The 61,271-nt window shown below is 42.9% G+C and overlaps 2 protein-coding genes across 5 annotated transcripts; one reads left to right on the top strand and one right to left on the bottom strand.

Moving 5' to 3' along the window:
- The first annotated feature begins 1,021 nt into the window (after nucleotides 1–1,021).
- kidins220a (kinase D-interacting substrate 220a) lies at nucleotides 1,022–47,250 on the top strand. 4 transcript variants are annotated; one of them, XM_083998424.1, is made up of 33 exons: nucleotides 1,022–1,207; nucleotides 5,131–5,290; nucleotides 6,443–6,541; nucleotides 7,382–7,480; nucleotides 8,684–8,782; nucleotides 9,168–9,266; nucleotides 9,509–9,607; nucleotides 10,702–10,899; nucleotides 11,050–11,148; nucleotides 11,427–11,525; nucleotides 11,795–11,893; nucleotides 12,066–12,243; nucleotides 12,383–12,547; nucleotides 12,745–12,924; nucleotides 13,395–13,560; nucleotides 13,789–13,940; nucleotides 14,467–14,567; nucleotides 15,003–15,188; nucleotides 15,387–15,527; nucleotides 16,622–16,859; nucleotides 17,049–17,140; nucleotides 19,535–19,679; nucleotides 20,210–20,372; nucleotides 33,650–33,828; nucleotides 38,602–38,813; nucleotides 39,080–39,193; nucleotides 39,819–39,878; nucleotides 41,687–41,719; nucleotides 42,972–43,088; nucleotides 43,325–43,423; nucleotides 44,342–44,560; nucleotides 45,333–45,554; nucleotides 45,965–47,250. In XM_083998424.1, exons 2-33 carry the CDS (start codon nucleotides 5,159–5,161, stop codon nucleotides 46,859–46,861), a joined length of 5,181 nt encoding a protein of 1,726 aa, XP_083854550.1. In that variant the 5' UTR covers nucleotides 1,022–1,207; nucleotides 5,131–5,158; the 3' UTR covers nucleotides 46,862–47,250. The 4 variants fall into 4 exon arrangements, with proteins under 4 accessions (XP_083854550.1, XP_083854552.1, XP_083854553.1 ...); XM_083998425.1 differs by lacking the exon at nucleotides 1,022–1,207 and adding an exon at nucleotides 2,018–2,170; XM_083998426.1 differs by lacking the exon at nucleotides 41,687–41,719.
- Nucleotides 47,251–48,896: 1,646 nt separating this feature from the next.
- id2a (inhibitor of DNA binding 2a) lies at nucleotides 48,897–51,419 on the bottom strand. The gene is made up of 3 exons (XM_083998152.1): nucleotides 50,951–51,419; nucleotides 50,552–50,612; nucleotides 48,897–49,589 (listed from the first exon to the last, which is right to left on the bottom strand). The coding sequence occupies exons 1-2, from the start codon at nucleotides 51,302–51,304 to the stop codon at nucleotides 50,556–50,558; spliced, it is 411 nt and encodes a 136-aa protein (XP_083854278.1). The 5' UTR covers nucleotides 51,305–51,419; the 3' UTR covers nucleotides 48,897–49,589; nucleotides 50,552–50,555.
- Between the last annotated feature and the right edge of the window lie 9,852 nt (nucleotides 51,420–61,271).

The raw sequence follows: 61,271 nt of genomic DNA, 5'->3' as shown, positions 1-61,271 counted from the left end.
TGTCGATTTTTAAAAATATCAATGGATTTCATGCATAGCGTTTTTGATGGTCTTATTAATCGTTTACCAAAAAGTGGCCCATTTTACCTGACTTCACCCTAGACATAAACTTGTGCTTCTGTTATTGTCTGTCTGTAATTTAGAATGTCTCCTGTGAAAAAGTCTATTCTATGATACTTAGTGTTATGGTAAAACAGTTTTATGCATAAACCTGAGGTTATTTAACAATATTTTAAATTGAGCCATCCTAGTGTAGGCTACTTTGTGGTATTTAGAAAAGTGTAAAAACAAGGGAGAATTTAACATTTACAAATCACGTTTTCACATTCGTAACAAAAGATCGAAGCATTAATAAGTAAAGCTAAGCTGATGTGGTGACAAACATACTTATGAGTATATCTTTATATGATCATATTTCAGACCAAGACTTCTGTAAGTGTCCAGATGCCATTCATGGGTGAAAATGTGAAATGAGTTTGGCACTTTTTTTTTTAGGATGTCATTGGTTAGCAGCATAATGTGATAAACCGGCCTTCACTTTTAGACTCATCAGTTATTGCTCAGTATAGTCAATGCACAGAAATGATAGATTTTAGGAGTGGAAGCTGGAGTGTGAAAATAAGTAGGCTAGTAGGCTACTAGTCGTACTTGTAAAAGTAGAGTAGATGCACAAAAATGATCAATGCCAAAATGTATTTGGAAGTTAAAAGAAAAAAAAAAAACTAACTTGTTTTACACATAGACTGTAAAAAAAAAGGTTTTACAGAGAAAGTCCCCCTGAATTTCTTATGAGCAGATATATATTATTAGCAGGAAATAATATAAAGTAAAACAAGGACTATTCATAATTAAATGTTTTTGAAAAGGAAAAAGAAAATGAATTTGTATAGTCCTAGTTGTAGTGGGTACTTCAGTAAGTAAGTGCACTGTTGTATCTTCCAGGTCAGGTGGGGTCTTTACGACTGTACGCCACTGTAGAGCGATTGATCATCATAACCCACATATGAGTGTAACCAGGAGGGTAACCAGGGGGAGTTGGGGGCGGAGCTTCACTGTAGCAACCAGGGAGCAGCTCCTCAGCGACGCTCTGTCCAACAACAGACAGACAGCCAGCCAAAGAAGCCACTGTAATGACATGAAAAAGTACTTTTAACTTCATTCCCCGGACTGGGAAAAACACACACATCTACAGAGCAATCCGTCCCAGGTAAGAAGACTTAAGTTTCCGCGCTTTTTTACTTTTGGAGGTGAAAAAAATAAAATAGCTACCTGTTGGGGAACTAGCCTGTCTGAGCTAACGTTAGCCTGCTATCAGCTAGCTCCTGTTTAGCAGTTGCTTCCTAGTGATAGATCTAAACACAGGAAGTCAAACTCACTCTAACATACCTACCAAAACCTGTCTGTCATAAACCGAGAAGAAAACTTAAAGTATTTTATGTTTTTATTAGCTTTTTTCATTTTCATTTGAAGCCATGTGATGTGATGTGATATGTGTGTGTGTGTGTGTGTGTATGTGTGTCATCCAGATGTTTACCTTATTTTTTTTGACAATCCGAAGATAACGCAGCTCGAAGAGGGTCGGCTCATGTGCAATAACGTCAACCTATTCAGATACAAAAAGGAAATATATCAGCATAGACCGAGAGTGTGTCTATCACCACTTTATTTACCCTGTGCCCTGGCTGGCTCTGTGCCTAGACCTTTACTTTATTTCCACTAGCTCCTGTGACCAGGGACCTGCTCCAAGTTACAGGTTTACTCAGTAAAACCCAGAGCCCTCTCTAATCTAAGATACACACACACACACACACACACACACACTGATATTTGTACTAACCAGGGTCAAGTTTTTCTTGTTTAAGTTTTTCAACAAACCCAGTGAACCACCTGTTATTTTTTTCAGTAGTAGTAGACTCTGGTATGTGTCAGGGAAATGAATCCTCAGCAGTTTCATACCCACATGACAGGGCTCAAAAAGCTGACTGGTTAAATTTAGAAATCCTATCCAGTGTTGCCTCTTCATACTACCTACATCTGTGTTTATGCAGATAAGGGCTTGGCTGACTACGGGTGCATTTTGTTTTTATGAAGATATCTAGTGGTCTGTGTTTTTACGTAAATACTGTCTGCACCATATCTGACCTGACAGTAGATCTGGATGATCCTGCATGTAAGTAATACTGGTGTGTGTATGGTGAAAACAGACAAGATGTCGCCTGTGATTTCGGTTGCTTTAAATACATTTTTGCTTACTTTAGTTATGTGACAAATATTTCATTGTTCATTTTGGTGTTTTAGCAAAAAACTGATGCCTCTTGCACCTGTTTGCACACTTTATGACATATTTCCTTTTATGATGTTTTTTTTGTGTGCAAATGTACTGGTTGCAGCTTTGGATGTGTGAATAGCTATTTGTTGGCATATAATTAGCAGAATATAGGTGTGTTTTTTCTTTTTCTTTTTTTTTTGAAGATCTCATCTTGGCTGCTGGCGTTGTGGCATCTGTTTTCTGGCAATTTTTTGTACAAAGTATTAATTAAGAAACAAATTTAACTAAATAATATATTATAAAGACAAATTTGTCCTCAGAGCTATGCAATAAAATATATTTCATTTACTGACAAATTAGGACTTATTTATAATGTTGTATTTATTTGATTTTTCTTCAATATTTTACTACCCATCCCACACATGTGAGGTAGTGGATATATCAGGGTACACCGGGCTCTCTTTAATATTTTGGCTTTATATGGGTTATTAAGTAATTAAAACACACTCAGTAATAATCTGCCAGTGATAGCTTGCCATTTATACGCCAAATGTCACTTTATTGCATCACTCGTAAACTGGAATCACCCAAATTAAGCCAACATCTTAATCGTCTCTCGCCTTTTATCTGTATAAATTGGTGCCAAGCCAGTGCATGTAATGAATGGAAATCTGGTCGCGTGTGTCTATTGTGCTGGGAAGAGATGGGCGTAGGCCAACCCCCTCATCTAATATTCAGCCTGGAGTGAAGGGGGGATGCTGAGCGTGAGCCTCGCAGTGCTTGTTGATACAGTGTGTGAGTGAGCAAGGAATAAAGATTGATGTTGAATAGCCACATATAAGTTTCACCTTACATCAAGGTAAGGGGCTCTTCTTTTATCCTTCTTATTTTTTTGTGTGTCACTTTTTTTGTGGAGCTTTAGCAATTTGAATCATGTATTTTCACTATTTTTTATTGTTTTGTCTGGGTGTGTGTTGTGTTAAAAAGATGTGTGGGAGCTTCTATCTGATCATTGCTCAGCAGAGAGAAAGGGAGAGCTAAATGTTTACTGATTGGTTGTTGTGCGGTGTAATCGTCCACCCATTGTGCTGAGAGACAAGGGGCTGAAGAGGGTGTGTCAACAATCTTCACTATAAACAAAGGATTTTTTTTTTACTTAGCTATGACACTGTGATATAGGAGAACAGTTACAGGTGCTCCGAACAAACACAGTCAGAATTTGGGGGGAAAAAAGAAGAATATTTAGTTATTCATTCAGTAGCTGCTTTGAATGGGACTGAACTGACTGTTATGGGCCTTTGTACTGACAATCCAACAGGCATGTGACATTTAAGCATTTATTGACCTGAGCCTGAGCTGCTGGTCTCAAGGATTATTGAAATACCGCGCAGCATGTTTGATTGTCTTGATGTGAAACCCATTACCAAGACAACTTGAAAGCAATGAAAGCTGTTGATTAATTTTTTTGTCATTGTGGCAGGAAGCAATGCTGACCATGATGGAAGAGCTCAACTTGATGAATCATTAATGAGTTTTTCATCGATCGACTGAATCCCTAATACAGTGAAAGCAACCATATTTGAAGGGTTTTCTTTGCCGTGTACATATAATAAAGTAAAATCTGGGTATTTTTCACAGGAGAACTTGCCTGAATATCGAAGGAAGTCTCTCCAAAATACAGAAATGTAATTTGTAAATATTTGATGCATCCCAACTACATCACTCTTGGATTTTGCCATTGGTAGGAAAAACCTGGTGCACTTGACTGCCTGAAAGGAGATAAAATGACTCAGTAAATAGAGGAACATGCCCGTCAATGTCTGGATTTAAAATACCTCTTTGAAATTTGGCCTAGATATTCTTTCCAAACTGGGCCGTCTGCATTGATTTGTCAGATGCAGACAGTTGCTTAACTGTGTCTTACTGATGATTTCCCATCATTACAAAGCAGTTGCAGTCAATTACGGTGCAGAATGATGCTCACTTACTGTACTTTTGGGCACTTTTCTTGTTTAGTATACACAAGTTTCCCAAAAGTCCAGTTTAATGCGGTGGCGGAGGGTAGAACTGACCTTGGTCTTGATATAATTGGCCTGCACAGTTGGGTGCATCAATTGTCTAAGTCATTATTACTTAAATTACCTCAGAGGAAGAACGTTTAAAGGCTATTGTTTGTCTTCAGTGGTATGGGATACCTTGGAGCAGCTTGTCGAGCGGAGCCTTCGTTATACTGAGCAGATAAGTTTCAGCTCATGTTTTCAGCATGAGCAGACAGACTAAACTAACCTTGACTGAACTGAAGTGCCCCTGTTAGCCCCTATGTAATGAGAGCATGTTCGGTGCATTTTCCTACCATAATCATATTTTACCATCCTGCCAGAAAAAGTCTTCAAATTGCCACTGAGACAGACGCTTATACAATATTTATATCCCAGAGCCTGAGGATTATTGTGACGTGTTGTGGTTTTCGTGGTCACTTGATGTGTGGTAGCATGTGTATTGTAGATGTGACTCTATAGCAAAACTACACTTTTTCTACCTTTACTTTAACCAAGAATGAAAGAAAATGCAAAAAGGCATGGAGGCATGCATAGTACACATATTTACCAACAAGTCTACACAGCAAAACTTCCATGTGGGTATTAAAAAAAAGGTCTAACTGTTTTTTGTTTGTCTGTGCGTGTGAGTTGGATTTGTTAACTTCACATCAAAGACAAGCCACACCCTCTTCCTGACCATGATTTTAACTTCTCTGTTTCTCTCTTAGTAGTGATTTTCACTTCGCTGTGCTGGCCTCGCATATTGCTGATGTCCTTTGTTTACTGTTCATGCTAATCTGCTTTCCTCTGGCTTTTCTTCAGTGGGTGTGCAGGTGTCTAACAGTCGGCCATGGATACCACCACCTCCCTGAAGATGACCTCCCTGGCTGTCCAGAGTCTGTTCAGTTATGTGGAGGAGGAGAACCTGGCTGCCATCAAAGCACATTTGGACAAGTTCAAAGATGTGGACAGCAGGAGCGATGTAAGTCGGCCGTTTCACAACAAATCCCTGTTGGCTCAGGATGTTTATTTTAAGGATAAGTATGCAGTAATCAAAGTCTCTGAAGGATCGTGTAACAGGTGTTTTGTGGGAAAAGGGGTATTAGATCTGTTCTGATGCTGTAATGGAAACAGTGACATGACTGAAAGTGATTGTGAAGCCATTTCAGTAATTAATCTTCTTAAAGTTAATATTTATGTTGGCCAGGCCGTCTCTGAATTACAGTGCCTACAAAGAGCATGTGCTTTCCTGGGAAATGTTCATGTCTCATTGTCTTAATTCTTGTAGATAACTTTGTAGAAATCCCTTTTAACATAAAAAGGTTTTTTCCCCTCTGGATCAGTGTCAGAAAGCCACATGATCTCCCCTTTAAATCAGTGTTGTAATCCAATAGAACATGAAAACTTCAAAGGGAAAAAACAACCTTTTACAGACCCAGCATACTCATAGAAAATCTGCTACCAATGAACACAGTGTACACATTAGGCTATTATCTTTTCGTGCTTCTGATCTGAATCATATGGCTAAAACTAGATTAATAACCCATAGTGGATCCTACAAGCAAGTATCTTAGGTGTAGCCTGATTTCCATGTCAATCCCATGTACGGCGTTGCGCTGCTGTAGATGCTGCCGAACTAAACCCTCAGCTGAAAATAGCCCCCAGTAAATGCAATATTTACTCCTGCCTGAGTGCATTTTCTAAAAACTACAGGTGTTATGAGGAGATTTTTCACTCTTTCTTACTCTCAATTCATATACATTCAATATGAATGATTGGACTTAAGGTCAAGCCTCACAGAGAGGCTGGGGGTGATGGTGAGATTTATTGGCATCAGCACATCACTGGTTGCTGTCTTTTGGTGAGGTTTGTTAAGAAAAGGAAAAACTTTGCACGGTGCGAAATTTATCGCTTCAACCCGACTAATAGAAAACCAATACATTGGCCTTATCTCATCAAGGAGTTGAATATCTGGATGTCATACAGGATGAAATTAGAGTCCAGTCATCAAATAGTATCACCATTTGCCATTTTTTTCTCCATTCTCTGAGGGTTAGAGGGAAAACAGTAGAGATAATTAGCTTGTGTAAATCCTTATCACAGTTTGAGTTGGTTCTCTCTCTTGTTGTTTCAGAACGGACAGACTCCCCTGATGGTGGTAGCAGAGCAGGGCAATCTGGAGATAGTACAAGAGCTCATTAGGAGAGGAGCCAACGTTAACTTGGATGATGTTGTGAGCATGCATACACACACACACACACACACACACACACACACACACACACACACACACACACACACACACACACACACACACACACACACACACACACACACACACACACACACACACACACACACACACACACACACATCCCAAACTCCCTAATATGAGCGCACCGTCACACACAGAGGCACGTGGCGTCGCTGAGATAGCGAGAGCACAATGGAGGTAAAGCACTGTTGGAAAAACAATGTGGTCGTTCTAACCACACCGTCCACTTGACAATGAAGACGTTGGTGATGTTCCATCTTGCTGAACTCACCACACTGGGGCTTAGTCCTCAGCTATTATGAGCCATCATGAGCCATAATGACAACTTATTACACAATTCTGCCTTCACTCTTTTGACTAAATGACAGGATCCAGTGGCTGGGCAACACCCTGTGTCTCCAGAAGCCAGCCTCCTCACACGCACACACTCACGCATGCATACATTCGCCCATTTAGGCACACGCACGCTTGCTCTTATGCCATCATTAACATCTCACGTACATGTAACCTGCTATTACACCTGGCACACTCATACTTGTGCTCACTCTCGCACTAATGCAGAAGAGGAAGGAGAAGCATCACACGTTGTAGTCGCTCTTGTCTCTTGTACTCCACTCTCTGGTACTATATGTCCATGCGACACTGTGTTCCTATGAGCACCTGGTATGACCAGCTGGTAGGTACAGTGCTTTGACCATTCCCAGGACGTCACGTTTAAAGCTACCGACAAACATTTTGTCCATCTGGATTTGGAGTCTGATGGGAGTTCGCACGGTGATCAGTTGTCTCTGTCTGCAGGACTGCTGGACGGCGTTGATCTCGGCGGCTAAGGAGGGCCACATCGAGGTGGTGAGGGAACTGCTGGAGAACAATGCTAACCTGGAACATCGAGACATGGTGAGAACGCAGATGGGAGACAAACACTCAATGATGTAGCATGAGAGGAGATTTAGATTACTTTACTATGACTTTCCAAAAAGTTTGTTCCCCTAAAATCTGCAGTAATTTTGAATTTCATTTATTTAAACTGAAAATTACAACAAAAAGAAAATCTTGGGTGCAACAAGACACAAGAATAAAGGATAGTGGCGTATCAAACAGTCCGCTCAAACTTTAAACTGACTATTAAAATGTAGCCCTTAAACGATTTTAAATGTAATAAAGTAATGATATCTTGATTGTACATGTACATCCATGGTTTCTATTCGTTATGATGACCCCAGTGCTGGTTGAACAGGATGATCCATTAGCCTTGAAATGGTCGTAAAATGAAATTACTTTCAGTGTGATGGCTCCTCTCTAGTAGTAATCCATTTACTGAGCTCTGGTTGTCTCGGCACGAGGCAGTGATATGATTTAGTCAGTGGATACAGGGCTGTCGGAGGTAGACAGTAGCCTGTCGGTCTCCTGCAGCAGCTATTTTGTATATTTATTAGAAGAGCATTGGGAACATGAGGATGAGATGCACATATTTATTACCTAGTGCTAAGTATGTTTGGTAAGCATTTCCTGTGATGGAAATGGCCCATTCAGGAGATAATGTGCATTTCCAGCAGCTAAAAATGCAGTTCTGCTGAATATTAGCCAACCACGGGGAGCATAAAAGATGCATTAGCATTCTGTATTGGCACTAAAACGTTACAGGTTCACATGACATCAATCTTGAATAAGTTGATTTAAAATTTGTAGCCTCTGCGATGCTATGGAAATGACCGACTAGAACTGACTCATTGGCATGCAAGGTGTGTCTAAGTTGTACAGGACAGATCACAGCAAGTCATCACAGTGGGGTTATAATAAACCGCACCGTGGACACTGTTCGCTCAGTGGAAAGTGTGTCACACCAGCTGGAAATAGCACATTTTCCTACCACAAGATCTGCTAGGATTTGACCCGTTCTGTAAGGCATGTCATACTTTTGTTGCCCTTACACCTTATTATGAGAAAACAATACTGATAATAATTTGTCCAGGTTACTACATAATGTGACGGTAGAGAGAGGCATGAGCAAATCTCCCCTCCCCTCTCTTGTCCTTGTAACTTTTCTGTTCAACTTGACAATAATGTGTATGTGTGTGTGTGTGTGTGTGTTTCACTCAGGGGGGTTGGACTGCTGTCATGTGGGCATCTTACAAAGGTTGTACAGACGTTGCCCAGCTGCTCTTGGAGAAAGGGGCCAACCCCAACATCACTGGTCAGGTACTGAGACCGGATACATTATAATTTTCTACCATCAGCTGCATTGAAAGTTATAAAGAAAATATTTATATTTACAGAACATGACACATTTCAGTCTGTTGAGGAAGAAAATGTTTATATACCATTGTTTACTCCATGCAAATGTATTGCAGTGTTTTTAATTCACTTCCTATAAACTGACAAATATTTGTTGTAAATGTCAGTAACATAATTTTAAGGTAACAGTAACACAGTCTCTGCTGTTCACCTGCACTGTGTGACACCTGCCCCATCATTTGCTATTATAGTTAAGTGAGGTTGCAGAAAGTGTCAGTGTGACCGCAGGCCTGACACTGATCATTAGTCACTGTCAGTGTGACTTCACCCCTGTCCTCTCCCCCAACAGTACAGCGTCTACCCCATCATCTGGGCGGCAGGTCGCGGTCACGCCGAGATTGTCCATCTTCTGCTGCAATATGGTGCCAAGGTTAACTGCTCAGACAAGGTAACTACATACTGAAACATGTTCATCATTTACCTCTCCTTAATCACACAGAAGTTGTACTCATTGGTATGGGATTAAAAGATTCAAGTGCTTAGGCCTACACCCCCCCCCTCCAGGCCCCAAATCCTTCTCCTTTCTGCCTTTATTCATTAATGTTCCTCCAAAAAGTCCTCATGTCCCTGGACTAAATGATCTCCTGCCTCATGTCTCAAGCATACTATTTTATCTTCTTTTCTTTGCAGTATGGCACCACTCCTTTGATCTGGGCATCCAGGAAGGGCCACTATGAGTGTGTAATGCACCTTCTGGCAAATGGAGCTGATGTGGACCAGGAAGGAGCAGTAAGTGGATTGTTGTCGATTTCAACTGGATGCTTCCTAACTATTTGAGCAGCATTAACTTAGTCTTATTGGCCTTTTTACACACTACACAGCCTCTGTTGCTGTCTCTTGCCCCCTTTTTCATACAGCCTTATTCAAACTTGAATGCCTGTGTAAGAGAGAGAGAGGTGGCAGAGTGCAACACAACACTGATGTGTTACATGTCACGCCTCTGACTCCACCACCAGCATCTAAAATCACACACTTGGGATAGCATTGTGTCACATGCAAGTCATGATTATCATTTACATGATTATTAATAATGAACAAAAACAACATTGATAATTAGTGAAATAATGATGGTCATCAATAAACAAGATTATGATTCCTAAACATGAACTTTAAAGTTTGAAAAGCCTTTAAAAGTGTGAAGCCTTAAAATACAGTTCTTGAATGAAGATGCAGTTATTTGGCAGTTTTTTCCTGAACAGTGGTGATATTTGATTTGACAGTCTGAACAGGTACCTTACAGTAACAGCTGAGCAGGTCTAATTTAGTCTTGGGCCCACTGTTGGTGCCATCACACACAAAGCTGCCTGTTCTCATCCGTGTGGTTTTCACACAATCAAGATTTAATGTTGCCAAGCGCCACAAATGTGTCAGTGAACTACAATATTAAATAATTGATTGCACCTATGACGCAGCACATCTGTGCTCCTTCGAGTCATGTTGCATCTGTGCCGACACAAACTGAACGATGCGATAGTTTTATATGTGGCATCAATAATCAGATGGAACTGTAGCAGCTAATGTTGCAGAGCGAGTAATTCATATGTGATTAAGAGACTCTAGTGCCTGGATATAATATATGAATTATTGGGCTCGCTAAATGAGATGTCAGTAATAAGTTGTCATTAAGCCTGTAGTGTCTCCCAGAGCTGTTGAAATAAATTGTCAACATGCGGGAAACACGGTTTGTTGTGATCAGCCATAAATGATTGAACATCTGTCATTTAAACGTTTGAACACTAAACAAAATCTTTACATCCAGTCAAGTAATGACTGTGTGACTGAAAATCTGTAAATGACTCCTTTCTGTGCTTTTTTCCCCCCAGAATTCAATGACAGCTCTGATCGTGGGTGTGAAAGGCGGCTACACAGAAGTTGTCAAGGAGCTGCTGAAGAGGAACCCGAATGTCAACATGACGGACAAGGACGGCAACACAGCCCTGGCCATCGCTGCTAAGGACGGACACACTGAGATTGTACAGGATCTGCTGGATGCTGGCACCTATGTCAATATCCCAGACAGGGTGAGGCCTCACCACAGTACTACTGTAGCAGCTGCCGTTTGACACAAACAGGATGTTGTAAAGTGGTAGATTGGAAATATAATGTGAATGAAATGCAATTCATGTCTCTCTCATGTTTCCCCTCTGTGCCTCTTTCACCCTCTCGTTCAGAGTGGAGAGACAGTGCTGATTGGAGCAGTGAGAGGAGGTCATGTGGAGATAGTCCGAGCTTTGCTGAACAAATACGCTGATATTGACGTCAGGGGCCAGGTGGGAGTCCTCTCACACTATTATTGCTGGTTTATTGATGTTGAAAGCTAAGCAGGAGTTCCTCTTGTGTTTTGTGTGAAATGTCACACTGTTACTCAATACTGTTCATCGACCTCTATTGTTCTTTAGTAAAGTAAACCTTAGGTGAGAATTGCAAAGAAACCGATCTGTTAACAAGCACACAGTGTTACCACATTCATGTCTAAACATTGCACTTCTGGCAGTTTGTTTTTGCTAAGATAAATAAGCTAGTGTTTGCCTTGTCCTTCCTATGTCAGGATGGAAAGACTGCCCTCTTCTGGGCAGTGGAGAAAGGTAACGCCACCATGGTGAGAGACATCCTGCAGTGTAATCCTGACACCGAGAGCTGCACAAAGGTGAGGCACATTGGGATGAAAATGAGCAAAACACACTTACTGAAATTTCTTGTTTTTTACCTTCGAAGATCTTTATTTCTCACAATTTCTTATTTATTGTGCTGAAACTTTACATGAATACTGACCGACGATGCAGGCAGAAAAATAATAAAACATTACTTTTATTGTGTCGAATACTTGTAATTTTTTGTGTCAAATATACATAGCTTTTTATGTAAAAAATAGATTTTATGATGAACATGATGAAATATTGTGTGTTTGTGTTTTAGGAGGGAGAGACCCCACTTATCAAAGCCACTAAAATGAGAAACATAGAAGTAGTGGAGTTGCTGTTGGATAGAGGAGCCAAAGTATCAGCAGTGGACAAGGTATTGTTCAAAACACTCTTGCACATAACTCAACAAACTCACACTTGCAAACCTTCACAATATCAAAGCAAAATATTTCTACCGTTTCATTTTCAGAGGATTCTTAACAAAAAGTTACTTTTAATTTTTCAGTGGACAGAAAATGATCAGTTTGTTGTTTTTCTTCACACAGAAAGGAGACACACCCCTTCATATTGCCATCCGAGGGCGGAGCCGCAAGTTGGCTGAGCTGCTGCTGAGGAACCCCAAAGATGGCCGCCTGCTTTACCGCCCCAACAAGGCTGGAGAGACACCGTACAACATCGACTGTTCCCACCAGAAAAGCATCCTCACGCAGATATTTGGAGCCAGTATGACCCATAACTACATGTCATTTAGAAAAGCATGTGTGACAGAATGAGATAATTCAGGTTCAGAAATCAGAAAATGTTAAACCACTCTGCTTCACCTTCTTTCATCTTCTTCTCTTCTTTTTTCCCCCTCTCCCAGAGCACCTCTCCCCCTCGGAGTCAGATGGAGACATGTTGGGCTACGACCTGTATAGCAGCGCTTTAGCAGACATCCTGAGTGAGCCCACAATGCAGCCACCTATCTGTGTTGGATTGTATGCTCAGTGGGGCAGCGGCAAGTCTTTCCTTCTTAAAAAACTGGAGGGTAAGTACGCAAAAAAAAACAGAAGGAAGATGAAAGGGCAGTAGCTTTTTGCAATTTCTTCAACCCTTCTTTAATAGTTTAAATAAAAGGCTTTGTTTTCGTGTTACTTTACATTGGCTATTGTACTTTAATCTCCACTTGTACTTGATTGAAACATCTGACGTGATCTCTTCTTTGACCTCCTTTTCCTTCATTAGATGAGATGAAGACATTTGCAGGCCAGCAGATAGAGCCGCTGTTTCAGTTCTCATGGCTGGTGGTCTTCCTCACATTGCTACTCTGTGGCTCTGTGGCTGTGGTCCTGGGCTTCACTGTCGACCCCAAGCTTGCAATCGCTGTCTCCCTGAGCCTTCTCGCCCTGCTGTACATCTTCTTTGGTGAGAGGACAGGAGATGTACTGTAGCTATACAGAAGTTCTGCCAGAAATAATCACTATGAGGAAGGCCTGTTTTTATTAAAACAAAGAGGGAATCACGAATGGATTAAATAAAAATGTTTATATTTATTTTTATGCAAATCTGGTACAATTCAATATTGAGAATATACCAAACAAATGTTAGATATCTTATCTCAATTTTGGGTCTCTGTACCATACAGTCCCATTTGTACAAAGTAAAACATGAAACTGCTCACTAGAGGGTGCCATTATACAAGTAATATCAAACAGGATGAGCTTCTTGCACTCATGTTGATTTTTAAAAGAACCTGGTAATACAAAGACTAGATTATTAGGGTAATATTTATTATGATAATAATGAGAATAATAATGAAGTGGTATTATTTTGGGCTTGTTACCTAAAAAGCTTTTTACAACCACTCAGTTGACAACCCCTCGCTCTGTCTCCAGTGTTGGTGTACTTTGGAAGCCGCCGTGAGAGGGAAAGCTGGAACTGGGCCTGGGTCATCAGCACCCGTCTGGCCCGCCAGGTCGGCTACCTGGAGCTGCTACTCAAGTTGATGTTTGTCAACCCCCCTGAACTTCCTGAGCAGACAACACGTGCCCTGCCTGTCAGGTGACAACTCAACTTTTGAATTTATTTCTTAATGGATTTACTGATATTTGATACAGTATATCTGTCTCCAAGGACAAAATACATTTGGTCACATCTGTATTGGTTTGTTTTTAGAGGCACCTATTGGAGATCAACTGAAGTTTCGCTGTATTATACAATGACATTAAAGAGTCTGTTCTATTCGTTTAATTGGTAAATAATCCGCTTCCCTCTTAATTTGTTTTCTAGGTTCTTGTTCACGGATTACAATCGCCTGTCCAGTGTTGGAGGGGAAACCTCCATGGCTGAGATGATTGCCACGCTCTCTGATGCATGTGAGAGGGAGTTTGGCTTCATGGCTACCAGGCTCTTCAGGGTTTTCAAGAATGATGAGGTTCAAGGTGAGGTCACTAGCTTTGATTTTAGATGTCAGTCATGCAGTGGGCTTTTAGCCCATAGCACACACACAGTCACCACCTGTTATTGGCCTTAAAAAGAATCAGATCTTTACAATCACCATCTTATTACTTTTAACATTAAGTAGTGTAATATTTGATAGTGGTCTTTGGGGTGACATCAGTGTAATAAGTAGTTGTTGGGCAGTTTATTTGATAATGAAACCAAAATAGAAATTGAAGAGAAATGCATCCCTGTTTAATAGCACAATAAACCTGTTCACTTAATTAGTTTTTTACACTAGTATTTACTTGCATCAGTGGAAAATGAGATTTGGGGGAATGGGGCTCTTTTAAGCATAATGAAGTTTTTGTAAGTATAACCAGTGCTTGAAACTAACTGTTTATACAGCTTTTTCCTCATTAACCACATCCTGCATTACCAGATAATGGTAATTCCAGTCTGTGGTCGATAAAAAGGTTTTTCTAATGTTTTACCCTCAGTGCATCTACATTTCTTCTCAATCCACAGGTAAAAAGTGGAAGAAAACCTGCTGTGTTCCCTCCTTTGTGCTGTTTTCCTTGACGCTAGGCTGCCTGATCACCGGCATGGCCCTGCTGGCCATCTTTAAGGTGGGTTATATCAATGAACAGTATACTTTTTAACCAGTTGGTCACTTAAAGCAACTCAATACCTTTCTGGCATTTCATACAGCACTTAAAAAGAATTTGAATATCAACAACTCCACCTCCTTCCAAGTCCCACCCACCTCTTCTTCCTGCCTTACCTCCAACGTGCCCCTCTCTTCTGATTCTGATCCAGAGGCCTGGTTACTGTACAACCAATTACGAAAAAACGAATTAAATGATCAGTCAGACTTTTCTCAGAACCATATGAGAATGGAATAGTGATGCATTTCTATCCCTGGTGGATTTCTCTTACATTTTAGTGTGTCATCAGATTATTAATAGCATTTAAACTTAAACAAAGAAAAGTGTAAAATTCACAGAGAGGTAAGTGTTGCTTTAAATGCCCCAGTTAATAGTAGAAATTCCTTTATTTTCCAGGTGGACGGGAAGAACTTGACAGTCAATGCAGTGCTGATAGCTATGGCCAGCGTGGTGGGCCTGGCTTTACTGCTCAACTGTAGGACCTGGTGGCAAGTGGCCGACTCCGTCCTCAACTCCCAAAGGAAACGCCTGCACAGCGCTGCCAACAACTTGCACAAACTCAAGAGTGAAGGATTTATGAAGGTAGACTAATGCACTTCATTGGACCTAATCAAAAACGAATGAAAATCCTATGACATCCTGTTGTCATTGCTCAAGTGGCAATTCATTTGCTTATGAAGTTATGGAGTTGTAATTCCTAATCCAGTCAATTTCCTTTCTCACACAAACATTAAGTATCCAATCATCTTGAGTCATTGATTTTTTTTCCTCCAACTCCAGGTTCTGAAGAACGAGGTGGAGCTTATGTCAAAAATGGCTAAAACCATTGATGGCTTCACCCAGAACCAGACCCGAATGGCCGTCATCATCGATGGACTGGATGCCTGTGAACAGGACAAAGTTCTGCAAATGCTGGATACGGTGTGTGTGTGTGTGTGTGTGTGTGTGTGTGTGTGTGTGTGTGTGTGTGTGTGTGTGTGTGTGTGTGTGTGTGTGTGTGTGATTGCATGTGATTGTGTGTGTGGGGACAAGGATGATAAGTTTAGCTTTCTCTTGACTCATAACAAGATAAAAAGAATGGAGAATGGCATTTTCTCATATCAATAACCATGAAAACAGGCAGTTGTATAGCAGCTGCCACGTGGCCTTAACCTGCAGTGGATCTTTTCACCTGTGCACACAGAGCTCACACATCTCTGTTGCAGTGTAGCCACCCTGGTGTTCCCAGCTGCCTCAGCTCACCTCCAAGTTTAGATTCCTGCTCCCAGCTGCTGTAATAGAATTTCCTTTAGCCAAATGTTATTATTTGGTGAAGTAATCCCAGAGAAGATGGCAACCTCCTGTGTGCTAATGTAATCTTCTCATCTTTGCGAGCACCTCCCAGTCACTCTGAAACCATCTTCTGTTCAGAGATCAAACACACTCAGAAATCAATTTCGTAGGTTACACAAATGACAAAATCAAATCTATTTTTTCTTCAGTCTGTGTACTTTTCCTACCAGACGAGTCTATATTAAAGATGTAGACATCATGTGATGTTGCTCTAGCTGATGGTGCTGACAGCTGCTGCAGGGATGGAGGTCCTGTAGAGCCAGCCGGAGGGAGCTGGCTACTGGTTAACAAACCATGTATGCATTTAGCACAAAGCAAAGTCCTGTGACACGTAGACAGTGTCCCTTAGTTTTCTGAGTGGAATTCCCCAAAACCATGTGCTGCACACAGTCAGCTCTCACAGTATCACAGCTGACTTTTGACCCTAGTTGTCTTGTTGTTGATTGATTGGATTGTAAACCATCCATTTTGCTATTAAAGTCGTAGACACCCCACAGATGGTTCTTCTTCCTCCTAAAAACATTTTTACATGGCTGCACTGAAGTCAATATCTATTTATATACAAAGTAACAGCAGTGCAACAGGTTGGCAGCATAGTTAAAAAAACATATTTTATGACCTGTTAAAAAAGCACATGAAAAATGTCCTTAACACACTAACTTATGGTCCCTTTCTCATTCCAGGTGAGGGTACTCTTCTCCAAAGGCCCTTTCATCTCCATCTTTGCCAGCGATCCCCATATCATCATAAAAGCTATCAACCAAAACCTCAACAGTGTGCTGAGAGACTCCAACATCAATGGCCACGATTACATGAGGAACATCGTCCACCTGCCAGTGTTCCTCAACAGCAGAGGTCTCAGTACAGCCAAAAAGCTTTGTATGGCAGCCCCTGGCAATGGAGAGGCATTGCCTGTGGAAGGTAAAAATATATACAGCATATTCAAGAATATGATGTACATGTATATGGAGATCTGCAACTAGTTTTTGGTCATTGATGGACAGGTTCAGAGGTTGCATTTCTATTTGAATACACATCTATAGTATGGTCTTTGCTTATAAACACTGGTCATCTGCTTTTATGTTTGGCCCTTCCTCTCCCTCTCTCCAGGATGGCATGAAGAAATGGACAGGAAGATGTCTCAGACCAGCCTGGGCCAAGACCAGGCCAAGTTTGGCAGCAAGAATGCCCTCAACCGCAGGGTAATAGCAACTCAAGTGCAGTTTTGTTTTTGAATGAGCTGTGCAATGTTTTATTGAGGCCTGTAGCCTCACATGAAGGCTTCCTGACCCCACTGAGCTGTCTCACTTAAAAAGACAAGAATGAACCATGGCACATAAACAAAAGACACTGGGAGAGGAAATTCAAAGAGAGAGGCCCCTGCTGAGTTGGCAGTGGAAAAATAACATCAGTAAGAGACAGTAGGAGTAGGCTATATGTGACATATACTGTACATCCAACAGTAGAACTTCAGTACATCAAAATTAGATAACCCAAGATCAATATATCAAGCACTGCACACTCTAATTGTCACCCTAAATAAGTACAGCAACCAGCCTAACCTCATAATAAACAAGACAATAAAAGCAAATTGCAGAGAAGCTTGTGATACAAAAAAATGGAGACAGATGTTTTGTTCATACAAAATAAAATTAATTTGTTTTTGCACCATACTTATTCCCAAAGCGCTCATGTTCATCTGGAAATATCCTAAAGATGAAAATGAATGTTTGATGTCCTCACATTAATCAAACAAAATTAAAATGCAGTTAGTTCACAACAATTTCAGTTGGAAGACGCTGGGTGAGGGTGACAGATACCGCCTTAGAAACCCTCAGTGCTCTCTCTATTCAGCCTCCTTCCTGAAGGGGGGGTGTTGAGTACATGCGCAGCGTTGGCAGGCATCTCAGAGGCCAGAGGACAGAAGGAGACACACACAGACGAAAAGAGAGAGGTGCTCGGTGTGCGGCCAAGGTTCCTGGTGTAATTGATGTAATGGCTGTTTATCCTTCCTGCTGCGTTGCCACAGCCTAATGACAAGGCCTAGCAGCAGTGGGTCCCTGTGACAAAACACTGGCACCAGGTCTGCTGGCAGGAGGCTAAGTGACTCTGCTGCTGTCGCTGATGCTTTCCTCCCCCCTGTGAGACCTTCCTTCTACCCCCCTTTCTTCCTGCCCCCCTCTCTTGTTTGTTTGTTTGACATTTGTTTGTACCTCGGGTTTATCTAGTACCGTCAATTATTGGTGTTGGGCCTTTCATTATGGGGTGGCATGCTCTCTTTATTTGCCCTCTGCCACTTGCTAGCTCTTGGCAGGAGAGTCCTCTTTCTACAAGTGGATATTAAAATGAGGGCAGGAGGAGAAAATCAGTTAGTGGCTCTCCATTTTCATTTGGCTTCTTAAGTTTTGGATGACATTATGAGTATCTCGACCATCTTATTTCCATTGGTGGAATTATACAAACCCTCTTTATAAAGAAAACAATTGCTATCTGGAACCCAGCATTCAGTATTTCCACCTCCAAGTATAAGCATTTTGTAAATTGAACTTGTTTCAATAAGGAAGCAAATACATAAAAATGTAAACGGACCAGTGATCTGTAGAAGGACAGTGAAAATCAATACATATTGGACAGTCAGCCACACAGGGCTGTCTGTACGATAGACCTTTTCAGGCCTGACTGAGTGGTGGCCATATGTTTCATCTCTCTGAGAAAGAGGTCATGAGACTGGCGTTACGACTTCAAAGTCAACCAAAAGCCTCGCCTTGGCTCATGACCATGGCAGCTGTCTGATATCATCACAGATGTTCTCCGGTATATCTGTGTCAATAGCTCGCCTGTGTATCATGACTGTTCAGCTTCGGACAGTGCCTCTTTGATTTTTATTTGCAGTCCCAGAGAATATTATGTGTGGCTCATGAGGAGGTGATATGGAAGGGGCTCAGAGTGTGAGAAAAAATAGCTTGTGAGTGGTTGCTCTCACACCACCTCACTTACTTTAAGTGCAGACCTTTACTCAATATATCCCGATAAAAGAGAGCAAAATAGGCCATAGAAATGTAAACATGGTCCGTATGTAAATAGGATCCATTCATATATTCCTTGGCTAATTTAAATCTAAGTTTTTTACGATGAAATCCGAGGTCACATGTTGACCCTGAAATGCCTGTTCTCCTGTCTTGTGATGCACAGATTGCAGCAGTGACAATAGGAACGATTTAAAACTTCTTAAGGGTCAGGAGAAATGTTTTGGTGTTGTTTGACTGGTCATGTCTGTTTGTCACGAGGACTCTGTAGAGTATGTTTGTTAAATGTGTACCGTGTCTGTGATGGTTTTAAATCTGTGGCTTTAAGCCAGCTCCTGCTTTTCCTTTCTTGCTGTTATACTGCTTTTATTGAGACCATAACAAGATTTCTGTCATTGAATTATATAAAAAACCAATTAGGATTTGTTTCAAAATGTGGATTATTCTTGAGCATCACGCCAACATCGCTAAAGCAACAAGTGAAACATAGACACAGTGGATCCACACATGTTCCCAGTCTTATGCTAACTAGGATTTCTGTTTGTTGTTATGCACCCGCTGCCTGTCAAGGACACATACCGACGTCGCCAGATGCAGAGGACCATCACCAGACAGATGTCATTTGACCTCACCAAGCTGCTGGTGACTGAAGACTGGTTCAGTGACATCAGCCCGCAGACCATGAGGAGGCTGCTCAATATTGTTTCCATCACAGGTAAAGAATCAAGTGTTTCGCCTTAATTTAACCAGTCATTATTTAGCGGGTGGGATTGAACACTTGAACTTGCTTTTTAACTTCAGCTATTAAGCTGGAAAAGATTTAAGGAGGACAGAACCACAAAACAAAACTCATGATTGTATTTATTCCTAAACCAATAGGCTGCAGAAGCAGATCATTTGACCAAGCATTTTAATAAAGAGTACATTTTCCTAAGCTTAGGAATTTAAATGGAGAATAAATATTATTTGCCATGACAGGTTGTGAAACATGCCTCCATAGCTGATATGAATCATGATATCAAATATATTGTACATACACTTTATGAGGTCTTGCAACAACAATATCACAATGTTCAAACTGATACTAATCTAGTCCACAACTTTTTACTGATTATTAATTAACCATGACGATGTGGGCTGATCCATGAGCATGGGTCCTCAGATGTTTTTGTTCTCGGCTAGACTGCGACTAAGAGTAAACCAGTGACATTGAAGGCCATGAGTCCTCTGCATCATTGTTGACAGGCCGGCTGCTGCGAGCAAATCAGATCATCTTCAACTGGGATCGGCTGGCGTCGTGGATCAACCTGACAGAGGAGTGGCCTTACAGGACGTCATGGATCATCCTGTTCCTGGAAGAGACTGACGGGGTGTCTGACCAGGTCACTCTCAAGACCATCTATGAGAGGTACACACACACACACACACACACACACACACACACACACACACATACAGATAAACAGCTAAAATAACCCCCAGATAGATAAATATGTACTTGATTAATTATCTATGGAATAATTATTCATCCTTCAGCTCATAAGTAATAAAAATAACAATAGGTAATTATAAATGATAGATAAAACATTTTAAAATTTAGTCATCCCACTAATCTAAAAGATAGACAGGCTTTTTCAATACACATTTTCTTTTTCCCCTTCCTTCTCTTCTTGTTTTATTGTCTTTAATTCTCCCTCTTTCTTACTTGGGCCACAGCACAGGCTGAGACTGAGACTACTTTTAAAATAAGAGAACATCTAAATTATCTCAATGGAAACTTAGTCAGATGAATTCAGCCAAATGACTGAGCTTCTGTCAGTACAATAATAAAACCTCCATGGTGAGATCCACAGACCACAACACAATCTCAGTGTTGGTGTCAATAAAGGATTGTATTACTTGTTTTTCCATCTCTGAAATATGTAATATGTAAGTGAGATCTGAGTAACTTTGACCAACAGGTGGCAGTAGAGGATTTTCTTTTCCATGTGGACTATGTAAGTGCACAGTTACTGCCCGAGCTTATGAGTACCACACTAATTGGCAACTGACAGACAGATTTTGTAACTGATCATTATGCAGCAGGCAAATAATGACTGACTGAATTATAACCGTGATTTCTCTGGATTCAAGAAAGGACACATTTCTTAAAAACTGGACAAGAGAGAACTGATGGTCAGATGTCTTCATTTGAACACTGAAGGGAAAGCCTTGTCTGTCTGTTTCTCTCTCTGCGTGTATACAGTGTTCAGAGTGTTTATGTCTTTTGTATGTGTGTGGTCACGGGTACTTTTAGGCTCGCTCACCGCAGACAAGAGGAGGAGGAGGCCGAACACAGGCTGAATTGCTGGGTTTTGGTGCTGTTGTGTATCAGTGGCTGGCCTTTAAAGGTTGCACTCTGTCACAATACACTAGCGCCCACGACTCCTGCGGCAGGGAAGTGTCACAGACAGTTACTGTCAGCCAGCTAGACTCTGCAGACAGCCCTCCCCCATTTCTAAGGCAAACCACTGCCTCATTAGCTGTTTGGTTTTCAAAGGACAATAGGCTTTACCTTCTATTTTGTTATGTAGCAGCAAAGTGTTATGTGTGATGTGTATAGTTTGGAGAGAAGGGAATATCATGTTCGCTGCCTTTTGCAATTGTTAATTTGAGTGGAAAAAATTTGCTGACCACACTTCTGCCTTGTATATCTTTACCATATTTAAGTATGGTGGACACCCAGAAAATGTGTCCATACTTTTACCATAATTATTGTGGAAAATAAAAGTGGCAGATATAATTATACACTAGGCCTGAATTCAAGTAGCTTCACCGCAGCATGATATTGTGCTTACACTGCTCATTAGACTTAATATAGCCATCATCTTGCTTTTGACCAACGGTCCTGTCTTTCTTTATCTCTCTCCTCATTGGGTGTCTTTCCAAATGGCTGCTCTGTTTTCCACAGTGGCTGTCGGAGAAGCGGCCTTAATGATGATGACAGGAAGCCTCAAACAGGCTAAACACAACGCCTTGCCTAGAGGCCTTATCTCTTGCGCTAATCTTCCGCTGATAAGACTCTGGCCTCTGTCTGTGTATCTTTTTCTGTCTCTCTGCTTGCTCTTTTCTTCCTCTTTCTTATTATGATCTGAAGCTTTTTAGGTCGCTTTTTTCGCTTTGGATGAGTTATTCTGTCTTTTTCTCCAAGCTATAGATGGGCACTTGACTGGCTTCTGGGAACCTCGGGCCTCGTCTACCAACTGTCAGTTTGTCTGTCCGTTTGAAAGAGAAATAGCTACCCATGTTTGCTTTCCCTTTTCAGCAGTGTCTATGAATACAGCACATGTGCGCACAAATTTCACATATATATTTCAGGTGCAGGTCAGCTGACCATTTCCTGTATGTTCTAACAAGATAATAGCTGTTAATTCTATCACCACAAGATCTACATGGTTTAGCCCACATGCATGTCCTTTTGTGTTTTAGCACGCATATTTGTGTACGAGTCGTGTGTATGAGTGCTCAGCCATTTTTTCACAGCGGAACTGCACATCCCCTGAGCGTTACTAAGTGAATATATTAGTGGTGAAGTGAACGTGGGGGTGAGTCAGCCCCTTATAGGTCAACTGTCGCCCTGCATCTCAGTCACAAGGCTGCACGCTCTTCCTCTTCTCTCCTCTTTGTGAGGGTTTCTACAGCACAGTAGACTGAGCACAGAAAAACATTAGATTTTATAGACTACTATATGGATAGACTGTACAAATGCAGCGTATACAAGTGATGCTTTCTGTCTCCATCTCCATCAGTAGAAATAAGGCAAATGTTCGATCCTCGCCTGAGGTTCTTTCAAATTCAGCCAGAAGATGTTTTCAGTCAAGAGTGTATGCCCTACCTTGCCTGTCAAATGAAAATGAAATTACCAGACCACGTGGAAATATTGTGAATAACACAGTGCTTCTCAGTGTAGAAGGTGACAGCCATTCTCTGAGGCATGTACCTGAACTCCTGGAAGAGGGAGGAAAAAATAGAAACAGTCGCCCACCTCCCCTCATATCTCACACAAACACACATGCTTTCAAAACGGCTAAAAGCTGTTTTTAGCAACTTGCCTGGCAATAACAAGCGTCCATGAAGGGCTGCGAGGTGTCATTATAGGACACGGCGTGAAGAGAAATGTGTAGCACTAATTCCTGTAGCGGGATCGGGCCAGTACAGCCCTCCTAATCTGATGGAGAATGTGTAATCGGTTAATAACCTCAGCGATTTCTATCATTAATGGTAAGACCGGGAGCTGCCCAGACTAATGCAAGGTAGCAGGGGGAAAGCACTGTGCAACAAAGATGGCACTGTCTGTCGGAGATACTGGCGCAAAGAAATCAGGCTCACACTCACAGAGCATAGCTAAAATGTTCTGTTAGTTCAGCAGGGAAAACAAATTACAGCTCGAGCGGCTAGCCAGTGTCATAGCCAGAAATTATACAGAAAACAAAACAGGAAGTGTTTTGGACTGACCCTTATATTAATTAACCACCCCAAATCCATGTTTCAAAAGCTGTATTTTTTGGTTTTGATCACTGGTTAATTGAATTTGAACATTCAGCCTTGTGACTATCATTTTCGGCTATATCATTTCTTTCTCCCCAGTGTTGTCTCTCTCAGGAGTCTCGGTTGTTCTTTGTTTTAGCTGCCAATAGAGACTTAATGACTCCTGTTAACCTAACTCTCCTGCTTCATGGTTATTGCTTTAAAGCAGCCATTTCCAGAGACTGTTAATGGGGTATTGTATGTTTATTTCCTTGATTTTGTTTCAAGTCATTTCGTTTCATCAAAGCTCTTCTAGTGACTCAAAGCAAGTGAGCAAGTGCAACTTCGGGATCCTGTTCAAAGACACTCTTGTTGGACAATTGGCTGTTGTGACCTTTATTATGTTTTTCAATATCTATTCTCCTTCACTACCTTTACTCTGCAGTTTGATTCTCATTAGTTTTTTTTAATTGGTTGGTCGTCTTCCTAGGGGCCTGCATCTTTTAAATTCAGTAACAATGAAAGTTCCCTATTTAAATTGCAGATTCACCGTTCCAAGAGCACTGTCTGATTAGATTTTGTAGCACCTTATTGCACAAATGTATTTTTGTTTTCTTATGATCAGCATTTATAAGCTAGTTGAGAATTAACAACAATACATGCATATATTAATCTTGTAGTTTATATACACTCACTTTTATATGCACACTTTATATACACATAAATGTTTACAGGAGGTGCTCGTGTAAACGTAATGGCGCACCACTCGATAGGATCCAAGCCAATCATAGAAATCATTAACTCAGCAAAAACGAAAGACGTCACCTACTGTAACAAACTGACAATTAACAAAACTTGTCTTGCTTTGTGAGGTAGAGGAATTCATGTGAACAAAAGGAGTTCACTTTGTTAACAGAAAATAAAACAAGGCTGTGGAATTGAAGTTAAAGTAAAATGTAGAGCTGAAAGACAATTACAGGATATGGCGATCAGCACTAAGATGAATAATTTGCTGTGTCTCTTAATTTTCAAGCAGAAATTCGTGGCTCCGGATTTGATGTTTTTTGTTTTGGACCTTTGATTGGACTTCATAAGATATTTGAAGATATAAACATGCATTTTGGGAAATTATGGTAGTTAATGTCATTTGTTTTCTGAAGCTTTATAGACCAAAAATAATCAACAGATTCATCAACAATGACAATTTTTGTTAGTTGTAACCCCAACGGGCGTGTTTTACAAGACCTGCGAGAGAAAGCTCAGACAATCAGTCACATAGACTAAAGTAGAAGTGAATCCAAGATCAGGGGTCATAATCAGTCGGCTCCTTCATGTCTGGAAACACCTCCAGGAACTTCAAGGACGGGGAAATGGCTGTTCATGCGGTTCTGGGCATTCTGTAACACTGTCAATCAATGTCTGAAATGATGAGCATTTTTTTTAGTCAGTGATGATTAGTTTGGAAGTAAGGTAGTTCTGTGTTCGGTTGAGGGGTTAACATATTTGGACCTAATGATGTGTGAGGGCGGGTTTAGTCAGCCCCTCCGAGAGTTTATTCCTGGACGCCCAGATCCTGTTTTCAGCTCTTGAAAAAAAAAAAAAAAAAGTGTCACTGGTCCACCGAGCAGGTTCCTGCACTGCTCTGACATCTGGTGCCCTGTCTGTGCCAGGATGCCCCCGCCGCACTCAGGAGTGTGTTTCTGGCGCTGCACCTGAATCTTCTGTTCATTACACACACACACACACACACACACACACACACACACACATACACACACACACACACACACACACACACACACACACACACACACACACACACACACACACACACATACCAACTCCTGCATGCCATGCACTTATAGACACACATACACTCAGGGATTTGTGGGAAAACACACACAGGTTGTAAGTAAAACAAGCTTACGTACAAACAGCATTTGCCACTACAAGTGTTTGAGATTGAACATATGTATGCACACACCTCAAATCGCACGTAAAACTGGTGCATGGGGTACACACTTACACACACTTACACACACACACACACATTTTCGCACACACCCAGCTCTCACACCAGTGCAAGAACATATGTCACCCCCAACTCCTCTGAGAATCAGTGTAATTAATCAGACCCTGAGATGCAGGCTGCATTCAACAAACACGTATATATGCACACACACACATACACACACACACACAGCGCAGGAAGCGGAACACAGCAGAGAAATTGTTGTATGGTAAGGTAGTAGTGTTTTCAAGTGCTGTTGATTACAATTTAGCTGCGTTTGCCTGTATTTGCATGTAAATCAATTTCCAAGTGTTGTTGCACTTCATGCATTTGCTCTGGATGTCACAGTCTGTGAAGAATCACCTCGCTCCTTTCTTCCCTTCATTGTCTCTTCCTTTCTGTTTTGTTGGCCTGACCCCACATTCATCCACTAAACAATCTCCCTTTCTAGAGCCAAACACTTCTTGGATACTTCAAAACTTTTTTTTTTTTTTTTCCAGCGCTAATCGCACTCTGAATGAATATGTAGCCAGGCAATTCAGTCTTAATTAGAGAGACTCTTATCCCAAGTACTGAAACATTAAGATGACACTCTCTTCATTCAGGATTACTTTAATTGGCACAATTATTGTAATTTGGTTGCAATTATGTGCCGGGATAAAAGCGCGTTCCAAAGCTCATGCGGGTGATTCCCTTTATGTGGAATCCTTTAATAAGCTCTTAAATATCTGGCCGCAAAAAAAAAGGCGAGATCCTATTCTTCTCTTATGATAAATACTTTTGAACTTTTCCTGCCCTCAAATGAAAAGTCTTTATTCTTTGCCACGCTGCCTATTGTTCATGCGAATTCCCGTTGAATTTGTGACACTTTCTGTAATCTGTGCGCGCAGCAAATGCTCAAAAATAGTTTTTCTTTCTCTACGTCCTCTCAGGGATCCCATTGTCCCCGTGCTAAAATCCCTCCGGGAGGTTTTTCAGTGAAAGACAGAGTAAAAACTGGTAATTCGATCGCTCATTGCACTGCCATTTGCCAAGAGACCCCGAAAACGTGTGTGAATTTGTAAAGGCTGGTGTGAAGCCACCTATGTCTCAGTGGAGTTCTGGCTCAGTCACTGATATGACACGAGCATTGAGTCTACACACACACCCGTGTGCTGACAGACTGCCTGACTGACGAGTCGATGAATAACAGACAGAGTCAAATAAGAATGTATGGTAGGTGCGAGATAAAGATGGAAAAGGGAGAGGGGTGGAAAAAGATAAGAAGGGGCACAATGAGAGAGAAAAGAAAGTCCAATCTCAGGAGGTAAAATGAGGTAAAGGAATCATAATGTGTGAATACTGCAGAGGATCAGACCAGATACCAGCAGGATTACCGCTAGACGAATATGCCATTGGTGTATTCATGTCTCAGGTGTATTCATCGCCTTAGGTGATGCTGCTGCTCCAAGTGAGATAGTCCAGGTGGTGAACACATACAAATTCATGCACATGTCCCCCCCGGGTCCCACATGGCTGTGTACATTAGTGAAACTGGTCCTCTGTTGATTTCAGGTTGGTGTGTTGGTGTGTGTGTGTGTGTGGGTCCAGTCTGCATTGTCATTCCACCCCTCAGGTGTTTGGCGGTGGTGACTCAGCCATGAATCAGCCTCAGCTCCACCAACACTCAACCCCCACTGAGTTTCTCAAAATGTTCAACAAAAAAAACACACACACACACACACAAAAACATGGCAGCCACTGTGTACAGGTGACACAGGAGGGTGTGTGTGTCTGTATTTTTTTTGTGCGGCTACCACGTGAGGATGGAAAGAACGTAATGCAGCATTCTTTGTTAGAAAATCCTTAAAGCCCTTTTCATTTCTGCCTGTAAGCCGAGGTTGAAGGATTAGACTAATTGGTCTGAAACAAGAGAACCGCTGTGTTCCCTTCTTCTGTGGAAGCTGTAAAGAATCATTTCAAATGTAATAAAAGCCTCAGCTACACCTCTGACCGGCCTCTGCTCTTCGGTCTTGGAGGCGTTCCTCGGTGACGACAAGTTATTGATTAACATTCGAATGTGACACTGAGATGGGAGCGAAGAAGTGGAGGGCTGAGGCTCAGACACCTGACTGAGACTTTGGTATTTCTCCGGTGTTGAGCATTATCGCTGATCTCACTCCGGCTCCACAGCCTCTTTGTGCTGGAACCGCTGGAAGGTGGGGATATGGGTGGTGATTATAAATAGCAGTACGGGGTTGCAAGAGGGTCAGCTCTGACCTTTAAGTGGACAGTGAGATTCGCCACTCGGCTGCCACGGGCACACTTGATAGTTACACACACACACACATACATACACACATACACATAGACATCCGGCCCTTAACTGATGTTAACATCCAGGCCCTTGAAAAGCCAGTGGAGGTTAGGCCCTTTTAGGGTGTGTGTGTGTGCTTTGTGAATGTGTGTGAGTGGAAACCACGCTAAAATGGCAAAGAACGACTAGGTAAGCAAGCCCAAAGAATGTGATTTGAAGATTTGGATTATATTGGGAGGAATCACAAGTGTCCTTTTCTATCTTTGTTCCTAAAGCAGCTCTTGATTCGGCACGCGTGCTACCAGCCACAGCGTAGCTTAAGGATTTACTTATCAGATTTTTCTGCTGGGGTCTCTTCAGAAATGCGCTTCAGATCCTGAAGAAAGTTTTTAATAAGCCAAGAACTTTTACTCGCTGCCTTTTACTTTTAAACACATTGGAGTTGGGAAGCTTTTAGAAAAATCAGTTTTTGCAGTTCTGGATTTATTTCTCTCTCACTTTAGCCTTCTTACTCACCAATGCTCACACGCTCGATAATGTTTTGGTATCCCTCGCGCATCATATTTCTGATGCACGCATCCCACTCCGTGAAGTAAACCAGAGCTTTACTGGTTCAGCCTGAGAATCTTCAGCTTTATTTGTCAAATTCATTACTCCCTGTATGGATTTTAGTTCCATAACAAGACTTATTCCAGATGTATAATCCACTGCAGAAGAGCACATTTGTCTTCAGTTTTTAGCAGTCCACTCCACTTAACTCGGCATCACACAATCTATCAACTGGCCATTACAGCTATCAAACAACCACATGCGCTGATATGAACTTCGCGGTGCAATTAGTGTCATGATGAACGAACTCTGCCGTGACCCTGTGATGCTCCAAACTCTCCTCTTACGCATAAATCACCAAGCTGAGGTTTAGTGTTTAACTATTTGTCAAGAATGAGGCCTTAGTTACTCCAAGTGGAGGGTTCAGTTAAGGTTTTTGGGGTCTGGAACAAGGAGGCTCCGATTCGGCGCTACACATGAGTTTAATCAACATTTCAGGGAACCACTGAGTCCTGAGCCGGTCTCACCGAGAGGCTGCTCGCTCTGAAGCTGCTTGGTTTTTTATCAGCCTGGTGTGTTTCCCATTACCCTGCTTGTCTCTGTGGTTTGCTTTGAGATGCACAGGTCCAGCTTACTACACGAGAGTTTCAATTATTGGACTAAACTTTGCCACGAATGTATATGGAAAGCAGACGCTGCCACAAGTTGTCAGTTGGCACTGCCAAGACAAGGAAGCAAGAATGAGAGAATGCTTGAGACAGGGAGGAAAGCAGAGACACAGGGTGTCCACATTACTTGAAGCATTTGATTCAAATCAAGGAAATACCTCTGGATTTTAAGGAGACAAAGAACATGGCGTCATTTAAAGTGAAAACATATTTATGCTCTCCCCCTCTTCCTTTGGGGTGGTGGAGTTTTTGGCAGCTTCCACTGTAACAATAACCTCTCTCAGCATTGATGCTGGGAGTCCACGCGCCAGCATGCTGGTCTGTCCGCTTGTCCACTGTTTTCCCAGAGAGGGCCTCACTGGTTTCATCCACGCGCTTGGCAGACACTGTGCCAGCGGCTCTGACATGACTCTGACCAGGAGAGGAATGTGCCGGACCCGGGCCTGGTTAACTTCTTCACCCACACATTGTTGTGGTGGTCACACAGTGTCTCACACTGAAACTCTTGAGCTTCTTAAACACAATGTGCACAGGCGTTTGTCTGTTCTGCAGGCATATCTCTCTGTCTTTGGGCCCCTTTATGGAAATGTTTGGCAGTGAGACCACCTCTTTGTAGCATGCATGCGCATGTCATCTGTAAAAGCACAGAGGGCAGCTGTAAAGCAAAGTCAAGTGGCACATTCATAGTTTCAGTGCCCAAAGAGAGGACGGAAGGGATAGAGTGATGAATTCTGCTTCATTCCCGTCAGCTGCAGCGTGTGGGAGGTTGAGAGGAGAAGAAAGGCTATGCTCCAGTCAGCTTTGGGACCTATTAGCATTTGGATAAGCTCAGAAAGCTCTCAGTGGCCACACCACACAGAGAGTGGTTGGACCTAAGCGCCTGTGCTGCTGCAGCTATAAGCTGGGTCCTGTCAATGGACCCATTGTGCAGGAACGGCTGCTGGGATGCCTGCCGGCCTTTATCTCACTCGTCCTCGGTCTGCTTGAAAGTAGCAGGCCGGCTTCCTTGGCGCCCCGGCCTGTACATCCATCTTGTCATTTGGCAACTGATTGCTGATATGAATGGCTTTGTTCACTTTGTATCGTCCATTCATTGTGAGGGAGACTAAGTCTGAAGTGATTTCTGTCAATTGCTTAATGCCAAGGCCAACAACTCATCATTAGTTATCTGCACAGGATGTCATTTACAGTGGTTAAACCTCATTCACAAACTGCTGTTGGCATTTAAGGGGCACAGTTTGTTCTGAAGCTCGACATGATGTCCAGAATCACTCTAATGAATGATCAGCTGTCAGATTCATTTGTCTTCCAGTAACTCTGCCCCCTCTCTATAGTTTCCTTCTTCCTTCGTTTGCATTTCTACAAGTCTCCTCTTCAACCATCCATTGATTTGTGCCCTCCGATCTTTACCAAAGATCCTACAAGGCCAGTTGTGTTTGAAGTGTGAGCTCCATGTTGTGTCTGGCCCGCCTATCCAGCAGACATGTCTGACCAGTCAGCTGGGAACGACAGGAATGGACCTCTGACTCTCCACTCTCTCCTTTTTTCTTCCCATCTGTCTGGGTATAACTCCGTGATGGATGTCCTTGATTTGTTCTTCTCACCGGCCCCTGGTTGTCTTTGGAAGTCACAGTAGTCTGTACCACTGGTGCAACAGCGCGCCAGAGCAAACACGCTGGCCAGCCGAGTAGTGGGAAGTTGGAGCTAGTTTCTTTTTTTGGAGGGGTGGGGGTGGCATTGTTGTCGGATGGCACGTGTTCAGTGAAACATTTACAGGCTGAATTTGTCCAGCATCATTCAGTATGTGAAGAAGCCAAAAGTGATATCACTACAACTTAATAAATTTGACTTATATTACATTTTAGTTCATTTTTGGGGCCAATTGGACGCATCACTGAGCTGTGTTAGATAGTTCTATAAAAAGACGTAATATTCCTTAGAAAGTCTTGGGAGGGTTTTCTCTTTATAGCAAAAGGAAGTGCCCTGTGTATGAGTGTGTGTTTGTGCGTGTGAGTCACTGGCTCCTGTTGGTCTGTGTCTTCAGACCCACAAATAAACAGCAGTAAGCCAGCTGGAAATTGGGAAAAAGCACAGGCTTCTCCCAGTCTGTATACGGGTTAATACAGTTCATGGGAAAAGGAACCAAACACCCGCACACACACACACACTGAACGTGTATTTGCACATGCGCACAAACACACACTCCACCCTTCATCCATGCCTTTGAATCCCTGTCCACACTGCCCAGGTGTCTGCAGTGGACATTACACACACACACGCTGTTTTTTTGTCCATATTGTTTGAAATCAATTGCTGATACAGCTCGTGTGTGTGTGTGTGTGTGTGTGTGTATGCACGCAGGTAACATCTGTGTCTCCAGTGTCCTGCTCATCCTCCCTAGCAGAGGTCACATGAGCGGGGTTCATCTGTGTGCCAACATGGAGCTTCCTCGACCTTTTGGGTCTTGTTAAAGGTTCTAATGGAAGGAAACACTGAGAGGGCTTTGTGCACTGGAGCCCAGCTGTGCCTCTGCGTCCTCCCCTCTCACAGCCTATTCTCTCTTCTTTCAGTCAAAGTGTGTCTGTGCTGGCAAGTCGGATGGGGGCAGTGGGGTTTGGGTGACCCACCTGGGCTGGTCTGCTGAGACGTGAATGTCTGCAGGAGCGTCACACAGCACTTGGCATAGGTGTACGATCCCGAGCACAAATGCAAAAGTGTAGATTTAGTGTCATTGTAGACTGGACTTCTTTGCCACCTTAAGATTTACAGGTAACTGTTGTCGCTTTTCAGACTTGGCACATGTGAAAAATTAGCAGCTTTCCAGTGATATTCTGTTATAAAATTATAATAATCACACATTTGGGTTACAAATTTTCACATCTTAGCATTTACGACACCTCCCCCCTGTATTTCTTGCCAGACTCGTACATTTGGTGAGAGACATCCTCTTACCACAAGGTCACAGGTTCGAGCCCTGCAACAGCAGATGCGTCCATCACCAGCCATCTGTCCTGTCAAAATGTCCTTGAACAGAAGACTGGACCCCTACCTGTTCACTCCCTGTAAAGCAGTCTGGGCTGGAGAATCAGCTTTAAGCCTTAAATGGAAGAGATGTAGTGGACTGTTTGCTGCAAGTGTTGTTGTAAAGTCTTGTTTTCGTACTACAAACTTCACTGGATTGGGCAGACAGAGCTTCATCCAGTATGTTAACTGGAATAAGTTAGCTGGTAGTTTGGATTGTTAGCTAACAACAGTGAGCTGCGTTGAGTCTTCGCCAGATGCTGACCTCACCCTGACTTAGCTTAGCGTGCTGTAGCAATGGTACTAATCATCCAATCAAGTCACAGAAAGGCCTGCCTGTGTTCACTCTCAAAAACAGATCAGGCCCAGGGAAAAACCCAGCTCATCAGCCAGCGTTTCACAGCAGAGCATACCAGTACACAGACTGGGTGATGTATGGGGAGGAAAGGGGGCAGGGTTGATCCGAGAGGAGGGAAGGTTAAGCAGGATGTAGGGAGAGGGAAGCATCGACTGAGAAAATGATGAAGGGCTGGGATGAGAAATGGAGGCAGAGATGAGAAAGATGTCTGCTCCCCCGCTGGAGTCTCCTCATTCATCTGATAAGAGCGGCACATTCTGGTGATGAATGGTCAGTGCCATAAGTCACTCAGAGTTTCATATTTTCATGTCTGAATGATGGGATTAACGAGATGTACTGATTGCCCTGGGTTGTTGGTGTTTGCATCCCCGGTAGCCTTGGCCACATGTTAATGTTGTCCTTGATTAAACTGATATCCTTTTTAACCTTGGGCAACTGAAACTGAATTGAGATTTCCCACTTCTTAGTCTTAACATTTCAGTATTTGTAGCATCTCTGAACTGATACTGATACTGCTTAATTGATATTATGTGTCAGAGTTTGTACATTTTTTGAATGATTTTTCATAGTATTCCATCAAGTGAACACGGCACCATTCTTGATGTAATGCAAGACTGTTTTCTCTGTAGTATACGCAGGAAAAACTATATCGCACAATAACGGAACACAAACATGGTGTTTACTTAAAAGCCTGTGATAACAAACATCTTGTTAACTGTAGCAGCGCATCATGACGTGCTTCCGTCTGCTGCTTGCTAAATTACCCTGATTGTCATCTTCTCAGGTTTCCTCCTCTGCTGAGAAAAGATAACATCCCTCACTCTATCTGTCCTCGAACATCCCCCCTTTTCACTATCTCGCCTTCTCTAAATCCAGTTATCTCTCTGCTCTCATGATGATGATGACCGTTGCATATCTTTTCAATCTTAACAGAACTGCTTGCTATTTCCTCTTTTCTTTTTTCATCAGAATGTGCAGCTTTGTGTTTACAGCTACAAACGCGCCAGTCAGAACTTGGTGTAAACTGACATGTTGACATATTTGTGTCCTATGTGTTTAACACTTTTTTGAAGAGCTGTAGAATTGAGTTGTATGGTAACTTCTTTTCTTTATTTTTCTAATGTCCATTCTACTGAATTGGACATCCAAACAACAATACAGTCTCCAAATCATTACTGTTAATATTTATTTAAGTAGGTATCATTTTGAGTGGCGCTAAACAAACTATCACCCAATTAACTGTGATGTGTTACTTTTTTGTCTCCTTCCTTTGAAGAATCTCCAAGAACATTCCCACCACTAAAGATGTGGAGCCACTGCTGGAGATCGATGGAGACATTCGCAGCTTTGAGGTCTTCCTGTCCTCCAGGACGCCTGTTCTCGCTGCCCGAGACGTGGAGACGTTCCTGCCCTGCACAGTCAACCTGGACCCCAAACTCAGGGAGATCATAGCAGGTTCGTACACACTCACCACTGTGTCGGTGCTGATGCATGAAAAAGCAGCATGACATGTCTTTTAATGTGGTGTGTGGGACATAACGAGAACATCTCGTGACCTTCCACAGGACATGGAGTTGCTCAGTTGTCATGGAGCTTGTTTAATTGTTATCGCATGACAACAAAACAACAGCTGGACTGTCTCCATGACAACAATATCATGTGTGTTTAAAGCTAGTGACACACCAAATAGGTTTGATCTACTGTATTGTTCAGATGTTTTTATTTATTGTAAGAGAGCCAGAGCATAATAATAATAATAATTATAGCTGCTGCGCAGCGATGGGTCGGGTCCGGGCTACTTTTGGGCAAATTTAGGCAATTCTGAGCAACAAACAGGACAATAGGAAGACAAGACAGTTGTCCTTATAACTTCCAATTTGCATTAGTTGAGGATTGAACCCACAACCTTGGGAACCAAAGACCAATGTTTATCACACTGAGCTAATTGACAAGCAGCAGTTCAACAGTGGCTTCACAAATTGAGTAAGCCTTTCACTGTCGTGTAGGCAGATTTGAAACCACAGTAAAAAGAAAAATCAGTTTTTGAGGTAATGATATATATTTGTTAAACATCTACTGTGACTCTAAGATGTTAGGAGCCTTCGCACATGATCCAGTCCAAGCCATTTGGATTTTTTAATTTAGAAGCTTGCTGTGATGCCACCATTAGGACAATTGTCTTGTGTTTCGTGTTGAGGACAACTGACATTTTGATCTGTCATCATCATCATCACCCTTGCTGAGTCTCGAACCCACAGCCTCTGACACCAAGAACCAGCTCCTAACTCGCTGAGCTAATTATCCGGAAGTGAGACATGGTGTGTGTCTTCTCAAATAGACTCATGGAGTCAGTGTCCGGGCAGCTGTTGTAGAGGCAGATTTCAAAAATGGTCAAAAAGTCAGAAATTCTGTTATCTAAACAAAAATCTGTTAATACATAAATTGCATTTAGACAGCAAAACAGCTCGAGGACATCTGACATTTTGATCTGTCATCATCATCATCACCCTTGCTGGGTCTCGAACTCACAATCTCTGACACCAAGAACCAGCTCCTACATCCCTGAGCTAATTGGCTGGTAGTGAGACCTGCTGTGTAGCTTCATTTATCCACTCAGGGAGTCAATGCCCGGGCAGCTGTTGTGATGAAATGGTCAAAATTTCAGAAATTCAGTCATCTAAACAAAAATCTGATAATACATAAATTGCATCTTGACAGCATGGAAATGTTGGTGATTTGTTTTTAATGATAAGTGTTTTGCTTCATAAGAGAAAATATGATGTTTATAAATTCCACTCTCACATTGACTGCAGTTGTTCCCATGAGAGCAGAATTCAAAATGTTCTCAAAAATTCAGTTTTTGAGATAAAATTCTGATATTTGCCAAACTTCATCAACCATGACTCCAGAATATTCTCTCTTTTTTTCAGGAAGATTGAAAATGTATTTATCAAGAATTTGATGGTATATGTTTACAGTCAAACGTTTTCATGCACTGTAGGCTCAATTTTTGCTTAATCAAAAATCCGAGAAACAAGTTTTGTGGAGGACGGTCTGGAGATGCTCTGTAGCAAGTTTGGTGTCAATTGAGCAAAAATTGTGGGAGGAGATACATTTTAAAAGTTTTACAGTTATTGAAAAAAACAGAGTGATGGACTTCATAATTTGTAATAAGTTTAAGTGGACAAAAGTTTCAGCAGTATTGAGGCTACATTGTGGTGAAGTTTCAACACTGTAGCATCTACCGTTGGTTTGGTAGGAATTTTTAAAGTTTTTAAATTTAAACGCTTATTGTGCCCCCCCTAGGAGGGGGGGGCACATGTCCTTGGAGTTGAGTGAATCTGGCATGGGGTCGGATGTTTCTGTGAAGTTTGGTGAGTTTTCGCCCATGGGAAGTATGACTTCCTTGGAAGAAGAAGAAGAAGAAGAAGAAGAAGAAGAAGAAGAAGAAGAAGAAGAAGAAGAAGAAGAAGAAGAAGAAGAAGAAGAAGAAGAAGAAGAAGAAGAAGAAGAAGAAGAAGAAGAAGAAGAAGAAGAAGAAGAAGAAGAAGAAGAAGAAGAAGAAGAAGAAGAAGAAGAAGAAGAAGAAGAAGAAGAAGAAGAAGAAGAAGAAGAATTCCTGGGAATACAATAGTGTCCTGGCAGCTGCGCTGCCCGGACCCTAATAATACATCTATATTTGTATAGTACCTTTTAAAGGCACTTTGACATAAGATTCACATTATTTTTGTGCTCAAATCTTTGAGTGAACTGACTTTAACAGAAGCATCACTAGCATCTATGCCAATATTTGCATGTAGTTAGAGCCATTTTTATTTACATGAAGCTTTTCATTTTGTGAATTGAATTTTTTTTTTAAAGACACAAATTCACATTTAATGAATTAAAACATCTTTGTGTAGAAACAGAAACTAAGGTTTGATATATATTTTTACTTTATGTTTAAAAAAGCTGCATACCAGGTGAAGGTTAGGATTAGTAACGCTCCTGCCGTCTCCCAGATCTTCAGCCCATAAATAAATCTCTGTCTCTGCTCAGTTTTTACAATAGCAGGCAGGAGACCATTTTGACTGGTATCCACTGTAACACAGCACAGCTGAGAAGAGATCACACATTCAAGCCTCTCTCTTTTTTTTAAATTGTTGTGATGGAGCTTCTGTAAAGCTTGCTAATAATCATCATAAAAATTGAGTTGCAACCATAATTAACCTTGATCAACGTCTTACACTATGCTGTGTTGCAATGGGTCCTGGAAGGTGCTTGAAAAGATAATGAATTGCACTTAAAACTGTGAGACTCTCAGGTCCAGAGAATTTGCAGTTTTGACTGCATAAATAAGGAGCTTTCAAGGTCACACCAATCAGTCTTAACATTTGGTGAAACTTACACACAGCTATTCAAAGGTGCCTCGACATGTTTCACCGCTTTTTTTTCTCTCTCTGGGTTAGCTCAAGATGAAGCCGTTAGGCTTTTAATGTCAGTGTGATAAGACATGTGTTAGTTTTTATGTCTGTATGTTAAAGGGAGAAAGAGGATAATCATACAGTTAGAGTTTAAAGTACCTCAAAGCAGTGAGTATACAATAGCTTGGAGAAAGAGAGAACTGTCGTCTATGTGATGTGTTGAATTTGGTGCCAGCACATTTGGCAGTGACATTACTCATAACATTGCAGCAGGGTCTGCTGTAAAATCTGCCACTGCAAGGGCTCTCAGAAAACCTCCAGTTTGCTTCTCATTTCCAAACAATCAAATGTCAAGCAGATTTTCACTACAGCACTGTGGGATCGGGACAGCACTTTCCCTCGCTGTCACCAACGTGCTGCACCAGGTTTTTACAGTTTGTAGTTCCAGTGACGTAATACTGCATCAGTATGAAACTGTAAGCTAGAGCGGCGCTGTTCTTTTGCTTCCATGCGTCAGTGTCCGTTCAGTCTATACAGGAGTGTCAATGACGTCTAGTGTGAAGCTGCTGCATCATAGTGTTATGAGACCACAGAAAACACACACACACAAAGTCTGTTCCACAAAGCCGAGCTTGAGTCATGGAGGGCGCAGCTTGACCAGGCTGAACAACCAGACGTCCGGTGTGTTAAGTACAGTCGTTCTCTGCTAACAGCGTACGTATGTGTATGTACCCTCCACCTATCCACATAAAACATGTGTTTATTTGTGTGGGTTTGCTCAAAACTGTAAAGGTTTTTTTCACCTCACGCCACAACGCGTCTCCAGGGAGCGGAAGGTGACCGGCGCTCTTACTCAGTCATCCAGCTCCCTCCACTCCCTCCACGGCCAGTCGCTACTTGGTGCCCAGTGTCCTGTGGCCAGCAAGTGGGCAGTGCTGTCAGTGATACCCGCCCATGAGGCTGACTCACATCATAAGGCCCCCATTGTGTTCACAGGCTGGATTGGGTCTCACTCAGCGTGTCATTCAGCAGCCACTTGTATAACCAGGAGACATTCTGGTGCCTGCTTCTGTTTCTGGTTCTTACTTTCTTGCCAGCCACACAGAGCCACTCTGTTCTGTCTCTGGGCTTATTTAACTTTAATTTGGGAGGTTTTACCAAAGCTCCCTACTCAGCTCCTACTTGACTGAAAGTCACGTTGATTGATGTGAAAACAATTGCGGCGAAGCAGTTTTGCCACAGTGTCTATGGGTTCACATGGTCTGTTTTGTTTGTTTACATGAGCAATTTTTTTTTTTTTTGTCAGGGACAGCGAGGGCCTCTGTGTGCCAAAGTCGTCACATGGCTGGTGCATCATTTGGAAAACACAGAATATCAACATGCCTGCTGGTTTGTGAGCAAACAGAGTAATAGAAATCAAAGTGAGAACTGAATTCACAGTTGTAGGTCGTTGTAATGGTAACATCTGCGCTCCGTTTCTCTCGTTTAGCATTTGGTTGTTTGATTGTCTTCTATTTTGGATCAGGAGAACATGTTCAGGGGACAGTGTTCTTCTTGTATTCCCCACAGTGCCTCAAGAATCAAGGAATTTAGCCCCTGTGTGCGTCGATTGTTTGATATGTATTTTTCTCTGTGGATTCACAACTGTCTAAACTCTCTGGAGATGATGAAATAAAGCTAAATTATTGATGCGTGGGTGGATCTGAAGGGTCTTTATAGTTGTCGCCAAGACATGTTCATCAGCATCACAGATAAACAGTTCCTTCTCTCTTTCTCGCTCTTGTTCTCCTTTTTTGTTAATCTCCCCGGCTCTGTCCATTCTTAGATGTGCGTGCCGCCAGGGAGCAGATGCACTTAGGAGGAGTGACCTATCCCACGCTGCCCATGCAAGAGGCAGTGCCCCGTCCTCAGCCAGGTTATGGCCACCACTCGGCCGCCTGCTCCCCGACAGGCTCCTTCACCGGATCGCTGCCTCCTCAGCCCCACAGCTCCTACTTCAGCGGGATGACGGGCCCGCAGCACCCCTTCTACAACCGGGTGAGACAGAATACACAGACTTGTGTAGATAACAAAGCCCTGTGTATCCACTGTTTACAGAGGAGACCCCAGGTGGCGCTCACTGATCCCCACAACCACAAATAACCACGTAACACTTGGCAGTTATTCTTGATAACTGATCGTTTTATTATCATCATATCTTTTCTCCCCACTGCATTTTTTGTGTGCCTGAGCTCCCTCATATGATTTTATAATTTCTATTTTGTTTTGACGTTTTCTCCTCTCCCCACCCTCCTCTCCTTTAGCCTTATTTCCCCCATCATGTGTATCACCTGCCACGGCATTACCCCCACCATGTTCCCCCATCCTCGCGTTCCTCCATTAAACCATCTGGCCATCCTCAGGACCCCAATGGACTTGTAAGTAGAGATGTAGTGCTACAGCCACTGAACATTTGCTTTCATCTTGGACTCAAACAGATATAATTCTTGTCACACATCATGTAACAACACTGTCTGTGTTATTGGATTGATTGAAGGTGTAAGCTGTTTTTTGTCTTCTATATTACCCCGAGCAGTTTCCAGTTGAGGGATATGTTTTTCCATTTGTAGTAAAAATTTCCCAAATATAATAAAACTTTCAAAGACTCAGGCTCAGAATATAGAGCTATGCATCAGTCAGTGTTTACTATGCTATCAGGTCCATTGTGTCGGCCCACAGCATGCAAAAAGTCTGATTCCCTTTTTTCTTTTAACACCTCCTCCTCTTTCATCTGCCTCTCTCCCCCATGCCTCTCTCTTCTCAGCGTGATGTCATGTGTTTTAACTTTACATTTTCCATTACCTCCTGATGTTTTTAATATCACCCTGTTTCCACTGCTCCTGTGCCCAACCCCTGCCTAGCTCCCGATGCTGCCGGGGCTATTTCTCTTCTCGTTTTACAAGTCCAAACCCAGAGTAAAAGGAGTGAAAGGTTATTCCATAAATTGGGCGGTCATGAACTCAACCTTCATTAGCCTATGTCTCCATTCTGTGCCCATGTCAGGATGTTATTGCAGAGGATGCCAGAGAAAGCCTCCCCTCCTGTCCCTCTGAACCCACCATGGTAACCTGACTAACATGAGCCGGCGTAGAAGCACATGCATTGCACACATACACGTCTACATAGATGTTGTGGAGATCTAGGGATGTGCATATGTGCAACCGCTTCTATATAATCTGCCTGCTGACCTGATGCTTAACCCTCATTTGTCATTTATTGCATTGCATGCTCAAAATGGCACGCCTGTACGTTTGACCGACTGCTTATTTTGATGCTGTGGTTTATAAAAACCGAGAGAACAAATATAGACGATCGCACTTGACTTCTCGCTGCAGATTACGTTGAGTAAATACACAAACTACAGCATATGTAAATATAACATGCCTAGTTTACGTTAACTCTATTGGCAGAAGAGCAGCAGTTTCCCACTTTCTTATGAAAAGTCCTGTAACCCACTTCTGGAGCTACACTGAAAATAGCCAAAATCTCTACACCCAGATATTTGCACGTTTCAAGAGAAGGCAGCCACTATTAGAACAATTTAATGATAACACCATTCAGGAGATTTCTGTGCCACAAAGCCACTTATCAGGGCACTGCCAGCAAGCATTTTAAGGAGCTGTATGAAAGATTTAAATATAGATTAGTATATGATGTTTCTTCCCCCTATCTCCGCTCTGTCTGTATTTCTTGTCTGTCTAATTTTTTTTTAATCCTTTGCTTTAAACCTTTAACACTGTCTTAAATTTTTATATGGTTTTCAGTTCTCACATCATCCCATGCTCCTTTGTCTCCTTCCTTCCTCAGTATAAATTTCCTCAGTTTCCTCTGATTCTGGCTTTTCCATGTACATTAGCCCATCTTATCCCTTTGTGGTTCACACTTTATCTCTTTGTGCAGTGCTCATGTGTGCCTACATTTCGACAAATCTGTGAATGTGGATGTGTGCGCACCCTCGCTCATTTGTGTGTGACTCTATGGGTATGTAAGCGGGCCTAGCCCAGTGTAATTGCCTCGCTGATATAAGTGCGAGTGTGGATTCCACGGCCTGTCGGGATTATCATCATAGCAACTGTTGGGGTTGGCAACACACACACACACACACACATACGCACACACACACTGACAATGAGCCCAGCGCTGGTAGAGCTTATCTCCTTACCAAGACGCTTCCTCCCTCACAGAGCTCTGTTTCCTCTTCCCCATCCTTCTGCCCAGCCCTGAGCTCAGCCCAGCTGTAATTACGGTCTTATCACACACACACTGGGAGGGTTCACATATAAACACACACACACACACGCGCAGACACACCCGCAGACATTTATGTTTTTGCTCACGACCTTAAAACACACACGATCGCAGCCTGAATGGAGGAGCCGTATTCAAGGCCTTAGCTGAATTGAAACTTCTGCTTTTTCTGCACAGAGCAAGAGATGTCTCATTCTCTTACTGGGTCTTTCTCTCTGTCTCCGTCTTGTCCACAATCCATTCTGTCTGCAAAGATTATGACTGTAAAAGCCCGCTGACTCCAGCGAAAACAAAATCTCCTTGTGTAATAATTCTGCTTCCAATAGCCTCTTCTTTTCCAGCCTGACGTGGCTGGCTGGCTGCACGGCTTCTGTTAAGGAGCCGTCTCCTCCCCTGCTGCGAGGCAGATAAATGTCTGTCTGCACTGTTGTCAATGTCTCTCCTGTCCTCTGATGATGAGTTCAACATGTGTGCCGCTTGTCTGTCTTTTCTGTCTTAATTTCTGCCTCCCCCTCTTTTCTTTTCTCGCAGGTACAGCCCCGGCTTTTTTAATGTTTTAAACGTCTGTGTGTATTTTTGTCTGACGATTTGTCTGTCTGCTTCTTTTTTGTCTCCTTATAAAGCATTTAAAGTCGCTGCCTTACAAATTGAAGCAGGTACACCTTCGGTTTCATGGTTCCTTTCATCACTACAGCCAACCCCCTTTTTTCCCATCTTCCACCTCACCATCTCTCTGCTTAATCTTTATCACTAACGCACTGGTTCATTCAGCATGCTGTAGGAAGACTCATCACTTAGACAGAAAAACACAACTGGAGGTCCTAGCCTCTCTGTAGTAGTCCAGTAGATTCACTAACATAGTTTCATTCTAAAGAAACCTCTTTACCATGTGGACATGAACAGTAGTTAAACTCTCTGAGTGCCAGTTTTCATCCTCTTGCCCACCACTACAGAAAGTTGGCACCTACTATTGTGTACTGTATTGTGTGAGCTGCTTATTTTTTTTGTCTAACAACCACTCACGGTCCAACTAAGCTCTGCTCTCCTCTCCCTCGAAACCAAAAACAAAGCCAGGGGGCTTAGGCTGAAGCCACGTCTTAATGGTGTTAATAGCTGGGAGAGAGCAGAGATGACGAGGGAGGGAGTGGGAGGAAGAGATTGCGAGGGAGAGACAGAAAAAAAACAGAGTGATGGAAAAGAGAGCAGGAGGTCAGTGCAGGAGGCTGCGAGGAAAGGAATGTGAGAAAGAAGGAGGAAGGGAGGGTGGGAAGGAAGGAAGGAAGGAAGGAAGGAAGGCAGGAAAGAGGGAAGTTAGAGTGAGAGTTCAGAGAGCGAAGAAAGGGAAGGGAGGGGGCGGAGGAGGGTGGATGAGGTTTGTTTAGTTAGTGTGCCAGCGGGGTGTCATGTAGACTGTCTGTGAGGCCTTAGACAGCGTCAACACGCCGCTGGTATTAGTCACATCCAGCCTCGGAGCTCCTTGGCGGCCGACCGCCTCAGTTGAGGCTCGGGGCTCAAGAGCGGCTCACAGACTTACAGACTCCAACCCTTAAGTGTTGCGCACACACTTTACTTGCTTATATATACACTGAGAAAAAGAATAAGAGCAGGTAACAGTGTATTTGGATAGGTTGGCGGCTTTGTTTACTTTTACACTTACACTGTGTGACTGATAGAGAGAGTTACTGTGTGGGATTGTGGTTTTGCACCTCTGTGTGCCTCGCGGTAACAGGCCTGCACATCTCCTTGCCAGGAATTGTTGCTTGTTTTGCCCTAATCAATAGGTTTAGGAGTGATGGTTTGCTCTAACAGAGTGTGCGAGTTTGCCCTGGAAACCTTAACTCACGCAAAAAAAAAAACTCCCACTGAATAAGTTGTCTGTCTTCTAATTAGATATGCGTGTTTGTGTAGGTCTCTCCTGCAGTCCTGCTCAGCTCGATGAACACAGACGCAGTGTGTGAGCGTCTTAAACAGATGGATGGAATCGACCCCAACATGCTGCCTCAGTACACCGCCACCATCAAGAAGGTGTGTCCGCTAATAACATTCAAAATTTGATCCATATCTCTATTAAGCATGATTGAGCTCCGTGATTAAGTGGAAAACACTAACACGGTTTTTTGATACTTTTGCAGATACTTAGTTTTAAATTATTTTGCAGCTTCTCTCCTTCGTCTCCTAACGTGATTGTGTAGTTCACCTGATTCTAATTTACACACACTGATAACTTCAATCAGTGAATAAAATCAGTCCTTCCGTTGCAGGCTAATATAAACGGTCGGGTGCTGTCCCAGTGCAACCTGGACGAGCTGAAGAAAGAGATGGAGATGAACTTTGGTGACTGGCAGCTCTTCAGGGGAATGGTGAGAATGAATCAGTCTCTTGTTTGCTGCCATAACAAAATGTTGCTAAGTGGGCATGTGTAACAACTTGAGTTTCAATGAGATAAAACATTTTTATCAACTGAGTCAAATTGAAAGAACTGAGCCATCAGGAGATAAATGATAAAGAAAGCATCAGTCCACCCACAACTATGAAACCTTCATCATTACTCTGGAAAAAAAAGGTCTGAAACAGATTCACAATAGCACACATTCTCCTCTGTGATACTTTGCAGACACTTAGCCTGCCAGGGCCTTCCTGTTGATATATGTCAGCTCTTGTTTATTCCAAAAAGAAGCAAGACAGCATCACATAATACGACATCTTGTGCTCCGCTGAGATATTAGGAAGGGAGATTTTATAATCCGTATTACGAGAAGGGCGCTAGTCATTCAGCCAGGAGTCCAGTCGGCTGAGCCGGAGCTGAAATCACTAACACATGTAGCCGGCTTCACTTCATCAAATGTCAGTCTGTGCTGCTAATACCAGACCAGAGCCCCAGATTGGTCATGTTTTACCGGAGATCTGATGCAGAGCTCACACAGGAGCAGCAGGAAAGTGCAGCAGCCTGACTGCTCCATGTACTAACTAGTGTTGTGTTGCCAGGATGCAGCCAGCGCAGCCATCTGGTTCAAGATGGCTGACTGATATCTGGATGAAGGGAGTTTATTGTCGAGGAGGAGTGGACAGCTGAATAGCTCTACTTAAGGACCAGCTCACAGATCTCCTCTCACAACAAGCACATGCTTTTGTTGTTGTTGCTGCCTAACATACTTGTTGTGTATATCACATGCTCTTTAAAAAAAAAAAAACATGTTTACGACTGACTCTGACTCCTGAAACACAGATCAAATGAATCTTCACTCTGAATTACCGAGTTGTGGTGCTTTTTTTTTCAGGTGATGGAGCAGCGTCATGCTGAAAGCCAGGCTCTGATTCAGGATGAGTCCCGAGCTGTTAGCGAGCAGGGCAGCAGCGTGCATCACGCCGAGCCCAGCAGACGCTCAGCGGGAGCCCAGCGTGAATCCGGGGCCTTCAGCCTGAACCTCAGCTTCGAGGAGCTCAGTGGAGCAGGGCTGGAGGAGCCTCCCAGACACAGCAACAACACACACTGGCCGGTCAGTCTTCCTGTCACATGTAAACACACGGCTGGTGGCAGATACGATCACACACATCCGACACGTGTATGCACATTTTACTAACCCAATATAACATGTGCAAAGCAGATAAGCGGTGTAAAAGCTGCTGGTGCAAGCATACGTGCGAGCGTGTTGCACTCACATACGGGAATCGCAAGGTCACACACCCCAAACTGTCACATGGCCACGTGTCGTCTGCAGCGAGCAGCACCCATTTAGCCAGTGTGTTAGTGACCTCAGTGGTTTCACATTAATGTGGTTTTGAGTGAGAACAGAGAATAGCAGAGGAAGCTCATGGCGCTCTTAAAGATGGCAGAATTAAAAATACACACACACACACGCTGCAGTGCACCAAAATGTGTCAAGGGGCCCCCTGTTTGTTATTTTCACCTTCCCTATTCCCAATTTGCAAAATCTCCGAGACACGGGCAGACACTCACACGTAGACAGCTGGCTCCGCTGCTATTTTATATGATCTCATTTTGTGATGCGTTTCAAATTCAAATCATCCGACGCTGAAAACACACCACCGCTTTCATTGCCACTCGCTCTGCGTTCTTTTGCCAGCAACTTTTTCACTGTATCCAATTTTCATATCCTGAATCTTTCATTTGTCACTAATGTAACCGCCACATTTCTACATTTATTAAACCGAGGCGTCACGCAGCGTCGGTTAACAGCGTCAACGTATTCCTTAACAAGCTCACATGATGTTTTACGCACCAACCCCAACCCCTGCTTGTCTTGTCAGGTGGCAAATCACCGCACCTCAAGCATGTCCAGCCTCAACTCCCAGGAATCCTCTAATGACATCTGCAAGCTGACAGACAAGCAGCAGGCCGAGTATCGTGATGCCTACAGGGAGTACATCGCTCAGATGGCCCAGGTGGAGATGTCCGGCGGTGGGGGGGAGAGGCCCGTGCAGCCCCACCCCGGACAATTCCTGCAGGCTGCCAGCTCAGAGGACAAAGCGGTGGGTGGACAGTCACAAGTACACTGTCAAGTTTTTCTCAACAGATCACTGACGCCATACATACTTAAATCAGATCAGAGCGGAGGCTCCCGCTGGCAAATTGCGGGAAATGGCCTTGTGGTAACTGTTGTGTAGATGAAATTCTGAGGTCAGTTTCATGTCATGTTATTCAAAAAAATGTGTTTTTAAATGTTTTATTTCTTTGGCCTGTGCAACGGCAAAGCTCTCACTCTGGGCCGGGACAGGGGAAATCTCTGCTCCTTGCATTTCTTGATCATTGGCTTATAGTCTTTATTTTTCTTGGCTAATAAGGAGAGACACGACTCCCCTTTGCAGAGGCCTCTCTGCCAATAGCACAGGATACTGTATATTTTCATGTTGTTCTCATCAAATTCTTCTCCGTCCCTCAGGCCAAGGAAGGAGTTGACCAAGATGGCCGCAAGTCCTTCACCAAGAGAGGCTCAAAGACGAGCGATGCCACAGATTTCCCCTCAGGGACCGATGCCCAGACCCTGGACCCCATCAGTGAAGAGGACGAGAAGCTGGACCACAGCTCATCCTCCAGGACTCCTGGCACCAGGAAGAAGGGAGCTGGAGCATATTACCACAAACTTCCCAACGATGAAGACTCAGGCCCAGAGGAAGCAGACAACACCACACCTCTTCTCCACAGAGAGGACGAAGGAGGCGCTCCGTCTATCGGGCTGCTGACCAAGCCTGGCTTCCTCGACGAAATCCTCCTGGATAAGAAGGAGTCGTCCGACTCAGGGATGCGCTCCAGCGACAGCTCCTCCGACCGCTCCCTGGAGGAGGCCGAGGGAGACGACGCTCTGAAGCCCAGTCCCATTGAACTGGAGCTGGAGGGGCTGGTGAAGAAGAGAGGCCTCCTCCCCAGCAGCCTGAGCGGCCTGCAAGACGCGACGGTGGCGCGAATGTCCATCTGCTCCGAGGCTCCGTCCGAGGCCAGCCTGATGGCCAGCAGCCCCGATGAAGGGTGGCCGTCCAGCGGGGTGAGCAACCTCAACCGCACCGCCAGCAACACCACCCTTAACAACAACACAAGCAGCCCATCTGACACCACCACCAACACCAACACCAACAACAGCCAGCAGCAGCAGCAGCAGCAGCAGCAAGCTAACATCACAGGCACACAGTCCTCCACCTCCTCCTCCGGCTTCAACGAGTCGCCAGCTGTCATCATCACCCCCGGCAGCAGCAGCAGCACTGCCAACACCACGGCTGCCACCATCCACAACCAGAACCTGCGCACCATCAGCCTAGGAGATGAGAGGGAGAGTGTCCTCTAAGGAGCCATATGTGTGTGTTATTCTGAGAAGGGTCGGGTTGTAGGCCGTTGTTCTTGATGTTGTTGGTCCAGATAATCATGATGTTGATGTTGTGATGCCTTCAAAAGCATTAGAGTAGATCTGTGTTCTGCTGTTAGGTAGAAAATGTAGGAAATGTTGGCTTTGGATCAAAAGAAGTGAGATTAAAAGCTTTAATTAGTTGTGGTTTGTTGAACACAAGCACAAATTTGATACATCCGTAATTACATTTGAAATGTAACGACACCAAAAGGTTTCAGTCAGGTCAAATTGGAAGAGCTTTAACTTCTTCGTGTTTCAAGGCTTTTGCTGTCCCGTGTGTTTGGATAGTTAGTGTGATGATGAAATGTTAAATGTTGTGGACATCACATGTTACAGGAAAAATAAATGTTGCTTCAGGAAATGTAGCCAGGAGTGGAAATAGCCAATGTTACAGACTAGACGCCTTTGTCTCAGATGTGCTTTGTGCGGTGCGTAGTAGTTGGTTACAGTAGACGACGGTGTACACAGTGGTACAGTGTGTTGTTGGTCATGTCTGTGGTAAAAAGAAAAAAGTGCATGCACCCAACCCCAAAGTGGGTAATTTTTTTCCAAAGTTCCTAGTGAAACTGTGTTCAATCAATAAAACATTTTTGACTTTGCAGACCCTTAAATTCTGTGTTGTTTTTTTTCTTATTCTGCGCCATCACGCAGGAAAATGAGCTGTGAATTGTGTGTTTCAGGTAAATAAAATACAACACTTCAGCTCTAAGTCTTCTGTTTAACCATTTGATGTTTTATCTTTCGCAGTTGAATGGAAAACAGTGACAGTTCAGTGGAGGACGTCATAGGAAGATGTGATATTGCCCGACAGATGGCGCACTCCGCATACAAACGTGCCGGACTCTGTCAGTGTTGTGAATTACTGAGAGTAACAACTTCAGCTCAGGGACTCTAAAAGTTGGGTGCTGCGACCTGCTGAGGAGTTTTAAAGGTATTTTCTTTTAACGGTAAATAAATCTTTATTAGATTTCATACTTGGATTAATTTTCACGTGGTGAAGAGTGAGCTCACACTTGGTGTAAATTGTCTCCTGGGGTTAAAACATCAAATTTGGGTCTGTAGCCTAATGGGCGGGTTTGTTTGTATAAGTATGTGAGGACCCGTAGTGAACTGTTGTGAAGACGATGATGATTGACAGGTGGTGTTTTACTACAGGTCAGCAACTGTGTCGGTCATGACACAGTCCTGTGACAGCCTCTCGTCACATGAGGTTAGATATGTTTGTCAGAGGGGCCTGACCCCGCCGTTATTTACCTTAATGCGTTCATATTACCTGGATAATTTGTTTGGCAACAAACAGCTAAGTTTACTGTCCCTAGGTGCTCCCTCTGCCCCTGGGTGTAACTCAGAGAAAGTCACAGTTATCTTGTCCATCAAAACGACATAAGATCAATTCTTTTGAGAAAGAGGCACATTTGTTGACGGAAAGCGATAGACTAAATTAGACTTTGGAAAAAAAAGAGAGATTAATAACCCCAAAATATACGCTTTACCATCCCAATTTCACCTCAAGTTAAATTTCCATAATTGTCTACTTAAAATAAAAATGAAAAAAAAAAAAAACATAGCCTACAGCCCAGTACGTTAATGGCTCAGGCTGTCACGCTAAACCATTTAATCCTATTTACTTTACATAGCATGTGAGAAAGTAAAAGTGAAGCCAGTGCGCCCTAAATAAGCTTTTATGCAACTGTTTGCCCCCAGGTCGTGTTGAAGCTCTGTTTCTATGGGTCACACACACACACACACACACACACACACACACAGCAGGTCTGATAAGGACACTTTGTTGTAGGATTTGTTTAAGTGCGTCACATGTTACTGTCCATATACTTGTACGAGGTGGAAGGCAGTCAGCTGGATGCACAGCTGGAGAAAATGAATTTACGCCTTGTTTTGACGTTTCCTGATCCACTGACACTGACCCCCCCTCCCCTCACCTCCCCCACACACCCCCAAATGAAACATGTTCAGCTTGTGTTTTTGATTTATTTTTGTATAAAAAAGGTACAATTTACATTACTTTTATAAAAAGTTTCAGCATAATTAAGTACAACATTACACTTTTGCAGAAGTTTCAAATTTCTGCAACTATACAAGATAAACTCCCGATAAGAGTTCACACGGTTTCATTCTTTTCATTTCAACTTTTTTTTTTTTAACAACGTCCAGTCCTTCATGTGCCAACAATTCTGACAAGACGAGACTAAACTTTTTACAGTAACTAACCAAGTTGTCTTTTCTAAATCACGTTCCCACCTCCGCAAAAAAGCGAAGACTTCAACAAGGAAGAGGAGGGGGGACAGGGGTGGGTGAGGGGGACAGGGGTTGGGGAAATAATCCTTGTGACAATAATCTCGTTTTTCCTCCCACTGTCGGGAATATAACGCGCCTTCCATTTCCAGAAAGGACCCACAAATAAAAAGTCTTAAGTTAAATAATAATGAAGTGTCCAAACAGAAAAGCACATCACATAAGATTGTCCCATAATAACCAAAAAAAAGTCTCTTGATTTCAGCGTCAGAAAAAAAAGAAGGTAAAAAACAAAACAAAAAAATCCAGGCCTGGAGGACAGAGGTTGGATGGGTGGGTGGTGTTGGTGGTGGTGGGGGGGGAAAGTCCTGCTCCCCAGGTCCTGTGTGTGTGTTTTTGCGTCTTGACCAAACACCTGCAAAAGATTGAGAAAGAGAGGCGTGTTTAGAAAATGCAAACAGGGCAGAGATCCGGACAGACTGGCGCCAGGGAGGAAGCCGCAGTTTTTAACATTTAACCAAACACTCCCAATACTAAGCAAACCCTGCGCTCCAGATGTACACACACACACACACAGTCAGGCATAGTGAGAGGGAAGGAGAAGAGAGGACACACACATACACACACTTTTCGCACAACTTCAACCTACAATCTGGGGAAGAATCAGCGTAATTGCCGCTCAGCTGGCGCCTACCCACTTCTTGTACCAATTATGTGCAGACATCGTAGTAGCAGTAATCCAAACAGCCATTATTTTTCCTGTTGCAGATGCTCTTCATTATAGACACAAGAGGATATAATACAACCCTGACGACTGCTACTTATGTACAGTAACCCAAGCAGCCCTGCAGCGCAAAAGCCTCCATTTTTATTCCAATCCACAAAAAAACTAAACTAAACAAAAACCTCCAATAGCTAAATAAATATCTGTCTTCAGACACAGCAGATGAGTCACAGAATTATTTGATTATAAGGCGATAAATCTGTGGATCTGGGTCACCTTACTGACACACAAGTCCTCAGGAAGCACATGCGGCTTGTTGACTAAATGTTGCGTTCAAAGTCGCTACTTTGATTAAGAAATAAATGTAAACGAATATACCATAATATGATCAAAAAACTGCATTAAAGTCGGTCCAACTGTCCGCGCTTTGTCCATAAGTGACGCCCCAATGTTGCAGCACCAAAAATAAATAGAAAACACATTGGGACCATTACAGCAACGTGAGACGTTCAAGCACATTAGCAGGGAACAAATGGATTGGTAAATGGTAATTCTAACCCATTCTGCTCCAGCAGACTGGGAGACAGGCTGTAGCGGAGCCTTGAGAAGCCCTGGACAGAATGCAGCAGCAGACATGAGGACAGCCTACTTACCGCTTTAACGATGCAGAGTCCGGCTGTCATCTGTCATCAGCTCTGATGGCAACTCCGGGGACTGAAAACAAACAAACAAACAGACCAAATGTTAATTCCTTTTTTTACGCAGCATCTGATTTAGATGTGGCTGGCGTTTGCAACAGTGTTTTTATGTAGGTCGAATCTATCCCTTCTCATCTGATTGTGAACACAAAAGAAGAAAGAAAAAAAACAAGAGAAACATGCCATTTTCCCTTTTTCCAACAAGCCATTTTGTGCGAGTTACGCATAGGCTACAAAGGCGCAACGGCTATGCGCACAAATAAAAAAAAAAAGAAAGAAAACCCCACTCCACAACACACCGGGTTGTGTGTTTTTTTTCTAATTAGGATGCTTATTTAGCTACGGCGTAATTACCTGTAATGACAAGATGCTGATATCTGTGTTGAGGGTGGTGAGGGGGGTCCTGGAAGGAGCCTGCCCCGGCCGCGCAGGGTGATGCAGGCTGGTTAGTGCGACACTGGAGTCCAGCGCAATCTGAAGGTCCAGGATGTAGTCGATGACATGCTGCAGGATTTCCATCTTGCTGACGTTCTTGTTCTGGGGGATGCTGGGCACCAGCTCCTTCAGCTTGGAGTAGCAGTCGTTCATGTTGTACAGCAGGCTGAGCGGGTCATCCACCGGGGTCTTGCTCCGAGAGATTCCCAAGGAGTGCTCTGATAAATTCGCGTTGTTTTTCCGGAAGGACCGCACGGGGCTTATTGCTTTCATTTTGTCAATGTTGAGGTGAGCGAGAGGATTTTTTCTTTCTCTTTGCCTGTGTCGGTTTCTTTGCTTCTTTTTTTTCTTTTCTTTTAGTCCTGTTAGAGCCAGACGATCAGCGATCAGACTGGATTACTAAACTGTCAGTGCGCTTTATATAGGCAGCAGGCTGGGCATGCGACACGGGCGGGTCAAACGCGCTGATTGGGAGCGGTCACGATGTCACTCAGCGCCGCTCTCCTCCGCCATTGGCATCTTAGACCTAAAGTCCCGCCCTTTCTCCTCCGCGTTACCAGTGGCAACGCGAGTTGGAGGCGGAACCCAGAGGGCGCTTCAGCAGCTCCGGTGGGCAATTTGGAAAATTAAGCCCTTACCTGTTTCTGATCAAGAAAATGAATGATACGCATGGTTGTCAATTGACTATGGCAAGGTGTGAGCACGCGCCCTGCACTTTTTTACCTACACGGTTTGAATGTGGTGATCGTGTTGTTTTGATAACGAAAGATCAGGCACAAATGCGTTTGGAAAACACACTTAAAATCTAAAGATGAGCAGCCTGACTACAAACTAATCCACAGGCTGCATGTACAGAAGCTCCTGTCTAATAACTTATATGACGGACTGAACAATAACACACACCACCATCCCATGATCGTTTATTGATCTAGTTGCATTACTAGTTTGGTTGAGGTGCGTTTTTTTTTTGGCGGTGAGGAGCAGGAGCAGGAGGTGCCATACCAGGCGCTCCTGATGATTCTTAATTCACAGCAGCCCCGGACCGGTGTGAAGGCAAGATGCAGAGTCTGAGACTGAGAGGGAGCTTCCAGCAGGGGAATGTGTGAGTGGCAAAGACCTGGAGCAGCTTCCAGCAGGAAAACGGTCAGAGAGAGAGAGAGACAAGAAAAATAGTGTCGAGTGTCTTTTTTACGCACGAGGATAAACGTGTGCCTGTGCACTGAAAGAGCTTGTTGGATGTGTTTGATGGATACTGGTCCGAAGTGTGTGTGTGTGTGTGTGTGTGTGTGTGTGTGTGTGTGTGTGTGTGTGTGTGTGTGTGTGTGTGTGTGTGTGTGTGTGTGTGTGTGTGTGTGTGTGTGTGTGTGTGTGTGTGTGTGTGTGTGTGTGTGTGTGTGTGTGTGTGTGTGTGTGTGTTTCCCTGATTGACGCACATATTTTTGGTGTATCAAATTTTGCACAGTTCAATGTGCTGTGAAATGTGATTATCCAAACATTTAGACATGGTGCGCCACAGTGCCGATCAGAAGATCAATAAATAATGAGTTGATCTACAAGTTCAGAGTTGTTTTTCCTACTCATCCACTTGTGTTATAAGAAATATAACAGTTCATCTGTGTGTGTGTGTGTGTGTGTGTGTGTGTGTGTGTGTGTGTGTGTGTGTGTGTGTGTGTGTGTGTGTGTGTGTGTGTGTGTGTGTGTGTGTTCTACTCTGACATGACTCTGTTGTGGCTTTAATTGTCAGTGCATCAGTAAGGGTCGCGTGCACCCCGGTGTGTTAATTGTCAGCTGTGTGTCAGAGCTTCGTTTTTAGTCACGGCCCCTCAAATGTGGCTTTCATACCTGAGCACGTGAAGAGAAAGAGCTGATTAACTACTATTGACACTTTAATGTTTTCAGAATGAGTCATTTAGTTGTAGGAATTACACGCTTCATTCTTCAGCTGGAGGTGATGGGGATATGAGCTGCTCAATGCTGCGCAAACTAATTGCCCCCAGGGACAGCTATGATGGTGTTTAATGGTGTTTTACAATAAAACAAAATAAAATAAAAATAAAGCTTTAATGTGAGTTTTCCTTAATAATATCAAATCGATGCATTTTTTTAAGAGGGGAGGAGAAGGGCGCAGGATGGACACACTGGGGAGAGGCAGAGATGATCACTTTAATGTTTATTTCTATGAGTGCATCTTGCAGGACAGTTGAGCTGAGAGACTCGTTCAGGCGATCCAGTGTTGTGGACACAGTGTGGAGAGAGAGAGAGAGAGAGAGTCTGCAGAGCAGGTATGTACAACACAAACAAGCGATGATCGATGATTGTGAGCAGAGATCGCAGGAAAGCAAAAGTTGCTGTAACATATTATAATGTGTATAAAAGTGTTTCTGCGTCCGATAATATATAAGCATGCTGAAAAATATCAGTAATCGTTTAGCAGTATATATTTGCAAGACAATCCAGCAAAAACACCATCTGTGTCTTTGTTTTTACGCGCAGTTCTATTCACCAGCTTCTCCTTCAGCTGTCTCACGATCCTATTAGTTTTCTCTCTTTTTTTTCTTATGCATTTCTAATATAATCTGCAGCTCCTGCAGTCTGTGTCCACATCTGGTGCAATAGGATTTTTCCATTTTCTCTCCTTCTTCCCTTCGCTCCCGCAGCTGTGTACATTTCGCGCGACGCCCCTCTGACTGATGCCTGACAGACCGGGTGATGAATCGGCGCAAGAGCACGTCGGTGCAGAGCGGAGCGAACCACTGGCAGTGGCACAGCCTCACCCTCACCTCTTCCCTGTTCCTCTCCTCCTCCTCCTCCTCCTCCCTCTCTCTCTCTGTCCTTGGAGCAGACTCTCTGGCGCCGGCGCCGTGACGTCACCCCCATTCACAGCAGCCCTCGAGCCAGCCCTCGCGGCGCCGCTGAGGCGGTTTCCATGGAGATGGGGTTTCGGAGGGGGGGTTTGTCAAGTCAGAGGTGGTTCTCAGCTGATCGACCTCGGGACCAGGTTTTGGGTTCGGGGGGGTCGCCGCGGGTTTCTTCCTCGGTGGTGGATTTAGGGGCCAGCAGACATTTGTTAGGAGGCAGGAGGGGAGCACGTGAGGCCACTGTGTGTTTAAAACACATGTAGAGGAGGAGGAGGAGGAGGAGGAGGAGGACACTGGAGCTGAAACCCACCAGTGATGGAATTTAACCTAGTAACTACATGTATGCTGAAACGTGGGATGCGTCTAGCCACTGGAGTATTTCCATTTCATGCTACTTCATAGGCTAAAACGTTGCCATATAGACTCTTTGACATAGTTATTCTACCATTTTGCATATAAAACACAGGAGGTGATTGTATTAAATATAATGCACTCTTAAAAGCTCAAATCACCTCCACCTGATCAGTTTCAACAGTACTGCTGCTTACAACACAATGCATCAATCAGAAATATTCATCTAAATTAGTTATGGCCTAGGAAAACACTTTCCTCATAGTGATAATCTACTTAAACTTTAATTTTACTAATATGTGATCACTTAAGTGCAGACAGTTTTATTCTGCAGTGCCCTACTATCAGTTGTCCTATATGTCCACCACTGAAATCCCTTTTCCATTATTACTGCCATAATCTTTACTTTCGGTGTCAGATTGACATTTTTGAAAGAAACCATTGAAACCAAGTCATGTTATGCTCAGTCAGTTGGGGTTGGAGACAGTTTAGGACATTTTCCAGTTTCTATTTCAGGAAAATTATGTGTATTAAAACAATAAATTAAAGTTAAAAGTTAAAGTTAACTCTGGCTCGGAGAGTATTGCTCTTTTACAACAGTGAAGTTTAACCAAACTTGTTTTCACTCAGCTGTCTCCACTGTTTCCTACTTGTTTCCAGATGTGGCAGTGTGATGACCAACCTCGGCTAAATGAGACCCAGTGTGAGCCTGTCAGACTGAATGAATGGTCAAGACTTGTTTATTTATTTACTACAAGTCTTTCAATTTTCAAGGGACAAAAAGAACCTTTAAAAAAAAAAAAAAAAAGCTGGTCATCACACAAGTCAAACTTTTCCCTCCCATACAGCCCACACACAAGAGCCACGAGTTACTCCTGAAGTTTCTCCAGGCTAAAGTTTCTTTGGCCCCTTCAGGACTCAAAAGAGACATTCCTCAGTCCCAGCGAACAAATAAAAGCCCCCCGTATCCCCCCTTCTGCTCCCCGTCACCAGCCTATTAGTTTGGGTTCAGGAGATAAGGTTTGGAAAACAAAGCGGAGCTGCCCACCAGCCGAAGAGCGCCCTGCAGCCCCGGCGTCGGACTGTCTGCTCCGGTCTACGTGTGTTGATCCTCCACCCTGCAAGTTGCACTTAGACCTTTAGAGTAAATATTGATCTCTCATTTGAAACAGTTTCTTCTTGTGACAAAATCATTTGTACGGGAGCATTAGCCTGGCAAACTTTGAATGTGACCTTTCCTGAAGTGTGATGACGCAGGATACGAAAATAAAAACTTCCCCAGGCGCACGAGTAGGCTACGTTGCCAGGTTGGCATTTATCCGCATTTCTAAAGTAATGATTAATTAATGGACAAACAAAAACAAACTGAAGCGAGGTGGCAAAAGAACGATATCTTATCATCAGAGGTCAAAAGTGACCGACGAGAGGATAGAAAAACAACGTAACAGATAAAAGTCGCTCTAAACATCGGAGTTTCTGGATGTTTTTACACTAAGGCTAATTTCCACTCGCTGCCTTGATTGAAACTTTTTTATTTCCCTTATGTAAACAAACCGCGCATTTCTCTCTCTCTATCCCTCTCTCTTTCTTTCTTTTTTTTTTTTTTTTTTACACAAAATAGTTCACTAGATTCCGCTCGTTTCGTTTCACGGTCCGTCCATCGTCGAAGAACCGACACACCCGAGACAAACTTTCTGCTCTCCACCGTCCCATCGCCGCGCTGCGAGGTCTCGCGCTCTGCCCCTCGTCTTCTCCTCCTTCTCCTCCTCTGGGCTGCCACGCGCCTGTCGCGTGCAGGAGTGTACGCATCAGACAGTGTCGCAGAGACTCTTGTAGCAGCGTCGACCCCGCGGGGCGTGGTCTGCTGTTATACACCCCCCAAACAGCAGCAGGAGTGGGAGCAGAAGTGGGGTGAACGGTGATCTGCAGTGGGTGATCATTATAGCCTAGTTCTCTTTATCAAACACACTGGGCTACAAATAATATCTTTTCCCTAACTATAAATCCACATATTTATTAATAAATTAGCCTATCTTACAGTTACTTGTTTTGTAAATAAAGATGAGGTCAAAAGGAGCATCTCCAATTTTTATCTGAGCATTCAGTCTAAAATCTGAATATATCTCGTTTATTTACACACAAAAGTGGTAAATCCTCATGCTGCAAAATGCAAAATGAGTTAAAAGATGCAGAAACAAAATAGATGTTGAATAACTTCCTGTCAATCAACTCATTATGTGACTACTGTGTTTAGAGGTGGTATAATCAGACTCGAGGCTAACTGTGTTCAGGCATGAGTGACGCTGCACACGTTTTATGATCATTACAAGTTCTGTCTGGAACGACCATCACATAGATTTATCATTAGCTCATCTTTTCTTTGAGAACACAGAACTAATGCATCAAGGAAGTAAGTAGCTTTGATTTAACCAGTCTCTGGCCTTGACTGAAATACATCTGCTCTGTCACTGTCTTCCTCTCTCTGTCCACCTCCTGCCTCTCTTCAGTCTCCCCTGTGGTCCAGATGGGACTCTCTCTGCTCTCTGAGCAACAGCCATTGAGGCCTGGCTCTATTGTAACGTGAGAGGCTGCAGCAGGCGCACGGGTATGGGCAGGAAGCACTGGGAGAGATAGATGGATGGGAGGGATGAGGTGGCCAGATTGGACTGGGAGACAAAGGCACCATGTTTGCCCGAGTGCCTCCCAGGCTGGTCGTGGAGTGGCCACTCCAAGCCTCCCTGGAGGCCGGCCCTCCTATATGCCCTGCACGCACACTGCTACTCCACAACACACAGCTGGCAGCAGGAGATGAGACAGGAGGTTGGATGGAGGTGGAGAGCTGCGCCATGGAGATATATATTACGCTATAACCTGCATCTATAATGTAAACAACTTATGTAACTCAGTCATTCAAAGTTGCTAAAAATCCACTTATTTTCTTTTAGAGCTGAACCACTCAGATCTTTTGGCCAGCGTGACAACCACCAACCAGTTGGCAGCATGGAAAAGTTGGCTGCAGTTTAACTTTTGGGCAATATTGCCCGTTGGCATACAATCACACGTTAACATTGCTGTGTCGCCCACCTATCACTGCGGCACAGCTGTCACTGCAGCTAGCAGTCTGTACCCCTGTAATCAGATATCTGCATATCTCCACTTTCACACAGGGAGTATGACAGTGTGGTTTGTAGCTGAACGTACTGGTAGAAGACGATTGTTGAAATCAGTTTCTTTTTTTTAAATGCAGCAGGGAGAACGAAGGTGAGATGGTGTTTGTGTGTAAATTAGGAGCTGGGCTGCGTTATCTGTCGCAGTGAAAATTATCAACCTCAGCATTTGGTGTTAACGACACCTGAGTCCTTCATGGCAGCAACATGACAGGTGCGGTAACAATATAATGTCATTTCACAGGGTCTTTGCTTGTCATCGCTAACAGGAGTTAGAGTGAGTACACTGATGAAGTTGGTGTTTCATTCCCAGGCTGCACTTTCTTAGGTTCCTCTATTCCGGGGGGAATTGAAAATGTGTGTGAGACCTGAAACTGACTTCTGATACCACCTTTGTCTCAGACTTCCAGTCCAGTCCACTCTGAAGTTACATTTCATTTCAGAGAACTTCACATCACTGATAAATGCTCTTTTCACAACTCTTTTTTTTTTTTTTTTTTCAATTTTGTATTGAAGACCAAAAATACATAGTTTCAGTTCATCCAACAGGACAAGATGTCTCTTACGTTCTCAGAAAAACATGGAAATCCCACAAAAACCCAGGCAACTTCATCTACTAAAGAAAATCACATGATATGTTTGACATCTCTAGGTCAGTTTGACTAATTGAAAAATAATAATTTGTGTTTTATACTGTAATGGTGCGGTACTGTAGTTGATTCTTCATACCAAATGTTATATAAAATTCACTGCTGTTAGTACAATTAGTGAAATGTACATTATTAGATCCCAGTTCCTCTCAAGTCCTCAGAAAAACAACAGCCCTTATTAAACTTTTGTTTAATTGCTTGCACCTTTAAAATGGTAAACATCAAAGTCATGTAAACTGGTTAGTGCTCTGTTAATGAAGCTTCATAATCTAGACTAACACATCCTCCTTGGTAAATAACTATACATCTTTGTTGTTGTTGTTTGTGGAAAACTATACAACAGATTTACATCAAGTCATTTTAGCTGACAGTATTTGGTCACTGTAATTTTGTTATTCCAGGAATGTTGCGTTATTTTTTTGTAAGATTTTGTATTTCAAAATGTGACAGGCTTGAATAATTGTCAGGTCAGATGTGTTGAAACAAAATAAGGCTTCTGGCACAACTTCACTGACTTCCCGGGTGCACGGAGAAAGGAAAAAGTCCAACAACACTTGTAGTAAAAGAGGAACTTTATTTGACTGATTTACTACAAGTGCTTTTTTTTACTTCTTCGGTCAGATGTGTCGGTCGACCATGTTCCATGTTACCTCTATTGACCCCCTCACTCTAAACAGATCCCATGCTAAAGAAAAAAGCTAACGTTCATTTTGTCATGTAGCTCAGTTACATTAGCTGAACAACATAAGAGCATCATCGCCTTGTTATAACTTAGTGATGCACTTGCAAAGAGTTAGCACCGTATCTCTTTCTGCAGCACAGCCCACTTCCTTATAACCCAAAACCCTCTGACCACAGTCATCTCGCTCTTACTCAATCTTTATCTATTTATACAGCGCAGAGGGAAGAGAGAGTTAATGTAGGAAACTCACTCTTCTGTGTTTCTGTGAAAACAAAGAACAGGTCAGAAAACGTTTCTGGCTGATTCATCTTGCTCCGTCCTATAGGCCATCTCTGACCACCCATACGTACATGTGTTAGTTCTTCTGAGATAAATGATGTGTCTGGTGTTTGAGGAGACGTCAGGAGCTGTGAGGTGCTGTCATAACATAGACAATATATTCCGTGTTTTTGAACAAGATTAAATGACAGAGGGGGGGAAAAAATTATAGTGTCTTTTGCTGCTCTGGTGGGCTTTAATTGATTTCAAATACATTTTCTGTTCATTTTGTAAAAGTCTTCCATCCATACTGAATACCAAAACAATAGCAAAACACTTATCAAATTGACTCTATTTGAAGCCAAAAGCCCTTTACGTCTCTGCCAAGCTGCTTTCCATTGTCTTTGAAGTGTTATTTATTGTTTACAGCACAAGTGTGAAGATTTGGAGTCAAGCACCAAGTCCAGATTCTCAAAACTTCACATCATGTGTGAGTGTGAGCATTCACTTGTCCTCTCATTCACCATTTCATTGCACATGATGCATATACGTAGAGGACAGAGTTGCTTATGTCATAAACTGACGTCCGTCCAAAGAGACTGGACTTTTTTCTTTTTTTCTCATTTATTTGGATTTTTTGTGGTTGGATGTCCACTCATGTTTCCTGCAAGCTTGCAGAACTTACTGACTAATACTTTAAAGGAAATTCCTCTGGAAATCAGCAAGTCAATATAAAGACACTGTCTTTCAAATAACTGTCTCACAGGTTTATATTTATTTTCCCTTTAATTAGTAACACATTACATTGTTCTCTTCTGGAACTTTCCAAGGAAACTTTGGACCTGTAAAATAAAGAGTTACTGTTTTATTCATCAAACATGAAGGTCGAAATGCTCCTTCAAAATTCTGTTCACGCTGCCAGGAATAAATCAGAGGTGGAGAAATGCTGGATCTTATTTATTTTGTTGGCCTTAAAGTGGACAAAATTTAAAGCTGCATTTGCTTCGTATTAACAATGGATCAAATGACTGAGTGCAGTGTAAAAGGAGTCGCCTGTAGTTACAAATCCACTGATAATTACAACCTACGTAAGTTCTCCTCAGCTTTGTGCAGTGTCTCTGCATCTTGAAAGTCCACAATGACGAGGTATTTATAAAAAGTATTAATTATGAAATAATAAAACTATATGTACTGCCAATAGGGAGTAGAGGTGCATCCAAAATCAAAATGTAAATAAATTAAACCAGATCATGACCATTTTTCTCCCTTGTCAGCTCCAAACTGTGCTCTATATCTAACCATATACAGAACATAGGAAAACACTGCAAAAGGGCACATTGCATCATAGTTTATAATGTAAATAATGCTACACATTACTTTCATTTTCATTTTCACATCGATCCCACTTGAGATCTTTTGAAAATGTCAAACTTTGTTCCAAACTGCATCGCTGCTTCTGTTTCAAAGGGCCCGCTCAAGGTGTCTTGTCGTCCCTCACATGCAGATTTGCTGCTGTAAGCACGTTGAAGTGGTCAGGTGGATAATTGAGAGCCAGTGCTTTTAACTGATCACAACAACAAAGGTTCTCACGGCCCTAATCCTCTTTGGCTCTTATCTCTCACCCCTCCTCACCCGTCACCCATCTCATCGGCTCACGTAGGATCAGACCTACCAGCACAGACTTTCTCATGCCTTTCTCTTTTTGGCATGCTCTTAATATCCCTATTACTTTCTCTCTCTCATTCCTCTTAGATCGTCTGTCTCGCAGTATCGACGTTCTCTCTGTCTTTTTTTTTTTTTTTGGTCTCTGTTTCTTCTCTGCTGCTCTCACTTTTACCAGTTTATCTGTTCTTTCACACCAAGGGCATCTGGGTCTTAGAGGACCCTCTCCACCCTTTGACTAACAAAGCGCTGAGTCACTTTTGAAATGAAGAGAGGGGTCTTTGAATGACACTTGCTAAGCCCCATTTGAAGAGAAGCTTCAGTCTCTTATCGACAATAGCTTCAGCCTTGTGTGTGGACTGTGATCAAACATTAGGCGGTTCATTCAGGATGGTGGGAAACTAAGCAGCAGCAGGAGAGAAAAAGCATTTGAATAACAACTTTTCTTTTTCAGCTATGGCATCTTTTATATCTTTGTGATGTAATTATTTTAAATCCTCCAAAACCTGCTGTGCTTCATATTGCCTCCAGTTTTTTTTTTTACTTCCTCTCTATGAGGAGCTGCACTATAGTGAGTCCCAGCCAGCACAGGTTAATATGGCCATTTACCTT

This window comes from Trachurus trachurus, assembly GCF_905171665.1.
Source record: "Trachurus trachurus genome assembly, chromosome: 22".
Classification (NCBI taxonomy): Eukaryota; Metazoa; Chordata; class Actinopteri; order Carangiformes; family Carangidae; genus Trachurus; species Trachurus trachurus.
Note: the sequence above shows the minus strand (reverse complement) of the source record. Positions and strands in the feature narration are given on the sequence as shown.

Bases quoted from the DNA above. Each gene is read 5' to 3' on its own strand.
- kidins220a (XM_083998424.1), top strand. From the start codon at position 5,159: ATGGATACCACCACCTCCCTGAAGATGACCTCCCTGGCTGTCCAGAGT. The intron at 12,244-12,382 runs GTATGACCCATA...CCCCTCTCCCAG, and splicing joins CACGCAGATATTTGGAGCCA to AGCACCTCTCCCCCTCGGAG. The intron at 43,424-44,341 runs GTGAGAATGAAT...TTTTTTTTTCAG, and splicing joins GGCAGCTCTTCAGGGGAATG to GTGATGGAGCAGCGTCATGC.
- id2a (XM_083998152.1), bottom strand. From the start codon at position 51,304: ATGAAAGCAATAAGCCCCGTGCGGTCCTTCCGGAAAAACAACGCGAAT. The intron at 50,613-50,950 runs GTAATTACGCCG...GTTTGTTTTCAG, and splicing joins TCAGCATCTTGTCATTACAG to TCCCCGGAGTTGCCATCAGA.